Source organism: Ascaphus truei, chromosome 4 (genome assembly GCF_040206685.1).
Source record: "Ascaphus truei isolate aAscTru1 chromosome 4, aAscTru1.hap1, whole genome shotgun sequence".
Classification (NCBI taxonomy): domain Eukaryota; kingdom Metazoa; phylum Chordata; class Amphibia; order Anura; family Ascaphidae; genus Ascaphus; species Ascaphus truei.
This window is the reverse complement of record NC_134486.1, coordinates 95,308,381-95,380,469: the sequence shown is the minus strand read 5'-3', so window position 1 is coordinate 95,380,469 and position 72,089 is coordinate 95,308,381. Positions and strand designations below refer to the sequence as shown.

At 41.7% G+C, this 72,089-nt stretch overlaps 2 protein-coding genes across 8 annotated transcripts; one reads left to right on the top strand and one right to left on the bottom strand.

Moving 5' to 3' along the window:
* The first annotated feature begins 19,216 nt into the window (after positions 1-19,216).
* Positions 19,217-58,925, top strand: CFAP36 (cilia and flagella associated protein 36). Of its 2 annotated transcripts, none has more exons than XM_075596229.1 (11): positions 19,217-19,481; positions 21,545-21,609; positions 21,921-22,022; positions 23,403-23,517; positions 24,476-24,563; positions 25,934-25,982; positions 26,262-26,340; positions 28,650-28,813; positions 30,333-30,482; positions 30,897-30,976; positions 58,898-58,925. In XM_075596229.1, exons 1-11 carry the CDS (start codon positions 19,379-19,381, stop codon positions 58,908-58,910), a joined length of 1,008 nt encoding a protein of 335 aa, XP_075452344.1. In that variant the 5' UTR covers positions 19,217-19,378; the 3' UTR covers positions 58,911-58,925. The 2 variants fall into 2 exon arrangements, with proteins under 2 accessions (XP_075452344.1, XP_075452343.1); XM_075596228.1 differs by lacking the exon at positions 58,898-58,925 and adding an exon at positions 33,819-34,134.
* Positions 33,603-68,421, bottom strand: PPP4R3B (protein phosphatase 4 regulatory subunit 3B). Of its 6 annotated transcripts, none has more exons than XM_075596221.1 (16): positions 67,779-68,421; positions 65,065-65,120; positions 60,298-60,396; positions 55,334-55,957; positions 44,442-44,519; positions 44,057-44,173; positions 43,188-43,304; positions 42,613-42,762; positions 42,183-42,285; positions 40,223-40,264; positions 39,245-39,403; positions 38,457-38,626; positions 37,864-38,003; positions 36,708-36,892; positions 35,832-36,034; positions 33,603-35,254 (listed from the first exon to the last, which is right to left on the bottom strand). In XM_075596221.1, the coding sequence occupies exons 1-16, from the start codon at positions 67,972-67,974 to the stop codon at positions 35,156-35,158; spliced, it is 2,538 nt and encodes an 845-aa protein (XP_075452336.1). In that variant the 5' UTR covers positions 67,975-68,421; the 3' UTR covers positions 33,603-35,155. The 6 variants fall into 6 exon arrangements, with proteins under 6 accessions (XP_075452336.1, XP_075452337.1, XP_075452339.1 ...); XM_075596222.1 differs by having other exon boundaries at positions 33,603-35,251; XM_075596224.1 differs by having other exon boundaries at positions 67,833-68,421.
* Positions 68,422-72,089: the final 3,668 nt, after the last annotated feature.

The window sequence follows — 72,089 nt, the reverse complement described above, 5'->3', positions numbered from 1 at the left end:
TTGCAGAAATTAGTCTGGAATGGAGTTATAGCTTCTTCAATATGTTTCAAGATATAGTCAAACATTTTTATTGACATTCTCATATATTCGTAGAATTTTTGCTCGTGCAAACGTAGAATTGGGTATAATGTTGCAAATTCACCAAGTGTCTCACGCTGACGATTAATTTCATGTTCGCTTGTTGTTCTGCCACCCAAAAAAGCAGTTTTCACATAGACACTCTCCATTAGGAAAAAAAAACACATCTCCTTTGACATAGACATGCTTAATGTCAAGTTTTTTTTTTTTTTGGCTTATATTATGCTTTCAGCTGCTATTTTCTTTAGTTGTTATGCTTTGCTTTTCTGTTTAATTCTCCTCTCTTTACCACAGCAAGTGTGCCTCAGGCCTCGCACCCTGACTTTACCAAATACAAGGGGGAGGGGGCAGGTAAATCAACCTCCTTTACACAGACTGGGCACAGGGTCAGGAAAACACCCAACAAGCAGAGACTGGGAGCACATAGGACACTGATATTGCCCACACTGTTTTCCCGCCTCGCGCCGTGACGTTGATACTGGCGCCGTGACGTTGACGCTTCGATACGAGCTGACCCCGATGCTCCGCAGCCCGGCGCCATGACGTTCACGTCGGCGCTTCGACCCCTGATGACCCCGTTGCTCCGCCTCCGTTCGCGCACGCTGGCTCGCCTGCAAGTCCATGAAATCGCACAGGCTTCAGCAGGCGAGCCTCAGCGTCAGCGCGCCTCAGCACTGCTACCCCCTCTACGGACGTGGCCTTAGGCTTGGTCCCTTCTGGCTGCTGCAGCACCCGCGGGGACAAGAGTCGCCCCTCAATGGAGCCGGGCCCGCTGCAAGGGGTGGCCGCCGCGCTGGGCAGTCCGTTTTTCCTGCAGACAGAAAAATTGTGAACTAGCGACGGAGTGCTAGGCCACGCCCCTTGGTGGTTCGGACAATGAGGGCGAACCTGCCGGGTGACATCATGGCCATGCCCCCCGCCACTCCCCCCTCTGTCTTTTCTCCTGCAGCCCGGGGAACTCAGCTACATGCGCCACCAGCCTGGAAGGCGCGCGTGCAGCGCAGACAGTGGGGCCGTAGCCTTATGTTGGGAGGCTTACAGACACAATAGGAGTAAAAAGTGCATTACAAGTGTAGCCAGGTACCCCCTGGGCTACTAATTCTCTGCCTAACACGTAAGATCTGGTACCAGTGCAGGTAGTGTTAGGCTTAAATCGGGTGGGGGAACACCGGTTACATTTGGAGGTGCTGCTGAGATGTAAGATCAGAAAGCAGGCAGGCTTTTGCAGCGAGAGAAAAAGAGTTCCCTCAAATTATGCCAAAACTGAGAGGTGCCTGAAAAACACTATATCAGGGCGATTGCAAGAGGAATTAAGGGTGGTGTACCTGGGGGCTCTCGGGATCCAAGGGACCAGAAACCCCTGTAAGCGGAAACCATCACATGAATATCCAACTTTAAGCCAGGCTGAGAGGTGCATGATAAACACTGTATCGGGGCGATTGCAAGAATGATTATGTGTGTAGGGTACCTGGGATTTGCTGGGGCTTAAGAGGATCAAAATTGTCTGAAGGGAACTACAACATATCTATCCATCTATAGTGTTCACAGTATGTGCGGGTAGCATCCAATGGGGGCTCTCGAAATTCGGGAAGCTAGAACCTTCAATTTAAAGGAGCTACAGCAATACAACGCAGTATAATAGCGGTTCCCACCAAAACGGGAGAGCCGTGTGGTAAGCTTTGCAAGTTGCAAGCTTTTTCAGTTGTAAACCATCTTGGTTCGGCGCAAAAGCGAAGCTCGCCCACAGCTAGGGCTAGTTTCGGCATGAAAACAGAAGTCACGCCCACCTGTTAATGCCTAGACTCCTGGATCCACCAGGGGGAGGAGGCACAGAGCTAATTGAACAATGGCATGTCACCACCATGGGCGTAGCCGGACCTGAGCTGCCTCACCCTCTGTTGCACGTGGTGAATCAAACAAGTAAGGTCTATCAGAGACTGCTCCCACTTAAAACCACTACTATGGCTGAGAGTATCCTAGCCCAGTATGTGCTACCAGGAGGCCTCCTGCTAGTACAGATCAACGGGGAAGACTTCCTCCAGTGCATCTGTTCTATCTGCAATTTCCCTGGTGGAGAAGTAACCCATAAATCCCGCTGCAGAAGGTGCAAAACACCCCACCTTCAGCCCAAGGTGCTGCCACCACCCATGCCGAGCCAGAAGGCAGTGCAGGCATTCGACATCACAATATGTGAGTTACAGAGACTAATGGAGAACGCTACCCCCAGGGAAGAGCAGAGTTGTTTGATGGCCATCTGCAACTTGTGCCATTCAGAGCGGAGAGAAGTGGGTGGCAGCTATTTGATAGATTATGCGAACTGGGCAGAAAAATCGGGAGCGGATGTTGCAAGGAACCAGTGTGTCGCTGCCCAGAACTATAAAAGAGACATACCTGGCTCATTCCCGCTTTTTAGTGCAGGAGCGGGACTGCTGCCTGAAAACTGCCGCCAGCAACACCGAGGTGTACTAGTCATCTTCCCCCGTGAATGTTTCTTATGCTGCATCCAGGATCCGTAACGTCATCGGAGGCGACCCCACCCGAGCGGAGAACTTCCAAGGGCCCGGTGGATCTTCGTGAGGCACCAGAGGTGCCTGATCCCAGATGGGAGAACCAAGCGGATGCAGCTGCACAGCGGAGCAATGAGGATGCGCTTGATTTCCAGTCTCCTGAGATGATTTCAGCCCCGCGGATCGGCGAGAGTGCTGCGGCCCAGCAGGGACCAGCGGAGGGATCCATCGTTGAGATACCGGCCGGTACTTCTTTAGTTGCTGCAGATGTCACCACCCTTCTGGTGCAACCGGAAGCCGTCATTGCGGAAGTCATGACTCCCGCTCCAGTTGGTAAGGATGAAAGCGACACTTTCTTTTCAGCAGAGCTGTGCGCGTGGCAAGGCCGAGGAGCGCAAGAACAGTAATGACTCTGACACTCATCAAGTGCTGGTGGTTGTGGGCAGAGGCAGGCGTGAGGTTACTGATTCCTAAGGACTCAATGCAATACCTAAGCCCTCCCCAGTCTGTTTACAGGACACTGGCCGTGTAATCAGTACTTCCCAGGACTGTAGGGCATGGGATGGGTTTGACAACGATCCTGTTGAGGGAGGGATGCATGAGTATGTATTGTTCTCCAGGTAAGGGTCAGTTAGGTCAGAGAAATCCAGACCTTCCTGTTGCAGGTTCAATGAGTGACCTAGCAGTTCATAATGTGGGGAAGTTATTGCCTTGGTGGGACCCTATGTTTAAGTTTTATGTACCTCATATGAACCGCACCCGGTTCTTGTTCATTTCAGGGGATACCGTGGACCATTGGTGTGAGGAAGGGGTGTTCACCGCAGAAGAAACAGCGCAGACTCTCAGGGAACGAGATAAAGACATCAGGCTAGGGATACTATCACCTTCAGGCTTGATGGTGGTGTATCAAGATAAAATCCCAGCTTATTTGTGACAGTCCCTGATGGTGAGGGTAGGTTAGTTAGATTGTGTGTATGCTCAAATGTTATAATGCCTGTTCTATGTTTCTCCAATTAAGCGTTGGTCCAGAAATTGGATGTCTCAGCGGGGGCATGAGAGTTCCACCAGGGGGAGCATGTAAGAAAGTACAACCTGGGCTACTAATTCCCTGCCTAACACGTAAGTCCTGGTACAAGCGCAGGCAGTGTTAGGCTTAAATCTACGCCCTGCTGCAGTAAGCAGCTCCTTGAGTGACAGGGGGGTGGCCTATGGCCTAGGTACCACCCACACGGGGCTGAGACCTTTGGCCCCTCCCCTGGTAACAAAAAGGAGCTGCAGCCAAATTGAGTTCTGTCTTCCCTCACCCTCCTAAGGGAGTGGGACTGTTGTTGTTCTACCATCTCCCCTCCTGGGAGTGGGTTGTGAGCTCTATCCCCTCCTTCAGAGGAGTGAGAGCAGTTACCCCATGCTCCACCAGGGAGTGTGTGTGATTAGTATAGACCTTTTGGGCCTCAAGCCCTGGGGGTCGAGTCCAGCGACAAGAAGAGATCTTGTGTTGTTAGAAATGCTGTAATTGATTGTGTTTCTGCAACAAAGATCAAGTTGCAGTTTTTTTACTCTTGCCTGAGGCTGCAATCTGTCATGGGGAGGGCGGGATGTTTTCTACAGGGGACTGCACCTATATACGATAGGCCCTGTGGGAATGGAGGCGCAGTACCATAGAAGAGAGCTGCAGACCACCAAAAGCCTGGCCTGTTGATTCCCCAACTAACATCAGCGGAAGCTCAGGGCCTTCTGTATACCTGCAGGTGAGTACCACAACACTGTAAAACAGTGAGATCTCCACTCGGGTGGGGGAACACTGGTTACATAAGAAATGCAGCCAGTGAAGGTCAAGTGCAACTGGCGTTCATAGCAGGTTCTGCATTTCTGTAGTTTACTGGTACCAGTGCATGTCCTTCAACCCCCCTCCCTTTCTTTTGAATGATATAAATGTAGCCCCTTTTCCCTATACCTAAGGGAACTATGCGGGCAACTACGCATGCTAGACGGAAAAAAGGTAGCGTTAATCTAAAAAGGGAGAGGCCCGCAGCCTGTGATATAACTCTGACCCCCCAGGTCAGATATAGAACTAGAAGACACGTTATATCTATGGCGCTGGGTCAAGTACATATACGCAAAAGTATTACAATGGTATCAATTGGCGCAATGGCGCTAAACAATTTTTAAAGATAAATGATTAAATATATAATTAAATATACAACCGGATGGTGATAAGATAATTCATTGATGATCTCAGCAGACGGTGATCAAACATGGAAAGAGAAAAAGACAAACATAGTGTAATACTGTTAAACACTAAACCAACAAACAAACAAAAACTAACAATGTTGCTGAAACACACAGTGGACTAAAAATGGTAAAAGGATATATTTAATATGCTATAAAAACTTCATAAAACATATGACACAATAATGACAAGGTGAAGGTCCCAAACGATATCTGGCCGGATTGCCCGCTTACCGGAGCCAAGAAGGTAAAAGGCAGTGGATATTTTAGAGAGTATCCCCTCTCACAGTAGCTGGCACAGCTCCCACACCTTCCTCTGGCGTCTGCCACGTGTTAGACGTTCATCCACGCTGTCGCAGAGGCAGGGAACGCTGGCTGAATGTACTGCTTCTGTCCTTAGCAGTTCGAGCATGCGCAGAAGCGCCCGGCACAGGGCAGATGGAGCCGCAGATTCTCCTGCTCCTTGCGGTCGCGTACAGGCAAATGGCGGCAAATTCAAAAGATGCTTTCAGGGGAGCAGCCACACGGCAGAGTAAGCAGTGGATAACGGCAGCAGATGGCAACGCAGGGATATCAGGGACCACCCTACGCGTTTCGGAAGACTGCGCTTCCTTCCTCAGGGGTGAAAAATATATAGTTCCTTGACCTTGCAATGTCCACATATATATAGTCCCGAATTAAAGGTGTACACACCCAATGTATTGCTGGACATGCGCAAAGGTGTTTATAATTCCCAGTCTCAGCAACACACTAGTGACAACATAAAACTGACATAAAACTAACAATACATTACGTGTAAAGGCTGACAGAATATATACTCCACACAACAAATATACACTCATCTATGATCACCTACATATAACAGGAAACAAAAAACAAAAAAAAACAAATGTTAGTACTAAAAACATATATGGATATATCTATTCCCTTATCGGGATAAGCAGCTCCAGGGAATGTATTATACCTCTAAACGTATATTATTCATCAGAATTGTATATAATAACACATCTCTACTGTCCTGGTAAATGGATTAACATGCAATGGACAGTATGCAAACGGGACTGGTAGAAAAATGCATATGAATTACAAATACATCAGGACCAAACGAATCTCCAGCCTCTCCAAGCAGGACAAAAATGCTCAGTCAGACAATTAATGTCTGGGATGACTGTCAAAAAAATATAAAAATGTATAAAAAAGTGGAATGAAAAAAGTGTGAGTGATATGTGTTATATATAATAACAATAATGCGCCGTGCCTAGTAAATATAAAGAACACTTTAATGGGTAACAACATTATAGTGTATAAGATGTGAATATTCTTAATGAGTGCAATACATGCCTATTAGTTGCAAGACAGAAAATCTGTGTATGAACAGTCACTGATCACGGAATCTACTTTATTTATTAACTAAAAAAGCCTTGAGGTCGAACTCGATGTTGAGCCCCATTGGCGTCAGAGTCTTCAGCTCGTATATCCAAAAGGACTCTTTTCTCCCTAGGAGACTATTGATGTTGCCACCTCGCCAGTTAGGAGTGAGTGCCTCTATGGCCACACATTTCAGTCCAGTGGGGTCCTTATTATGCACTTGGAGAAAGTGATTCGATACATTATGTGTAATCAGACCTTTAGTAATATTGTACACATGCTCGTACAAGCGGCGTTTGATGGGCCTTGTGGTCATTCCCACATATTGCAGACCGCAGGGACACTCCAACAGATAAATGACATTTGAAGTGTTGCAATTAATGTGTTGTTTGATATTGTAAGTTTTGAATGTGACTTTGGAAGTAAAAGCTGTGCTTTTAAAACTGTACTTACAAGCAGTACATGTGTTACAAATAAAATAACCCTTGAGGCCGAAATTGCTAGAGGACTTCTTCTGCACTAGAGGACAGCTGGGTGCTATGCTGCATCCTATATTCGGAGCTTTAGTGAACACTATGCTTGGCCTTTTGGGTAATATTGCCGCCAAGTCCTTATCTTTCATAAGTATGGGCCAATATTTAAATAGGATCTTTTTGATATTAGGGGCCATTGAATTATATTGCGTGATGAATGATATCTTTGGGTTTGTGTCGTTTTTCTTTTTGTATTGAAGAAGTGCATCCCTATCTAGCAATTCGACCTCTGATATAGTCTGTTCTAGTTTGTTTAGGGGATATTTACGATTTACAAATTTATCTTTTAATTCTAGGGCTTGTGTCTGAAATGTGCTGTTTTTAGAACTGTTTATTTTCAGCCGTATAAACTGACCTTTTGGTATGTTATCGATCCACGCAGGGTTGTGATGGCTACTGGCGTGCAAATAGTTGTTTGCTTGGACCGGTTTAAAAAAAGTTTTGGTGTCTAAAATATTATTATCTATATATATACATAAATCAAGAAATTCAATAGACGTATTACTAGATGTGAACGTGAATTTAAGGTTAAATAAATTGTTATTCATATAATCTTGGAATATAATTAACTCTGAAGGGGTGCCAGACCAAATGAAGAATATATCGTCAATGTAGCGCCGCCATAGGACCAAGCTCGCTCCGTGGGGACAGCCGGACCAAATAAATTGATCTTCCCAGCTGCCCATAAATAGATTGGCGTAACTGGGAGCGAACTTTGTACCCATGGCGGTGCCACATGTCTGTAAATAATATGATCCATTGAAATTAAAGAAATTATGTGATAAAATAAATTTAATACCCGTGACTAAAAAAGATTTAAGTGTGGTAGAAATAAGGGGATCACCATCAAGTACCCGGCCAATAGCCTCACAACCCTGAACGTGGTCGATAACAGTATACAGTGAAGAAACGTCTGCTGTAACTAAATAAAACTGTTGTTGCCATTGGATGTCCCTGAGGGTCTGCAGTATGTGGGTCGTATCTCTTAAATAAGATGGTAGCTTTGTGACATACGGCTGCAAATGAAAATCTATGAATTCGGATAAGTGTGAGGTTAATGATTGGATTCCGGATACGATCGGACGTCCAGGGGGGTTTAGTAAATCTTTGTGTATTTTGGGAATGATGTAAAATAAAGGTATAATAGGATATTGATTATACAAAAAATCGAACTCTTGTTTAGACAAAACTTGTTGCTCCAAGCCTGTTTTTAGAAATTCCAATAATTGGTGTTGATATTTAACGGAGGGATTAGAGGGAAGGGACCCAAATGTCAATTTACCTATCAACACAACACCTGTCGTATATTCAAAATCTAAATTTAAAAATCCATCCACTTTTCAAAATTTATGAGTGGCCCATTTAAAAACACTTTTTCACAAATGGTCACAGATGAGTTTGAAACACAAAGTAAAAACTTTAAAATAAAAAAACATAATTTAAGCCTTGAGGAAAAGAGTATTCTCAAATCACTTTTGGAAAATGATTCGATTGTAATCATGCCGGCGGACAAGGGGGAGGGCTGGTAATAATGGACAAAAGTTACTACATCCAGGAAACAATGCGTATCCTTACAGATGTGTCCACTTACCAGTCCCTTCCCTCTAATCCCTCCGTTAAATATCAACACCAATTATTGGAATTTCTAAAAACAGGCTTGGAGCAACAAGTTTTGTCTAAACAAGAGTTCGATTTTTTGTATAATCAATATCCTATTATACCTTTATTTTACATCATTCCCAAAATACACAAAGATTTACTAAACCCCCCTGGACGTCCGATCGTATCCGGAATCCAATCATTAACCTCACACTTATCCGAATTCATAGATTTTCATTTGCAGCCGTATGTCACAAAGCTACCATCTTATTTAAGAGATACGACCCACATACTGCAGACCCTCAGGGACATCCAATGGCAACAACAGTTTTATTTAGTTACAGCAGACGTTTCTTCACTGTATACTGTTATCGACCACGTTCAAGGTTGTGAGGCTATTGGCCGGGTACTTGATGGTGATCCCCTTATTTCTACCACACTTAAATCTTTTTTAGTCACGGGTATTAAATTTATTTTATCACATAATTTCTTTAATTTCAATGGATCATATTATCTACAGACATGTGGCACCGCCATGGGTACAAAGTTCGCTCCCAGTTACGCCAATCTATTTATGGGCAGCTGGGAAGATCAATTTATTTGGTCCGGCTGTCCCCACGGAGCGAGCTTGGTCCTATGGCGGCGCTACATTGACGATATATTCTTCATTTGGTCTGGCACCCCTTCAGAGTTAATTATATTCCAAGATTATATGAATAACAATTTATTTAACCTTAAATTCACGTTCACATCTAGTAATACGTCTATTGAATTTCTTGATTTATGTATATATATAGATAATAATATTTTACACACCAAAACTTTTTTTAAACCGGTCCAAGCAAACAACTATTTGCACGCCAGTAGCCATCACAACCCTGCGTGGATCGATAACATACCAAAAGGTCAGTTTATATGGCTGAAAATAAACAGTTCTAAAAACAGCACATTTCAGACACAAGCCCTAGAATTAAAAGATAAATTTGTAAATCGTAAATATCCCCTAAACAAACTAGAACAGACTATATCAGAGGTCGAATTGCTAGATAGGGATGCACTTCTTCAATACAAAAAGAAAAACGACACAAACCCAAAGATATCATTCATCACGCAATATAATTCAATGGCCCCTAATATAAAAAAGATCCTATTTAAATATTGGCCCATACTTATGAAAGATAAGAACTTGGCGGCAATATTACCCAAAAGGCCAAGCATAGTGTTCACTAAAGCTCCGAATATAGGACGCAGCATAGCACCCAGCTGTCCTCTAGTGCAGAAGAAGTCCTCTAGCAATTTCGGCCTCAAGGGTTATTTTATTTGTAACACATGTACTGCTTGTAAGTACAGTTTTAAAAGCACAGCTTTTACTTCCAAAGTCACATTCAAAACTTACAATATCAAACACATTAATTGCAACACTTAAAATGTCATTTATCTGTTGGAGTGTCCCTGCGGTCTGCAATATGTGGGAATGACCACAAGGCCCATCAAACGCCGCTTGTACGAGCATGTGTAGAATATTACTAAAGGTCTGATTACACATAATGTATCTAATCACTTTCTCCAAGTGCATAATAAGGACCCCACTGGACTGAAATGTGTGGCCATAGAGGCACTCACTCCTAACTGGCGAGGTGGCAACATCAATAGTCTCCTAGGGAGAAAAGAGTCCTTTTGGATATACGAGCTGAAGACTCTGACGCCAATGGGGCTCAACATCGAGTTCGACCTCAAGGCTTTTTTAGTTAATAAATAAAGTAGATTCCGTGATCAGTGACTGTTCATACACAGATTTTCTGTCTTGCAACTAATAGGCGTGTATTGCACTCATTAAGAATATTCACATCTTATACACTATAATGTTGTTACCCATTAAAGTGTTCTTTATATTTACTAGGCACGGCGCATTATTGTTATTATATATAACACATATCACTCACACTTTTTTCATTCCACTTTTTTATACATTTTTATATTTTTTTGACAGTCATCCCAGACATTAATTGTCTGACTGAGCATTTTTGTCCTGCTTGGAGAGGCTGGAGATTCGTTTGGTCCTGATGTATTTGTAATTCATATGCATTTTTCTACCAGTCCCGTTTGCATACTGTCCATTGCATGTTAATCCATTTACCAGGACAGTAGAGATGTGTTATTATATACAATTCTGATGAATAATATACGTTTAGAGGTATAATACATTCCCTGGAGCTGCTTATCCCGATAAGGGAATAGATATATCCATATATGTTTTTAGTACTAACATTTGTTTTTTTTTTTTTTTTTTTTTGTTTCCTGTTATATGTAGGTGATCATAGATGAGTGTATATTTGTTGTGTGGAGTATATATTCTGTCAGCCTTTACACGTAATGTATTGTTAGTTTTATGTCAGTTTTATGTTGTCACTAGTGTGTTGCTGAGACTGGGAATTATAAACACCTTTGCGCATGTCCATCAATACATTGGGTGTGTACACCTTTAATTCGGGACTATATATAAGCGGGCAACTACGCATGCTGCTGTACCTGTCTGCTCACAGGAGGCCTAAGCCTCTGCTTCTGGGAGCCTGGGGTGAGCTCTATCTCCTTGTGGACAGCGCCTCCACCTATGAGGGATCCCAGCATCAGCAGGATAACTCCTCACAGAAACCAATAATACAGCAATAAGCAATAAGACAACACACAATATATATAATTGCTCTTTACTATTACAATGCTGCACATATAACACAGTACCACGTGACACAGTGTAGTGCAGTGACCCCAACACGTAGTGGTTTCCCAAAGTACTGAGGGTGCTGTGGCACCAATAACCCCTGGTGTCTGTCCCAGCAATCCCACCCAAATGTGAGGTAGTGCTACCCCCTGTAGATGTTGGTGCACGTTGGGTACCCAGGTGCTGCTTGGCGTGTTGGGGCGGGTCGCATGCACCGGGGCCTCTGACACAATTCCCCTCTCTCCTATGGGTCCTGATCCTCCTCGCAGTGTGAGCTCCAGCCGGAGGGTCTCACACAATGTCTCTGGGTCCTGTGGCCTGGTCCCAGGCCACAAAGCGCCGTGTGGCCGTCCGGTCACCGGCGCAGTGATAATAATGGGAAGGGTCCCTATCTGGGGCCTTCCTTACAACACTCCTCTACAGGTGTCTCACGGCCTAACTGGACCTAGGGGCAAAGTCTAAGCCTAGAACAAGAAGTACTGCTCCTGGACACTATCTTCTCTTTTCACTCCTCCATCAGGACTGAAGCGTGTTCTCCCTGCACGCGGACGATATCCTGTTCCTCCAACTGCTCTAATCCAATTCGCTGGGACAGTCCCATGTGTGCAGTCCCTCCCTCTAAGGATTATGGGACTTGTAGTTCCGCTGTACTCTATGCGGAGCCAAAACCAAAATGGCCACCGCACTCTTGACTGCGCATGCGCGCCTCGCCGCTATGCGCATGCGTGACTAACAAGATGGCAACCCCCCCACTCCAGAGCGCACGGAGCTCCGGGCGATAGCGGGCAGATCCCCGCACCGGAGGCAGGGTAGGGGACTCGGCAACATCAACACACAACATTTCTTTGGGAAAAAAGGTCACAGCTACAACCAAATGACCTTGCCATGCCACCATCACATACCCTCCAAAATTGGGTACATAAAAATAGGTGTACTTTACTTCCTCTGTAAATATGGGATATGTGGCACCTTGCAAGTGAGTACCTTCTAAAAAGGCACTCAATGTACACGTACAATTTATTACATGGAAAGATTATTTTACCGATACATCACTTTAATTTATATACTTGTATACTGTATACATAAAATAGAAGTGGTGATGACTTCACTATAAAACGCTGATTATGTATAAAATTGATAATTGACATTAACTCTTTGGGTGCTTGTAACAGAGATTTATCACTGTTTGAGAGAAACTGCCTCTAAATCCAGCAGCATGCTGGTTAATTGCACACAGGCAATCAACCAGACTCCACCTGGCTAATTAGGACTTTTGAGAAAAGCCTGATGTGAGAAACAGGAGAGATTCCCGAGTTCACAATTGGGTTGACACAGGAAAGCAGAGAAGCCTGCAAACAGACACTGTCCAGTCTTGCAGATGGGGTCTGGGGAAGTAAGTTAGCCCTTACAAAGGGATAGGGTGTTTGTTATTTTGTTGATTTTGTATGTTTTGCCTGGAAAAAGGAACAAGCCAATATATAATTTCAACCTATAACAGTCTCCATTTGCATACCTCTGCACATCTCTTACAGACCTACTTAAACAGGGTTCTGCACAGAGGAAGATATGTATACACCCTTTGAGTGCCAAAAGGGTCGCAGCCATTACGATTTGTTATATTGTTGTAGCAGTTTCTATATTCTGGAATTATTGTATGTACTGTAGCAAGCCCCTAGCTACTTAAAGCACAAAACATGAAAAATCCTAAATAGTTTTATTTTTAAGTAAGTCAGTTCTGTAGTATCAGATAATACTCTCTGCATCTTTTTTTTTTTTTTTTTTTAAACTCCTAATGCCATTTTTAGACTTTTTTTTAATGACTGATCATTCTTCGGTGCACTGCACTTTGGCAACAAAGTATCACAAACAGATCTGTTGCTGTGTTCCAAACAGCAGACTATTGCTCTGAAAACTGTAACAATAATGTAATAGAATTTTACATATCAACTGCAGCATTTTACTGACTGAAGCACAAAGTTAGGCCTTGTTCAGGGTGCCAGAGGCAGGAGTTGGAGGGCGGGCGTTCGCGAGGGCGGGCGGCAGTCTGCTGGGCGATGTGTGTTCATCCTCCCCAGCAGACTTTTTCAGGAGTTGAGGAGGCGGGGAGGGGGCAGGGCTACAGACGTGAGGTTAGGGATCCAAGTTGCAGTCCTGAAATCATTCTCAAGAATGATTTCATTGGCTGCCGAGGTCCCAGTGACGCTGCTGCAGCTTCAAAAAACAACCTGGCTTGTTTATTGAAACTCCCTACTTCGGAGACAGGGCAGGACAACCACAGTTCACTTTAAATACATTGTGTCCCACGGCCGCACGCACGTCAGCACGCCCTCCCTCCGAAGCCAGCACCCTGAACGAGGCCTTAGATGGTGGCCATTTCGTTAAGCACACACATGGCCGCCGACAGATTTCCTGAAGCCCAGGACAGAGTTTCTACCTGGGCCACCCCACATTCCACATCTTCTCTATTCCCCCCCCCACCCCCACCTCCTTCCACACCATCTCTATCACTTAATTACCCCCTTTCCCTCAATCCCCCTCCCCCCACACACACACATCCCCACCATACCCATACAATTCCCACCCACAATAATTACCCCACCACACACAAAATGCAACACACACACACTTACCTTGCTGGTACCCTAAGGCCTCTGGTGCCCTGGCTCTCCACTGCTGACCTTTCTCCCGCCGGAATATGGGCCAAGCCAGAAATCGGGTCCAGCTCCCGTTGCGCACCAGCGAAAGAAAGGGGAGAGGGAGGCCTGGCGTGGTAGAGAGGCCCGCAGAAGCTGTAGAGGGCCAGAGCACGGCAGCCAGGTAAGCATGTAGAAATGTACATTGGCACGTTTACATATACAAATTAAGGGGGGAGTGTGTTTGTGTGTGTGTGTGTGTGCCAAGCACGCGCATTTTAAGTGAAACTTCTTTGTCCTTTGTCACTGTTTGTCACAGAAATTGAATTTGTGATAGTGCTGTTTTTAATTAAAAATCAAAACACAATTTCAGTGCCAAAACGCAAAGATGTTCGACTTAGAACGCGTGGTTTAGCTATTTGCACTTCTATATTTATAGAAACTGTGAATTCCTTGTGTGTGTGTCAGTCAGTGTCTGTGTGTGTCAGTACGTGGGTGGGTGTGTGTATCAGTCAGTGTGTGTGTGTATCAGTCAGTGTGTGTGTGTGTGTCGGTCAGTGTCTTTCCTTTCCCTCCTCCGTCGTCGCTGGTGGCCTCCTCTACCAGGAGTGATGTTACTTCCGTCATGGAATTTTTTTACAACACAAGGGATTTTTCCTATCAAAACTCTGTAGGTGCCAGCAAAGAAGTTTCACTTAAAAAAAAAAAAAAGGCTGTGTGTGCTGAGCACGCGCATAGTAAGTGAAACTTCTTTGACTTTTGTCACAGAAATTGTATTTGTATTGGTGATGTTTTAATTAAAAATCAAAATATAATTTCATTGACAAAACGCAAATAAATTTGACTTAGAACGTGCGTACACATCCCTTGTATTTGCACTAAGCGTAAATTCCTCGTGTGTCGTGTGACTGTGCATGTGCGCGTGACTGTGCGTGCGCGTGACTGTGCATGTGCGCGTGACTGTGCATGTGCGCGTGACTGTGCGTGTGCGCGTGACTGTGCGTGCGTGACTGTGTGTGTGTGCGTGCGTGACTGTGTGTGTGTGCGTGTGACTGTGTGTGTGTGCGTGTGTGTGACTGTGTGTGACTGTGTGCTGCGTGTCACGTGTGCGTGCGTGTGACCGTGTGCGTGCGTGTGACCGTGCGCATGCGAGCGCGACATATGCGCAGCCCCCCTGCACCTCACATATCCCCCTAACCTATTCACCCCCAATACAGCTCCATGAATCCCAACCCCAATACCCCCTGCTCTCCTCCTAATGATACACCCGAATAACCCCTGTCCCCCACTCCAAATGATATATCCACACCAATACCCCCCGCCCACCCCCTAATGATACACCCCATCTCCCCAGTCCGGGCACGCACTCACCGGGCTGCAGGAAGAGGATGCCCCGGACCCTTCCCTCCCGCACCGGGCTCAGTGTCACCTCCTCCCGCATGAAGCTCCTATCCTGGGCGGCCGTGGCCAGCAGGCGGCCGGACGGCTCGTGGGACTGGTACAGAGCGAGTTCCAGGCGGAGGGGGGTCTGCACATCCCTCCGGAGCAGCCTCCTGAAGGAAGTCCACGGGTGCAGGAACCACAGGTGCCCCTCTGGCTCTACCCCACAGAAGCTGCCACCCTGCAGGGCCGGGGAGCGGCTCAGCTCCAGCTCCCCGCCCGGTACCGGCCCAGGGAGGTGAAGGTCTCCCCGCCTTCACCAGTCCCAGTCACCTCCTGCCCGGAGCTCAGGCCTGAGACTGACCCGCAGCGGCTCATCCCACAGGCAGCGTACGGGGGAGGCCTGCAGGGACACGGACATGCACCGGGAGGAGAGGCCGCGGGAGATCAGGGCCTGCATAGGGCCCCGGGGAACAGTGTGGGCTGCAGTGTCCCTATGAGAGCCGTGGCGTCTTGAGCGTTGCCATAACTACCGTGCTGCATCATTACTGCGCATGCGCGTCGCGGGCGTGTGGGGGGAACGGTGCCGCTGCCAGCCGCTTCTGCGCATGCGCAGCCCCCGCCACCTCACCATTAGTAATGCTCGGCAGGGCAGCGGGCCGGGAACAGCGGCCGTGAGCTTGCCGGCGCAGCGGGGGAGCACCAGGTCAGTGTGCTGCTGGGCCTGCACCCGCCGGGGGCAGATAGCGGCTGCGCGCCACCCCCTCCCCACTCCCGTGGTGATTGGAGTCACTGGCGCCATCGCGCATGCGCAGCACGGCAGTAGGCAGCGGGCGGGGAACGGCGGCCGTTATGAGCGGCGCCGGCGGCTATCGCCGCCGCATCTGATTTGTGGAGCGGGTGTGATGTCAGTGTTGGGGTCGGGCTGAGCCAGAACACAGCCCGGCCTCAACTGCCAGCACTGACGTCACATCCGTTTCATTTCTGTCTCCACAATCCATTTTTGCCCCAGTTCGAATGAGGTGCCACTAAAGAAGTTTCACTTCAGAAAAGGAGGGGGGGGGGGAGGAATGTTGTATTTCTACTGTAATAGTTACTTTCCAGTTTACCACTTGAACTTATAACTGCACGCATGTCATTTAGTACTGATTTTCAAAGCAATCAGCTGTGTGACCAATAAGGTCATCAGCGGTTTTTGAATGTCTGGACTCTGACTAGCACAAGTGATAACCTCCTGAGAAAGCTGTAAGATAACAGTGAAACGCGTACACATAGGGCAAAAGTGGCCAGAGGGACTGCATAATGTACATGTAGCACTGTTTCCCCCCCCCCCCCCCCCAGTGGGAGATGCACAGCTTCTGCTACCTGTTGTGTGGTGCGGATACCTGTTAGGGTCAGGAGAGCTGAGTTGGATCTGCGTTGGTATGGAGATCAGGACAGGCTTAGGTTCTTTCTCTGTAGTTCTTCTCTTGGTGTTTAGCACCTCCAGCCCTAGTGGGCTCCAGGGTGTCCAGAGATCAGCCCCCACTATTGCACACATCTCCCTCCTGCCCAGGGACTGACACTCAGACAGGAGTAAACAGGCATACCCCGCATTAACGTACGCAATGGGACCGGAGCATGTATGTAAAGCGAAAATGTACTTAAAGTGAAGCACTCCCTTTTTTCCACTTATCGATGCATGTACTGTACTGCAATCTTCATATACGTGTATAACTGATGTAAATAAGGCATTCGTAACAAGCTCTATAGTCTCCCCGCTTGCGCACAGCTTTGGTACAGGTAGGGAGGCGGTATTGCTGCCCAGGACGTGCTAACAGGCGCATGCGCGAGCTGCCATTTGCCTATTGGGCGATATGTCCTTACTTGTGAGTGTCCTTAAACCGGGGTATGCCTGTAATGAACAAGGGTCTTTATTGGCTGGTATTCACTGCAGTTCTTCCTCACAGCGGTGCAGTCTCAGAGTTCCCAGGCCTCTGGATGGTGATTGCCCCTGATCTTACAGGGCATTGGTGGGTTGAATCAGATGTTCTCCCAGGGTGAGCACACTCATTCCACCATGGGAGAGACTCACAGCTCTACTGCTCTCTTACTCCTCCAGAGCAGGACTGACTAAATTTGCCGCTCCCTCCTAGGAGGAACCAGAAGGGGAGGGATGATGGTCTATACCTATACCAGATAGGCTTACACGGGCCATGAGTCACCACCACACTTCTGTCACTCATAAGAGGGGCATGAGTGGGAGGGGGGGGTCAAAAGCCCACAGATTAACCTGTCATAGCCTAAACTGCTAGGAGTTACATGACAGGGAGGAGAGATACAGACCATGTTACATACAGTACAGAGGATCCCTGATGAACAGCATAATGAGACCTTCTGCGTCCTGCTCTCCATCAGAACCAAGTAAAAACTAGACTTTGAGTATGATATAGTCACTTCGTCATTGATCCCCGGGAGTGTCAGGCACCAGGCCATAGTCACAACATCACTCAGTGATAAAACAGCAGTCCCGCCTAGTCTATTTATTACAGTACTTGCATCTTTTTCTTATATCCGAAGGAGTGGGTCTCCAGGGCTGAACCCAGTTAATATCAGATCTGCATGCTTCCCAAGATACTTACTGAGCGGGCACAACTTCCGGCACCAACCGGTAAAGGCCCTGGGGAGAGCTGGGGCCCGAGACAGTTGTCTCAGCTCTCCTCCATGTTGGCAGCCTTGCATAAGGGCACTCTAACAGTTAAAGCACCAATACCCACTACCTGACCCATTTTTTTTTTTGGCAAGGTGTGAACCTGGGGGGCAGAGCTGAACTTGCCTTATTTTCTGCTTTGTTACCCCCTAGTTCCTGAGACATTTACCTACAATGGTCCCAACGTTTAAAAACAACATTCCCTCTTCAAATTTCTCACCCTGGTCTACAAATCTCTCCATGGTCTTGCTCCTCCTTACCTTTCAGCACTCATCTCTCGCTACGCCCCTTCCCATCCTCTTTGCTCCCTGACTGCTACAACCCTCACTCCCCCCACCCCCCCTCCACCCCCCTTGCCTCTTCTCAATTTCGATCATTTGTCTTACTCGCCCCCCCCCCCCCACTGGAACAAGTTCACTCACCACATTTAATATGCCCCTCTCGAACTATCTTCAGAAGCCAACTCAAAACTCATCTCTTCTCCATCACATTCCAACAACCTCCTATCCCATCCCCTCCCTCCCCAACGCCCATGATCTCACCTACCCCCTTCCTAAAGTCTATCCACAACCCTCCAAAGTCACCCACCTCATCGATCCAATTGACAGCACTGTCCCCAATGTAAGACCCATCACCATGCCACCAACAAGACTAAATCCATAGTCCTGACCCCAGAGCAGACAGAGGTGAATGGGGGGAGTGGAGAGAGGTGACGTCACCAACTCTCCAAGCATGAGCGACGGGTGTCCGCGCTGTTTCGCAAGCGCGCGCGCGGCAGGGCGTTGCAGTTAAGCTGAGCACGGTTCAAAGTCAGATTTTTTCGTTTACGCAAGCACCAAGCGTGGCTGAGCATCCTTGCGCGAGCCGCGTGAGCGGGGACATTAAAATTGAAATAACCAGAAGCAACCGCCTGCTCAGCAGCACAGGGGACTCAGCCTTGGGCTGAGGCCCCGCTGCATCCGACCGCGCCCGCACTGCATACAGGCGGCGCGTGGAGAGGCACTTCACCGCTATCTGCAGTCCGTAGGGAGCATTTTTTAAGGCGCTGGGGGGCGTGGCCAAAACAGGTCGGGGGCTGGCGTGGCCATTGAGCCCGGGGAGAGGGGGAGGGGGGTGAGTTGTGGGTCCGGGAGGAGAGGGTTGATACAAGGGGGCAGATAGATCAGGTGCTGTAAAGTCCCCCCCTCAGCGGCACAGGGGACTCAGCCTCATCCTATCCTGCAATAACAAAATGGCAGGATTTGGGGTGATTGCTACTTTAATACATATTTCCCACAGAGCTATGCTATTAAAACCTCCTAGCCCTCACTGAGTTTGAAAATACACCAGCTAACACCAGCTAACTGCCATGGTCTAACGCGCGGCAAAGAACCACTGCTCTGCCCGCGGCACCGAACGCCTATTTATCGCGATGACGTCAGTCACCATAGAAACGCATTCAAACGTCTGTCCCTTCATCCGGGTACCTGGCTCGCGGTGCTCTCGCGCCGGCGCCGTTATTTTGTGCTGCGTCCGCTGAAGAGGAGGAGGCAGGCGGGCGGCCGGCCATACAGCGGCCGAGGACTTGACTGTGTCAGAGGGGGAAATAGTGCGGCTCCTCCCTCCGCCCTCACCGTGTCCTGCCGGCCGGAGAAGGAGGCTCCATGGCTGAGGATGCTGAGTGGGTGCTGGAGACCGTCCTGGGCTTTCTGGGCGGCCCTATCTGGTCCATACCCGTGTTGGATTTCATGGAGCAGAGGTGCTCAGGTATACGGAGGGGGCAGGGGCTGTAATCATGAGGGAGAGAGGGACATCAGAGAATGGAAATGGAGGCGATAGTATTATTTCCATGTTATTTGTATCTGTTTAGAAAGTGGGCTAATGTAAAACTTGTATAGCATTTTCTCCTATAGAAACACCCATATGTGCCAGATGTAAATACACCGATTGCTTTCCTGTAATTGATCTATGAGGTGCATCTCAGACTTGAAGAAATGTGGTAGTTAAAACAAATACAAAGTGGATCTGAAGTGATTGGTTCATCTCTCACCCCCTCTCGCTGGGATACATCAGCATGGCCCTGTTTTAGGGATGATTCACTAATCGCACATACACATATAACTATATATATATATATATATATACGCAATGGGAATTAACGTATTGCTAAAAACTGAGGTGTCCATTAATGTATTAAACACTGTGTCAAGTAAAAATTGTTACGGTGGTTTACTGAATTGGCATCACGGAGTCTAAATACAGTGGCATGGACTATGAAGTAGGGTAGCCTGGCTCAAATCCCAATGTCTGCTTCTTGTGATGAAGGGTGAGTGACTTTATCGCCCTGTGCTTAAGGCCGCGCGCACACGATCGGAGCAATGACATGGTTTTCAATGAACCATGTCAGGTTGCAATTTATTGTGGCGGCAAAGTACAGCGTTGTTGCTGCTACATTTTGCCGCTACATCTGAAATTGATTTTTTGGGGTGACAGTCGCGTCACGTGAGCTGGTTCAGCGAACCAGCTCCGTGACATGTTGGTCACGCCCCCGCCAAGCCCCCAAACACCCCGACCCAACTCCTGCAGCCTGCACACAGATCGCTGGGCTGCAGGAGCGTGCGGTGGAGGCGCGCACGGGAGCACGCAGCTGCAGCATGCACCCTGAACACGGCCTTAGGCTGCGCTTATAGTGACGGCGACGCGACGTTGCCCAAAAACAAATGTGTTGCCGTCGTCGCATGCGCTTATAGTAAGCGCGACGGCAGCGACGTGAAATGTGGGTGCCGGTCCAATTTTATTTTTCAGAGGCTGTCGCCACATGTGACAGCAGCCTCTGAATCAATCAATGACCTGGTCGCCCGCGACGTCGCCGCAAAATGAATTACAACTTTCGCCCGTTGCTGTCGTCGTAGCCGCGCGCACTATAAGCGTGGCCTTAGGCACCATGTTACATTGTAAGCTCTTTAGGGCAGGAATGCATTGTCTGCAAAATGTCTACGTAGAGCGCTGTATACAATGGTTAGTGCTATATAGTGCGCGCGACAAGTGACGTCACCGCTAGCGAAAGTTGTAATTCGCTTTGCGGCGACGTCGCGGGCGTCCAGGTCATTGATTGGTTCAGAGGCTGTCACATGTGGTGACAGCCTCTGAAAAATCAAATTTGACCGGCTTCAAAATTTCTCGTTGTTCCGTCGCGTCGCGCTTACTATAAGTGCACGTGACGGCGGCAATACATTTGTTTTTGGAGGACGTCGACAGCACTATAAGCTCAGCCTAAGGGGGAACATGTAATGTATTGTTTATATGTAGGGTCACCATATTTGTCCTGGCAAAAAACAGGTCAACTGTTGCGTGTGCGCAGTTGTGCTCGTGACTGCGCATGTGTGGATGGCGAGCACCGACTGCTCATACGTGATGAGCGCTTGCCGATCGCTTATGCACATGAGTGATCGGCACTCACCAACAGCTTGTGCGTATATGCGATCAGAGCTTGGTGGACACGCATGCGCAGCTGGCAACCGCCGATTGCGCATGTGCTCGAGTGGCCGGCAAGTGCCGATCACACGTGTGGCCGGTGCCGATAGAAAACCGGGACAGTGGCCCAAAATGTGGGACACAGGCCTAAAAACCGTGATGTCTGCCCACCCTATTTATATCGCGTTGCTATAAAGCAATGCATTAATGCCTCCCCAGCTCTCAAATGGTTAATTTTTAAAAAGGCCATAGGATTTAGGATTGAGTACAACAATGCATTTTATTTATTTTTTAATTGGGTATTTGTAACTTACATATTTTGACCTGTGACTTAAACACTGGAATTCTCTCTCCAGTTTTTGATGATGATGACGAGAACAAGTTATCCTACACAGAGATTCACGACGAGTACAAGGAACTGGTAAATATTGTTTTTCTCCTTTTTCAATTTATTTAGTTACCATCATAGCATTGCCAGTGGGCAGCCGTATAGAGCAGCTTGTTGATAGCTTTTCTGTTGCTATAAAAGCCGTGTGATTAACAGCATTGATTGCGCAGGGTACGTGCATATGACATTTATGCAATTACCAAGAAGGCTGCAGTAATGTTTGCAAGAATCATGACTGCAATGTTTTGTTGCTAACCGCAAAGATAACAGGATTTGATAATCAAGAATCACTGTGTGTATATATGTATATTTATATCTCTTTTTATTTTGTTGTTCTTATGCAGGTGGAGAAGCTGCTAGAGGGACACCTGAGAGAAGTTGGAATTAGTGAAGAGCAGTTGCAAGAAGCATGTACAGCGCCCCTCGCCCGTTCCCCTGCACTCAAGGTAGTGACCGCTTTGTTGTAATTGGCTTACTTGTATAAAGACATGCAAAGTGTGCAAATAACATAGTGACGGCCTGCTTTGTTCTGCTATGGCATTTTATCCTATCGCCTTCTTTTAGTTACTTTGCAATAACCCGTTTCAGTTGCAAAATATAAACACTTATACTATTTATGGGTTTCCCCTCCCCCCAAAAAATGGTGGTTTCTCACGTCTCTATGCATCAATTTTTTTACATTTTTTGCAGTGGATAGCCTGAAACCCCTGCAACTGATTACACCATAAATGACATTAAAATCAGTACGCTAAGATGTTTTGGAAGTGTCTAATTACATACTGTAACTACACAAGATTTAGAAAGAAAGGTTTGTGACAATGGCAAACTGAACAGTACTCGAATCTCCAATCAGTATTGATAGTTTTAATTTGTGATCAATCTAATTTTATAGCAAGAACAATGTCCAAAAGGATACAGTACTCAGACACAGAAAGCTCTGTCAACTGTATAAATAAGTAGCATAACGTGCAAAACCTCATTTTCCAGAGAATAAAGTATATAATAACTATTTTATGGGATGCATAGTGCCTAATGGTGTCTAGATGAGATTGGCACAATAAACATCTCCCATATTAAGGTATTTAGAATTTATCACACACAACCCAGGATGTATCAGTGGGGTAACTCGCACACATTCCAGAGTGCCCATTGTCCGTCCTTGTAATCCTTCTGGAGGTCCTTTGGTGTGCACAATCCGCTGTGATAGAAATCGGTGATACTGAGTGGTAAAACTGCGGAGAACCAACAGTATTCAGCAAGGTATAAAAAAAAAGTGTGTGTGCTGAGCACGCGCATTTTAAGTGAGAATTCTTTGTCTTTTGTCACAGAAATTGTATTTGTGATGGTGATGTTTTTATTTAAAATCCAAACACAATTTCAATGAGAACGCATAGAAGTTGGACTTAACGCGCGTGCCCGCCACCCGTTTTAGCTATTTGCATGTCTATATATTTATACTGAGTCACTGCACGACAGTCACACATTTTATATGCTCCTATAATATACATATGCCTTTTAGGTTTCTGCTCAACCTATACATTTTGCCAGAACATTTGAGTTTTCATTTGAGGCAGATCAGATGCAAAATTGCAATGCACGTGACTTCTACCTTATGGCCAAAAATTTCAGGGGTTTCATATCTTTTAATTTCTGGTGTCACCCCAAGAATGCCTGAATTTTTTTTTTGTATTTATTTATTTTTACTGGGAACGGGTAGCTCTTCTACTGGAGGAGTCTGCGACCATTGCCTTGCAGACCAACACCTTTAATATGTAAGATGCATGGTTGTTGATTTATAAGTGTACATACTTCTGTTTTTTTTGTAGAACATTTTGCAACCAGTGCTAGCCGTAGACGATTTTAAGATGTTTAAAGCTATGATGGTGCAGAAAAACATTGAACTACAATTACAAGCAATTAAGATAATCCAAGAAAGAAATGGTAATGTATATTGAATGCCACATTATAATGGGAGACTTTCTTCTCGTTCTTACACCTGATGTATGATGCTCAGATTTGGACTCTCCATGACGACATTTTTCTTTTTTCTTCAAAAAATAAGGTTTCATTTTTATGATGGAATCAGTAATTCTGAACTCTTTATCTATATCTATCTACTGGATTATTTCCAGTTTGTCAAACAACCTATTGAGAATAGTCCAGTATGTTCGGAATGGCGACCCAGAAATAGTGACGTTGCCTGCAACCATCTTGTTGTATCCGAGGACGCTGACGAGATCAGAGGCCATTATGGCCAGATAAACACTAGTGTTTCTAGAGATCCTGAGATGCTGTGTTGACTGTCAAAACCTATTTGAAAAATCTGTTATTGGTATTTCCCCTTTAATTCCTTTACTCTGTTAGAAGGATGTAGTGGAGTACTGCTGCAGGCATGTTTATTTTGAGGGACCCTCCGATTGTACCTTATTACCTTTGGTGATTGGAGCATCGCCAGAGCTAGGCGCTAGTAAGAACTGGCATTGCTATTGTTTTATCTGACACACAGCTGCTTTGGAAATGTTGGTGTTTTCGAAGTCCGACTAGTTGGGGAAATTATATTGATCTGTAAATATTGTGTGTGTGTGTGTGTGTGTGTGTGTGTGTGTGTGTGTGTGTGTGTGTGTGTGAGAACATTTAGAATCAATAGTTTTTTGAAGATTTATGTTGCTCTTATTTGGAATTGTGTGCAGATCACAAGTTGCCCTCCTACATTTTCAGGATGATCACAAGCTAACATTGTTATGTGCATTAAAAGTCCAACTTTGCTGTGACCTTTTTTTTTTTTTTTTTTTTTTTTTATAAGAAAATCTAACAACATAAACATTTATTTTACCAAAGCAAATATATGTGTTACAAAAATTGCTTTGCTTTTCACAAAGCCTTTCTATTTTATATCTAGGTGTGCTTCCAGATTGTTTGACAAATGGCACAGATACAGTTTCTGATCTTGAACAACAGGAAATTAAACTGATATCAGAAGCTATGAGGTAAACATTAAGTGTATTCTATTTTAATTATGGGGCTATGTCAAAGTAAATGTACAACATTTGTTATTTTTGTGTATTCTCTGGCGATTATAAAAACAAATTTGAGATGGTATAAGTGGGACCATTCTCATTCATGCTTATTTTTAGGTTGCTTATTTTATTATTTTTTTCAAATGTTTTTATTAGGCATTGATACATCAATAAACGTACAAGTCACATTTGCCTAATTCAGAGTCATTTTAACATTTTTTGGGGAAAAAGTGTGACAACCGAAACCGTCAAGTAGGAGGGATGCATTCAGAGAAGGAAGGCAGTAGGGAGGGTAGGGAGGAGGGGGGGGTGGAGAGGGTCTCCACCTTGGCTGTCGGGACCTCGCCTCAAATGGTGGTTAGAGTGCTAGCTCCTTCTGTCCCGTTCCTTCCAGGAGTAGGTGGGATTCTATCTGACTGGACCAGGTTGCCTTTCTCTCGTAAGGAGAGGTTGCTTATTTTTGATTTGTCTCACTATCATTATGTGCTTTTATGATTGCATGACAAGTTTCCGAGCAATACAGTAAAATGGTGCGTATTGAGGCGTTAAACATTCACTTTTTTGTTACATTTGTCACGTCCTGTTGGTTCCACAAGCATTTCTTTAAGGAGGCAAACGCTGCAGTGGCGCTACTGATGCGGCTTTTGATGTCGTAGCTGCTATGCTTTGGCTATCAATAATAGACTCTAGTTATTTCAATGAGTCCACTCGCTCGATTGGTTTGCCGTCCAGTTGAAGTTGAATCTGTTGGGTACAGATATGTCATCAGTGTATACAAGGTCCGTGAGAAACTCGCTTCCCACTTGTACGCCAGGCCTGTCTTTTAAATGTTTTTCTGAGAATCCATTCCATGGTAATATTGAATAACAAAGGCGATATTATGCAACCTTGTTTGACTCCCGTGGATATGGACAATGGCGCGGATATGTTGCCCATGTGTTTGACTTTGCTTGTACCTCCTTCATAAAAAGCTTAGCACATTGAGAGAGGCATGTGGTACCGTATCAGCCTTGAGGGTGCACCATAGCGATGGGTGATCCACACTGTCAAAAGGGCACGAAAAGTCAACAAATACCATAAAGGTATCTTTTTTGCAGCGGAGTTGTATTTCTGCTTGTTGTTCTTCCCTGCAGTACAATTCTCTGCGTTTTTAAGTAGTCTGGTCCGGATAATAGAAGTCAAAAGCTTTGCAGATGTTGATGGCAAGCCTATTCCCCTATAATTTTTGCAATTAGCTGGGTCGCTAAGTGTGTGTGTGTGTGTGTATATATATATATCGCTTTATCTATCTATCCACATACATACAATATATATAATATTTTAAAACTACATTTTTATAGGCTATCGAAAGAAGAATATGAACAGGAACAGTTGCGTAAAGTTACAACGGTGAGAATTATTTTGCTCTAAGGCAGCATCAGTACCAAATAATAATAAACTAATGAGCATTTTGACAGGTCATTTTTAGTGTGCCAATTTAACAGAAGTATTTCAGACTCCTTTATTTTCACGATTAAAATTTTCAGCTTATTTGAATGCGTTAAAATATTTTTAATATGAAATGCTGCTGGTTTTAGTCTTGTAGCACAGTAATTTTATTTTTATGTGCATCAGTGTTTGCATTTAATTTGAATTAAGAAAAAAAACAAATGCATCCAAATTTTTCAGACAAGCTCTCCGGACAGTTCAGGTGAACCTTCACTAAAGGAAGTGTCCACTGGTAATGACAGAACAGTAACCTTTGCAGGTAATGTTTTCAAAGAACATTTCTAGCATATTAAATGGAACAGTCTAGTGTGTTTCCTATCAATCTCTTTATAAAAAATATTTTGCCATTTAATTTCTGCTTAAAGCAACAGCACTGAAATAATTTGTTGGTGGGGTATTGTGCAGTGAACAATAAATCCCCCTTCCTTTCAAGTGAACTTTAGTCAATGATCTGCGCATTGCAGGTTCGTACCATATTGACAGGCTCTTCAACTTGCAGCCCGTTGTCCAAATCTGAGGGGCCCTTGAACCATATAATCCTGCTTATTTCATGACCGTACATCCAGTATCTTTTTCACATTAACTTTTCTGCCGATTTTAATAATAGGATTTAAACATGAAGTTTTTTGAAACATGTTCAAACTATTGATCTGTCATTGAAGGATCATTGTTTTAGGTCTAATGATCTATCTAACCTTGCCCTTCTCTAACGGCATTCTTACCCATACATTTATTGTTTATTGTTCACATGGCCCCTTTTGAAAATTAGTTTGACGAGCCCTGCCATATTAAATAGGGGACAGGGGGGTGTAAGACTACTTGCCTCCAACAGGGTGCTGGTCTCATTATTTCACTCGGACATCTTTGAATAGAAATAATGCATGCCCCCTGTTGTGTAAATGGAGATGATTTACAGTGTTTGGAAATATTTTCATATGTTTGTTTGAGGACAATATGGAAGATAAACCTATTAACACTTTTTTTTTTTAAACTGCATTTATCTCCCCAAAACCACGAATCGCAACAGTTCTCTTCTAGTACAATGTATATTAAATACATCGGCATGCAAAAAATCTTACGTAATTTGCTGCTTTATCAATCCTGTAGTGAAATAATAGAGCAATCTAGAAGTGCCGTTTAGCTTAATAACCAAAATTTACTTCGCATTAAATTGAATTAAAAAGAAGTAGCCGTGTTAGTCCTGTTGTGATAGTGCAAAGTAAATGAGTAGCTACATATTAGGTGATACCTTTATTTTTATTTGGACTGACAATTGATATTATAAGACCAGCTTTTGCAAGTTCTTCTTTCTTCCTCAGGTCGGCAAATACTGATTTACAGAGATTCCATGAGGTTAGCACGGATGTAAAATCCAAGATGACAATCAAATGCAGATGAGGTAGAGAAGGACTGATAGGTTTACTATTCCCTCTCTACCTCATCTGCCATAGATTATCTTGGATTTAAGATCTGTTAAACTCGTGGAATATTTTCTAACTCTATATTGCTGACCTGAGGAAGAGAACTCTCAAAAGCTTGTCTTCTAATGTGGCCCGAGCACACGCATTTTCAGTGAAACTTCTGTGTTTTGATTTTTATCATTTTGATTGAATGAAAGACTTGAGTAATTTATTTTTTTCCCCAGCAGAAATGTCCATAGTATCCGTTGGAATAGATGATACAATTGACTTGTGATAACTAAACTAAGATACATATATTTTTTATTTTACAGTATGTAAATGGCATTACTTTCAAGTGTGTGTCTCTGCTGCTTGCAAATCCCAGTACCTCCCCAGGTTTGCGCTCTTCCGCTTTTTTCCCCCTCTCCCACCCGGCTCCTCGTTTTTTCTGTGCATGCACATGCATGACCTCATGTCTTGATGGCTAAGTCTGCGTGCTGGCGGCCGCTTCTGCGCATGGGCGCATACGTGGCCAACACAGGTGACGTCACTTCCATTACACACTTCCGTCTCCATGAAGGAGATTTGTGCCATGAAATTTTAATGTGCCAGCAAAGATGTTTCACTTCAAACGGTAGCACCTAATACTGAGGTACTCATTTACTTTTGCAATCGAGTGAACATATTCAGCCATATAACATCTCTATCATATTAATAGCTTATTTTCTTTGATATTTAGTCTCTGTAGGTTGTAATAACTTTTTTTTTTTTTTTTTTATGGACCATCATCCAAGGTTTTCCTGAGCCCAAGTTTGAGACTGAAAGCTCTTGCACGATTTGTTCTGTTAGTCCATAAAAAGATATCACAATTTACAAATAAACTTTACTCTTTCTGAGACCAATACAGCTACTAACAACTTTAATGTACATCTAGGCTTAACTGCATCTAGCACAATTGCGCTACAGTGTACAGGATACTACTGTATATAGTACCACATATGAGGAAAGAATGCAGCAGCGTTCTTAAGGATTAAGGCTGATAACGATGTTTAGGAAACTATATAAAGTTTGTATCTCTCTAGATCATTAAGGATTTAAAGCATAGTATGTTTATTACTGTAGTGACATTTGTGTGATTACTTTCAATTATTCAAATTATCTCCACCAGAGGAAGCTGTTGATCCTCATGAAGCCATCAAACAGACATTAAAAATAGAGGCCATTCTAATCAAAGCACCTTCTATTAAATTAAAAGAAATGAGTAACACAGAAGCAGCAGAGGCTTGGTTGGAGCAAGCAAGAAAAGAAGCTGGGATATTAGGTTCCGTCACAGTAAGTACAAGGACCTTGTTTTTCATTGTGTTGCTTGCTAAAATGGTTAGATATTTATGCAATATGAATTAAAGAAATAAACTCGGGCTTTTCAATTCCCACTATATTCCAGTGGGAAGAAATTTAAATCCATACACATTTTGAAGGAAGGAATATATCCTAAACGTTCAATTCTTTAACCAAATTGAATGTGCAAAGAACCTATTCATGTCAAATACAGTATTCTCCCCTCCCAATATCCAAATTTTATTACTTATTTGTTACTGCTTTCATAACATGTTTAAATATCCTCATAGAAGGGGTGCTCTGAATTCTCAAGGCAAGTGTGTTAATGTCTCAGAAAAATAGGTATGGAGGATGTAGAGGCTTCTGTGATGTTTTTTTTTTTTTTTTGTTCTGCATTCTAAAAAATAAAATCGGTAAATCTGATCTGGAAAATAAAAATGCCAACATCCATTGCCCCATATTGGGTACAAGAGAGACAATATTCATTAGTTGTGTTTTTACCGTGTATTTTGGTTTTGCATATGACTCAATTTCTCATTTCTGTGCTGAGATCAAGACTTGTAGTTCCGCAAGTTACCACAGGACATGTAATGCCCTGGTACTAGGAGGACTTGAAGTGTTGGCGTTCTGTACAGTAAAGTGCACATACTCGTGTTGCTTTTATGAATGGGAATCAGATTTTTTTATTTTTTTTGGCCAATGGTAATATTATTTATCCATATATAGATAGTATCTGACTTCACTCATGGTCCACTTCTCCAACCCAACTTTTTCTCTGACTTGTCTAAGATTAAACTGCAATAATTTGCTAATGAAGACAGACTATCTGTGAAATACCAAAAACCTAAAGTTACAGCTCAAAATCCCTATTAATCAATGGATATGCGTCGGAAACCTGCCCTTCTCCTTGTCTCTGCACCAATTAAAGACGAGAATAAACAGACATTAAATCATTACGTTATTACAGGGTGCTACCCAAACAGGCGCAAAAATTTGCTATTTTAGAATACCCTCTACTAGAACTACCATGGAAACATTCATACGTAAATGCCACTCTTTACATGTAGGAGAAGGGGAAGAATTCAGAACCTACATTATTTTAGTGTAACAGCGATTTTATTTCTATTTTTTTTTTCCAGTCGTTCATAATTATTCTATGTGAGACTAGCCATGATTTGGAGGGAAAAAAATTGACCCCAAAACAAATGTAACTTTTAGGGCTAAGCACCAAGAATGTTACATGTTAAAGCGGCAATCCCTCCAGAAGTCTGAGTTAAACTCATGTTAGTATCTCACCCCCTGAGCATGTCCTGTGCTTTTTGTTTTTGGAAAGCTCCATTTTACCTCTGGAAACCTAATATTGCAAATACTTTATCTGCTGAACAGGGGGCCATATACAAAAATTGGCATTCAAAATAGGCGTTCAAGAAAAGATCTGGTTTATAAAAAAAAAAAAAAAAAAAAGAGCAGAGTTGCATGCTCCAGCTTTGACATTTAATGAATGTGTCTGCAGAGTCTATCACAGACGGAAAAGGAACAGCTAAGACAACGAGCTGACTATCTTAAGCAGAAGCGAGGGGAGTTGTTGGCAAAGAAGATGGAGTCAAGTAAAACCAGACCAAACACAGACGATTATGAAGAAAAGGCATCGTCTTCCAGACAGGTAAAATACCTGTTCATGGTAAACTTAATCCAGTTTGTTAATTCACCTGGAGAATACTATAAATGGAATCTTTGAAACATATTTTGAATCAAAATAACAGTAATAGGTTTTTTTTTTTTTTTTTTTTTTTAACAACTTTACTATGAAATTTGGCCATCCTACTGCTTTAAAAATTCTGGAGCTAAATATCACTCAAACGCCTATTAGCCATCTTTACAGATATTAAATCTACTTGCAGGAGATTACACTGTCACCTATATACAATACATGTAATTTCAACAAATACCTATCGCTGCATAGCACTGAGGCACCTGTCAAACCATGGTGGTTGAGCAACCACACAATATGAACACACATACTAATCTATGTATGCATGATTTATTTCCCCCTTATTGACAGTGAATTCTGTTACAGGAAATGACAGAAGAAGAAAAGAAAAACTTCCAGAAAAGGAAACACTTGGCTGAAAAGCTTATAGAAGAAGTCATTAATAAGTGAGGAATCTGACAGTCTTAAATATAACTATTTGCCAAAGCGGTTTTGAATATTATTTTTGTATGCTTTAAATAAATATTTAGTCACTATTTGTAAAAAGTTAATTTCAGCAAGGGATGTTCACACAGTTCAACAAATTTAGGCTGCAACTACACTTCCCAGGCATTACCCTATCTGGATGCATTAGTATCATTATTTCACTGTTCCAGTATGAGGAGTAGTAAGTGATCTACAAGGCAACAGGAACTTTAAATGTTAAATAGCATAGGTCATGATTGTTATCAAATGAATATTGTATGACACTGTAGCAAAACACTGAATCAGCACTTGTGCTTTCTGCTTGTTGGTAGCAAGAGGAAGGTGACCAAGGCTGCGCTTATAGTGCCTGCGCCGCTGCCGTCGCGTGCACTTATTGGTCGCGATCACTGGAAAGCATCTCAATTTGATTTTTCCAGCAACCGCTGCCTAACGTCAGTTGCGTCGCAGGCACTATAAGCGTAGCCTAATACTCCCTGCAGCTACTGTGTGTAGAAGTCATCCAGCATCTCCAAATTCCCCCGAAGTTCTGAGAACAGAGAGCGCACCAGAGGTAAGTATGAGTATGTATTAAACGAATATTAAAAGTGAAAACTTACAATTGAGGTAAAATAAGGTCAGTGGGTTGCAGTTCAGTGTGCATCTAGCCGGTTGAGATGCTTGGAAAGTGTGGTACTTGGTGACACAACCTGTCCCAGCGGGGAGGACATGAAGTATCATCAGTTATCCAACACTTCCTGGTTGCATCTGCAGCAAAGATTCGATTGTAAGGGAAACAGGCATGTGTCCAAGAATGTCAGGCACTAAACAAAATCAGCGGGGCTATGACCGCTACACGTTTTGCACAGTTCCATGTTTCATCAGTGGCCCTTGATTATATTTAATACATACTCACCTCTGGTGCACTCTTTTGTATATTGTATATGAATCACATGACTAATAACTGCAGCTTCAGTCACCTGCCAATGGTTTAAATTGGCCATGCCACCACAATTTTACCAGTGATTAAACAGGACTGTTAAAATATAACTTTCTGAAAGGGAGTATTTGTTTTCAAAAAGACAGTAGAATGGTAGTATAAAAGGATTTGATGGAAATGTAGATTAGCACACACACTATGTATGGACATTGCAGCAATAAATGACATTTTGAAATGAAGCAGCAATAATCCTCCTTCCCAATGGTAGATCAGATACTGAAATACTTCTGTTTTCTGAGATTCTTTAGGGGATTTTGGTTGTCTCAATGAAAAATTATCATTACGCATATACATAGAATGAAATAAATGATAACGTGACAGATTCCTATTAATGATTGTGAACCACAGGAGGGAAAACCTAAGTCCAAATCTACTTTCTAAACTATATACAAAGTGTCACATGTTTAATACTAAAAGGGGAAAAAAAAGTTGTCTGTGTACTCAACACATTGAAAAGGCACAATAAAGCATATGCAGATGGAAATCTGATCTCAAATTATGCATTAACTATAAGAAATGGTAGAGGGGAATTTAGTCATGTGTAATGTTTCCAGACGATTTAAAGCTGCAATCCTGCTTCTATTACACATTTTTTTAGCTCCAGGAAAGTTCTGAGTCTGACTGGTTTAGTAGCTGGTGTGGCCATCTTTAAATATCCAGGAAGAACAAATCCATTAGAAAGCCACCTCATCCCTCTGACATGGCAACTTCCTATTGACCAGTTAGATTAAGCAAATTAAAATGGCTGCCCAAAGTGATAGAAAACAGCTAAACTGTTAAGTGTCTCAGGACTTGGTGGTCCCCAGCACTAGCCCCCCCAAAAAGTTTAGTCTTCAAAAGGATCCACTCCAACTAAATAAAATAAGCAAAATTGTCACTTTAAGTAACAAGCTACAGAACCAGTGCTAGCTTCTTCAGGATTCTGGTAGACTTGATTGTGGACCAACCGTATTAAACTGTGAAGGCAGCTACAATGTAACAGTACAAGGCCAAAAGGAATGTCTTTGTAGTCTTCAGATATTGCAGAAGAGTGTGTAGAAAAGAAGTGCAGAAATTAAATATTGTGCACTCATTACAGGAATATTAAAATGAGCCACGTGGTGTATGTTACCCATAAATCAAATCCTCCAGAAATACTCTGTACTCCACCTTACTTATAGCTTTATGAATATTTAACTTTCAATTAGTCTTTTCACATCAGGTGCAAGACCATAACTTTGCTATATTAGTGTTATTTTAAGTCCAAGCACTGGCCTGTCGGCCAGATTAAAATAAATAATTAAAAAATAAGAATTCACTAATGATACACCATTCAGTTTTACCAATGCCACAACTTTAAAATAAACTAATCATTACTAGGACTAGTGGTGCATTGCCCAACAGGTGTATTTGTATCTATTGTGCCACAGTGAAATACAGCACACTGCCCATACAGGCATTACTTTTTACCACGGTAAACTAGCATTAAACAGTCTAATTACATGGTCTAAACAAGTATTGCATTTTTTTTTTAAACCAATACTTTATTTGGCTTAATTTAAAAGCTAAAGTGGCCACATTAAAATTATTAACTTTGCTTTACAACAAACCAAACAAAACAAAACCAAAAGTTATGGAATTACAGGGTCACATTTTAATTCCTGAATTTTACAGTTCAGCATTAATATCACCACATGTATACAAATGGTGTAAAACAGGTACAGTGGTATGTAATACAAAATAAACTTCTGTTTTATGGAGAGAAAAAAAAACTATACTTCATATCTACACAGACAGCCCATCTTTCCAAACAATAGCTAAAATTAACTACAAAATCTCCAAAACAGGGAAACTGCTTAAAACTATTTCCAGGAGAAATGGACCTATAACATTACAAGGGCAACTGGTGCTGAGGATCGCAGCTGGCTTTGTATTTCTAGGACATTAAATCAGATGAGGGCGTTTCTTCAGCATGATCTCAGATCATATATGGGTGAGCATTAAAATATTTACAGTTCAGTTGCTGCTTTTTGAAAATAAAAACAATGGTGTTCCACAACTACATTTACTTGTATATCCTGTGTTTTACAATTCATTTATATCCATGGAATGTGCTGTAAATTAATAACTAAAAATTATTCAATAAAAGCAGCTTTCACATTACACCCTTGCTGAAGACATTCGTTTATAAACTGTTCTGCCTTTACTCAGTTTAATGTACTAGCAATAAAATAGTTTCACCTTATTCTAAAGTATTTCAGATGTTATCCGATCAATGTAATTCTTTCTGCATTGTGTTAACCCTTTGGTATAGTTTCATTAGCCATTGTAATTAGTTTTAAATCTGAAAAAGTGAAAATACACTCCGTACTATCAAGGAGTATGTATGGTATTGTCTGAATGCAACGACAAACATTTGTCCATGTAATGAACACAAAACTAACACTGCAAGAGATTGAGGCACTGGTTAAGAGGTTTCCAGACAAATTTCGGAAGCTACTGATACTTGGCATCAGTATTTCTGGAAGTTCAGTATAGAGGACAGGCTGCTTATCACACCTGTCCATTCTGACTTCAGGTTATAATAAAAAATACAAACTGAAAAAGCTTTTGTTTTAAAACTTATCATGCACTACAATGCAGTGTTCCTCCCCCGCTCCCCCCCAACCAACTGATTTAGACGGTAATTAAATTTACAAAGAATGGTCCCGAGGTTTTATTTTCAGGTTTTTCTTTAATAACAGATTTAGTTTCCCTTCAATTGATTTTATAAAATAGGCAATTGAAAAAACACTATGGCCAGCACCAATACAAAGATTATCGGGTGTGCAATTGAAAGCTTCTGGCTTTTATTTGTGTAGTTGACATACATCTTGGGGTAACCCTGCAACATTAAAAATGTTTCTTCCTAAATGTTCCATTCGGTCCCCATCCCAAATGCAAGATGCATATTGCATTGAAGCAATCATCTAGGTTTTTATAGCTAACCCATCATTTTGAAGGCCATCAGGCTACTTAAACACTAGAAGGGCTTCCTTGAAAGCTTGGCGTTTACACCCTTCTAATGGAGTTTGGCTACTTCCATATGTATTCAAGGGAGAAAGCTTTCTGATTCACACTAAGCTTGTAGACATCAGTTGCATCATTTAAGAAGAACCCACAACTAATGTTTGTCAATTTTGTTTTATGAACCAAGACGTGGTCTTTTTCTTGGGGAGGTGTCTTCTTCCTCATCTTCGTCTTCATCATCAGGGTAATCCACCAAGCCAATCAGACTTCCCTGCTAACAAAACAGCAACATTTGAAGAAATGCAATATTGTTGACTAAAATCGGTCATTCAGCAAATCAATTGTTAAGGTTACAATAAAATCTATTTTCACTAGACAAAACTCAAATAGATCAGAAACGACACTTGTGTTAAGGAGCATGTGGATCAAACAGTGTAATCCCCAAATTACAATTGAATGATAGGTGTTGTGTAAAAGGATCTGTGGCACAAAACTGTTAGCGATTCTAAATATTGTGCTAGAAACCGGTTCTTGGGCAAATACTCTAACAAAATATAGAATTTACACAAGTTTAGATTTTTGTTGAAGTAAGGATTGTGCATAGGCCTACTTGTAAATTAAAATAATCAATATGAATAGTGAATATCTGCTTAAATGAGGACTTCTTCCTTAACCAGGAATATAGTTAGGCTGAAGTTTATACCAATCTGATGTATATCCAAAGTATGTAGCTCATTTCTATTGGCAATATACAAATGCAGATCAGGCTCAAGTGCCAAAACTTCAGCAAGCTGCAATCAGCTGACAATTTTTAATCTTAGCAAAAAAAAAAAAGGGACAAAAGCACTCACCTTCGTAGATGTTACTGTGGTGGTCAAGTTTGTGTTTTTGGAGGAAGATCCATTAGAACCTGCTGGTGGTGTTTGAGCTGCCACTGATTTGCTATTTGTACTATTTGCTCCATTAGCTGCACTGGCAGAGTGAGAAAAAGTGAATTTGAATCCTCCCACAGAAGTCCTCTTTGGAAGGTTCTCTTTATCTTCACTTTCTTTAGCTAAAATATTAAATTTCGAAATAACATTAAAGGATTAATGTTGCTGGTATTTGGCACATTACATAAGATTTCTAAACCATGTTTACTGTTCAAGATGAATAACCTTTGTATCAAATGGATAAGCCAGCAATACCAGCACACACCTGTGTTGCTCTCAGAACCCTCCCAAGGTACAACAGATAAAATACCCATATGTGTGAAGTTCTTTGCAACTATGAATACCTACACAATGCAGAATCTTTGACCAAAACGGACAAAACAGCTGTCAGTGGGTTTAGTTTCTGAACTTCCTTATGTGGGAGACATACGGAAGACATGGGGATTCCATCTTTCCTGAACTATACAACCAGTTTATTCCAACTACTCAGAAATTGGCAATAAATAGCACAATAAAAGTCACTGATTAGGAAAGGAATTCCAAGATATCTGCTACAATAAACATGTTTTGGTGCATTTGCACAAATTCTATATCTGACCATATGTAATAAATGTAGGTGTAAAGGTGATTTCAGTGGGGCACGTATATATCCAATGTTAAAGATTGAATAGAAACTTTCAATTGTCTCAAGAATTCCGTTTAATCCAATACATGCAATTTATTCTACAGGCTGTAGAAGAATGACTTTTTACCCCCACATGTTTTCTGTTAAAGCAATGAAAGTAATGAAGATACCTTTTTTTGTTTCCATGAACTTTTCATAACTGTCAGGAAAGTCATCCTCTGTTTTAGATTTCTCAACAGGAGGTACAACAGCTTCGCCTTCCTCCTCTTCGTCTTCATTAAACCACAACTCTTCATCTTCTTCCAATGCTCTTGCATCTCTACGAAATCTGTTGCTGCGCAATATAGATGGTACACTACAAGAAATCGTGAGAATTAAAGTTACTTCTGCATTTCTTCTATATGGGGAAAGTGCGGTTGTGTAATTTAAACCAGGAAACAGTTAACTGTGGTTGTCATCCTGCAATTAAGACGATCCTACACATTGGAGTAAAGTGTAAATTGTGGGATATTGATGGGATTTCACACACTAAAATGTAGTGCAAGTGCAAACTAAGGTTGAGAACTAGCCAAAAGACCTGCTTCTCAATGGTGCTTTATATCAATCACATCACAGGAGAGCAACCTGGATCTCAACGAGGCCCAACTGGGAAACCAAAAATAAAATAAAAATAACCAGTCTATACCAATGAATGGTAGCACACAAAAGCTTAAAGTAATGACTGCTCTTTTGCCCAGTCTGTACTGTTGACAACACTGCTTCTTCTGCAAGGCAAGCTTTGACTAAACAGAGACATTGTATCACAACATGTTGTATGGTCTGTCATACATGTTGCTTAAATATGTTCTGATTCCTTCTTTAATAGCAAGCTGTGTTTTGTGCACACCTTTGGCTTTATTCAAAGACTAGAGCAACTTGATGTATAGAATTTTTTTTGTAGATCAGCCACTAGAAAACCAATTAGAACACAATGGAATACTTACACAAAATATTTTGATCCAGTGCACGTTCACTGTTTGACTAATGGTTATCTGCAGTGTGGTTTAGTGGTCTCTATATTGGATTGTACTCCATGATAGCCGTTTGTTTATCTTCCTATTTAGAGGATTTCAGCCATGTAGTAAGTCGGCATGAATGATTTGATTTTGAAAAAAAAAAAAAAATTTCAACTCACTCAAGTTTGCGACAGTAGAGGATTAACAGAAGGACAACCTCAGTGAATTATAAAAAGATCTAATGAGTCTATACTATGGTAAAGACCACACTAAGTGGTCAGAACACAAAAATATCAAAAACTAAAACCCATGAATCATTGAAATAGATTACCTGCTCAGTTTCTGACTTTGTCGGTCTTTCTCTTGTTCATATTTAGTCTTCAATCCCTTAAACGTTTGAACATATTCAATGGATTCAAGTGCCTTATAAAAGTTTTCTACTATGTGTGTTGTAAGAGACTTTATATCTTCCTGTGAAAGAGACAGAAGATGAAACCACTGATGTACATCTGAATTGCTTGCACACTACAACTATGCAATCCTACTTCAATATAACAATATATAATCTGGGAACGCCCAACTACCAAGATGTGATACATTTAAGTAGAGAAAAGATGAGGGGAGGGGGTGGGATTGCTATATTTGTTTCAGGGCAACATATAGGAAAACTAAGGGAGACAAAAAGATAGTGATTATATATACTCCTAATAAATCAAAATACAAAAAGAAAGGACTTAAACATGTGGGTCTCTACAGTGCAACCAAGTTTTATTATCCCCACAACACGTTATTGCTGGTCAAAAACTATTTTTTCCCAATCGCCAATTACAAATTTAAAGACTAGTTGGTTTGTTCATCTGAATCTTCACTGGTTTGGGTGCAGAGGGCTCAACTGAATATTTAAACAGTTCCATTTATACTTACCACTCTAATAAATTCAAAAAGCTCAATTATAGCAGAGTTTAGAAGATTGTATCTGGTGCCATTATCCAAAAGCGCATTTATAACTGGTTCAAAAAGGTTTCCCTTTATAATGTAACGGTTATAAAATTCATCTTTCAAGCCTATGATTCGCCTCATGAAGCGTAAAGCACCTAGTCAAGGAAAGAGGGAGAGAAAAAAAAAAACTTAGATTTGACCTATTCCACCTCAATGTAAATTTTAACAATGTTCTGTGTTAATATTAGAGAGACCAGAAGTATTGAAATGAAACAGGATTCAATTTAAGGACATCTCATGCCATTTTAATTGTAACCTTTCATAGCAAACCACACTGATGGTTGTATAGGGTCAGTGCAGGATGCATCTCATACATTTATACCTACGTACAATGTCAACAAAATGCACCAATTATGGTATGTCTGAAGGGCACCGTTTGTGGTCTTCAATACTACTAAGTTCAGCTACTAATCATTAGCAGTACTCCTTGATTATCTGTGTTAAACTGCAGTAAAAGTTAATGTGAAAATCTTAGATATCCAGTACACTAATAAAATAAATAAGTATCATGTTCTGTCAATCAATACAATAAACTTTCCCAAAGTGTATTTTTAATGTAGTTTTCACAATTACCAACCAATGTGAATTCATGTAGCAATACATTTGCTCATGAAATGAACTATCCGCTATTTCAAAGTCAACATTTTTATACAAGAGAAACTTCAGTACTTTTGTTTTACATTTCAAAATAAATTAAACCAGAATCCACTTACAAAGGGCCAAAAAGGTATGCTTGGAATTCATCAGGATCAACACTCTCCTTAGCAAATCCTTGTTCATAATGTAGTTTTTGATGTGATAGGTGTGGTGTTCCACACAAAATGTGAGCAACTCCAAGATTAAGGCAAGCAACTGTGCTGTCTGGTAGTTATCTGAAAAACAAAAGCAAAACAAATCTCCCCTCAAATTCATCAATCACTTTAAATGTATGCTCCTTAAAGCAAATAAAACCAGACTCTCGCCTCCCGAATATGAACCCAGTACAGTACACATGCTGCACCCTTCCTTATATCCAATAGTAAAATCAGCACAGCTCTCCTATGGTTATTTGCCTAGGTTACAAGCAGTGAGTCAGGGAAAGTTCAAAGCTTGTTATTACTTTGTTTCTTAAAGCTACAGTAACAATCAACATAGTGGAGTATATACTGACAAATCTCGGTATGTAACACTTTCAAGGATTTAAATAGAAATGCATAAACTTAAAAGCAGCTACATGCTACATTGAGATTTTTTAATTACATGTAGGTACAGTAGGGGGTCTCTGAAGATGAACTGCGTTAATTTCAGCTCTGGGGACACCCTGCTTCTAGAGATGCTTACCTCTATAGTGTGTGTCTATATCTATGCAGCCAGGAAACTGCATTCAAATGGCGGCTTTAAATGTTCCGCGGGCCAATAGGAAACCGTGACATCATCCATTGCTGCTTCCTATTGGCCAGCGAAACCGATACATTTAAACTTCACAGGGATACCAGCACCCCCTACAGGAGGTATTTTCTGGAAGCGGGATCGCTCAGACCTGTAATAAAAACCGCAATGCAGCACGTAGTGCCACTTTAAAATAAGTATAATGTATTCAGAGACTTATTGTGTACAACATGTCCGTGTAAAGGACAAAAATGAAACATTAAAAGCTAAAAACAGTTGTAAAAATCGATGCAAAGCCACTTAATAAAACATACAGAACTTACCAGGACAAATTGTGCTACTCTTCGGGGATCCAACAACTGCATCTAAAACAATGACATGAACGGAAAGTTTTTAATCATGACCCACCTCAGAATGTATACTCCGTTTTGTAAATACACAAATTTTAATCAACTGCTCTACTGGATTGATCCTAGCACACTGGAATTTAATCACCAACGTAATATACAAGATTGCCTTCACAGACCTTAAGCCTTAGGCCGAGTCCATGGTAACTGCAGCCGTGCGTAGGCGCGCTGAGGCCGAGGGAAAGCGGGTGCTTTCCCTGGCCTTAGTTCGCGCGCCGTCTAGGTACGGGCCAGTGACGTCACGGAGCTGGTTCGCCCTCATTGGGTGAACCGCTCACGTGACCGGCCCTGCGCTCCCGTGAGCGCCGAAAACACAACAAATGTTAAGATCTCCGCACGTGAGCCCCTGCTAAAGCCGCTGTCATTGCGGCTGCAGAGGCTCACTGACAAGCGTCAGCGCGCCTCAGCACGGGTCAGCGGCTAAGCGCTGACCATGGACTCAGCCTTAAGCTTTAGTCTGAACAACACACTTTCTTCCTAGAGTTGAGGAATCAAGGAAATTCCTACGATCTTTCCTCAAACTTCTGGCTCTAGGATTTTAGCTGTTTGATACTTTACATTTAAAGAATGCTGGTAAGTAAAAAAAATTCAAGCAAGCCAAATCTATGGTGACCGCCGCTAGCAGGAGTCACAGGTGAAATCAGTTTCTTTTCCAATTTGACAAAATATATGGCACAATATAAATAATTTTTCCATGTATATGGGTGAGTACAGCACTCATCTAGGAGTATAGCTAATGTAATTTTACAAAAGAGACCCCCTGGTTGGAGATATTTGATATTATGGTCTCTTATCCAGGGAACAATAGCGAAGGGAAAATTGAGCACCAGCAACTTCTTTGTAACAGGTGCAAAAAAGCAAATATTGAAAAAGCAAATGTATTCCAGCAACATTGCCATCGCTAATTGGCTGGACAGTAGCCATCTTGTATTCATGGGTTTTTTTTTACATTTTTTTTTTTAAAGTTATCTTTATTATGCTTCCAGTGTTAAGATTTACCAACCTGTTTGACGGTAACTTAAAACTAAAAGTTCTGCATGATTTTTGCTTTAAAGCAGTTGAGACTTGGTTAGATTGTTGCATACTTGCAGCACTACAGAAACAGGTTACATTCTCAATAGCTGCATTTTAACTGTGGTCAAATAGAACTATAACAGCATCAGAATAAAATATGTTAAATACAATCATGTATAGGCATCTTATTCCCCCCCCCCCCCCATTAAGATAGATTGAAGATCAAGTGAATGCCTGTTAACAATAAATAACGGTCAGCACACTCCTGAATTCAGTTGTGGATATGACCGTAAAAACAAAGACTTCATGAAAAGATACTGCAGAAGACCTACTGAAATAAACTTTACTTAAGCTCGTTTGAATGGGTGGAAAGTCATGCGAAAGCTCAACAACTAAATTTGGGTCTATATTCTCGTGAGCATTAAAAAAAAAATTAAAAAAAAGTTACCAGGTTTCCTATTGTGATAAATATCAAACAAGCAGTTGGGTACTCACTAACATTTAGGCAATCAGTAAGGTTTATCTTTGGTGCATGTAACAGATCACTTGTGTGCACATTAACCAACTGGTGCCCCATGTCCAGTAATTGTCCGATTACAATTTTATTCTTACAAGTTTAAGGAGCCTACGGGAAACACAGGAGTGGCCAACTCCAGTCCAAGGACCACCAACAGGTAAAGAATGTCCCTGCTTCAGCACAGGTGGCTCAATCAGTGACAGTCTCCTGTACTGACGCAGGGATGTCCTTAAAACCTGACCTGTTGGTGACTTGAGGACTGGAGTTGGCCACACCTGCACTAGGTTTTCGCAGACACTATAATTTGAGAGTAGCAAGCTGCAGAACAGGTAGAGTGACTCGTACCTTTTTCCAGTTTATCCTCCGATGTGTTCGCCAAGAGTGGAGCAGTGAGCACATGCATACAATGGTTATAGAAGAAGTTCAAGAACTCACTCTTTTCAGTTTTCTGTAATAGACATTACATTAAATCATTATAAACGTTTTTATGAACAGTTCAGTTTTTCAAACACCGAAAAGCGTTTGTTGTTTGGACTAACCCATTTAAAGGGGGGGAAGTAAGCCAATGCCTTAAAAAAAAAAGCATAAAAACTACATTAATGTAAAACCCCTTAAGTATAAACATGCATAAGATATCAAATAAAACCTTTTATTCATTTTCAGCAATATTTTTTTTCAAAAGAAATCCATTGAGTAAATATCGGTGTTGTCTGCTATGTTATACCAAATTCATTTTCCAAATGGATTGGGCAGCAAATAGTAAAGATGCTTTTACCCATTTGCATTTTCTTACATTAGCTGTTGCTAACATGTTCTCAGGGTCGATCAAAGTCCGCAGAAGTCCCATTAACTGAACTGCTCCTCCAAGCTCAGGGTCAGTATCACAGATCATTTGCTCGATTACAACATTTATTAGAAGAATCTCCTGAGGGGGGGAAAAAAAAGAAAAAACATGAGCAGCACAATACACGGATGAGTTGGTCAATGCATAGATATGCGATAACTGACCCGTCAGAACTTTCAATCATAAATACAAACTGGAGTTGAAGTCATGCGAGTGATCCTCATTACATAACTCTTGAAAGGGATTCTTATGATATTATACATGCGGGTTAATGTATAGTTGTATTATTGATATACCAAGCCTGGTTAATATACGTTTGTTCTGGCATGAATGGATTATATATGCGGCACAACCGAAGTCACTTTCTCACACCATTGCCTTGCATGCTGAACATTCCACAGAATGCTTATGGAGGATTGCCCCAAAACACTGTGCAACTACCCAAGTTTGATAGAGTACCAAATAAAGTAAAGGATTTAACAATATAACCTGATCTCTTTACTTACATCATCACTCTGCTGGGCTTCTTGCATTACAAACTCTCGGACCATGGATGGACTAAATTCTACTAGATAAGAAAATATATCTGTAGCAGCCGACCGGACTTGCAAATCGTCCATGCCCTGTAAATAACATGAAGTTGTCAGACGATAAAAGTTACAATCAAATTAGAATAAATAAGGTAAATACCAGCTACTGTTTATGCCAAAAAAGCACAAGTGTTTTTGACCATGTCTAAACTGAACTTTTAAAATACTGTAAGTTATCAAATGCCTTTCAATCTAAAAAGATTGCACATTTTTTTTCAGTAGTACCAACCAAAATTCTAGCAATCTAAAGTAGTTGCAGGCCAAAGATCCCATTACCTTTTTAGCTTCAACTCGGCCCCAGTCCTATTTCTCGAACAGGACAACTTGAATTTTGTCGCCCCTTACTTTATAAGCCTATAACTACTACTTCTTCCAATATACCCTAGACAAATAGGGACGTCACTTTTCTCCTCAAATAATTTCCTTGAGCTTACTTCTCACTGTCATGTAGCTTTTACATTTAATACAGCAAATTAGCCACTACACTGTAAATGCTTTGTAATACAGGTAATCTTGGTAAAAGGTGTCAGGAGTGCCAAAATTAATCAATTCAATACACATGTTTCAATAATTTCTCGAAGACCTTGTAAACCAAAAACTCATTTGTCAGGGTTCGACTTTTAGGATAGTCCATTACGTTATTGATTATGTATGGAGCAGCACCTGCTCTTTACCTTTCAATAGGCAAAGTTCCCTCGCCCCAACCAAATCCTAAAATCTGCTACCCTGGCAAAGCTACATTTAATATTTCAAGACCCAACAGCATAATGCAAGACAATACATACCATTACAATTTCCAGGGCAGGAAGAATGCCGAGGTTAGCCAAAGTTTTGAAAAACGCATCTCTGTTTTGAGGCTGTAATGTCTGAGAAAATGCACAGAACTCCTTAAAAAAATTCACCTACAAAAAACAAAACAAAAAAAAAGTTATTCCGTTACCAAAAAAACAATGGGTGTTTAAGCAGCAAATTTGGATAAACACTGAATCATTGGAAATACGGTTCCAACTTGTACATAACAATATTGGACATTGGGTATGTGTGCTTTTGAGTGATTTTCTGGATAATTTTTCTTGACATGCTGAAACCTTTATAAAAAGACCAAATGTTATATTTATCTCAATTAACATGAGGGGGCTGAGGGGGGGGGGGAAGAAAAAAAATCCTCACCAATTCACGTCTTTTGTCATCATCTGTAGCTTCATCAGTTAACTGTGCAAAAACTTCAGACAAAAACTTCTCATCTTCCTGTATCAAACAAATTAAGCAATTAACAAAGTGAAACTACTGTTGCAAGAAGAGGTTTTGATCTTTTCCTCATTTTATTTCTCAAAATAATCTATGGAATGAATATTGGATAATTAAATTACAAACCGGTAATCACATTGAGGACCACATGATAAAAACCACATGAGCAAAAGCGCAGGATTAGAACACTTGCATACAGTACTATTGCAATAAATCCAGTAATGAACCATTGAGAATGCATGTTACAATTCTAATTTTACAGGCTAAAATGCAAGTTAGACCTAAGTAACTTGTAAATTGTTTGGAATTAAAAACGGCAGTATTGTGCATATTCTAAACATTTTGCACCACATAAATATTCAGAATCGTTTACTTGGGGTTTCTTGTGTAGTCTTGCAGTCTTTAGGTAAACACACACACAAAAAAAAAAAACCTAAGCCAGACATACACAGGAAGCAGACAGTGAGAAAATAAGTTGTAGTGCCCCGACTTGTAGTTTTTGCTTTATTTTTCAGACCACTAACCACAGTGTTTCATAATATCACAATTACATTTCTTGCCTATTCTCATCGCTAGGATCTGTGGGTTTAGAAGTTAGGCTGAAAACTGGAATGGTATTTGTACTACAATGACAAAAAGGAGCAAAACAGTCAAGTCTGTAGGAAAGACTTGCATAACCAGGATAAAAATAAATAGATTAATGGTATTTACATTGTCCAAGAAACCAAACTGACTTTAACCCTAAAGATGACACTATTTCCAGAACAATGCCCTTCAAGAAGCCATTAAAAAAAAGGTGACAAATAGCAAGTCGTTCACTGAGCCAAAAAGCAGAAACCATTTTTTTTAAATATATATTTAGCCTTCTACTTTATTCCAAATGTTAATAAGCCAAGAAAAAATGTAGACCGTAATACTAAACACCATCAAGACAACGACCACAAATTACCCTAATCAATGTTTTACTGTATGGCAAAACAATTCTATCGATTTGTAATTGGAAGAACCTACAGGTTATGTAGGTATTAAAGTCAGACTCAAGATACTAAAGACCTTTTTCATAGAAAACGTGTGTTTCAGTTTTAAACTCCTCAAATACAAAAACAGCTGGAATTATATATGAAAAAAATAAAAAAATCATTGCCAAGGTTGTGTTGTAAACTTTATTGGCAAATCTTTTGTAAATGGACATGTGTCTGTTTTTGGGTGTAACCTAAAAATCACCAGATATTAGAATGAGACCAAGTAAAGCTTTGAGATTTCCCCTCCCCCAGTGGTGGATAGCTCGTTGCGACGTCGCACTAGTATCTGAATTGTGAGAAAGCCACGTCACACAGACTGTCATTCTGTTGACTTTTCGGCACACTTTTAGTAGCATTAATAGCACCAGTAACCGTATAGGGACTGGCTACAGGTTGAGTTAGTGATTGACTTGGTGTACAGAGCAATTAGTCCTGTTCATATGCATTGTACAGTCAGGGGTACCCAAAAAGATAAAATAGTTAGGAGCTAGCATTGTTAGGTAGGGGTGAGCGTTCTGCCTACCCCGCTCATCGCTGTCTGTGTCACTGTATGTATGGTCAGTGTACATCTGTGACACTAAGCTGACTAGCCCTGTCCCTCTGTCTCCTGCTCCGATTCCTCGCTCTCCTCACTGACATGCTTACTCCCTCACATTTCCCTTCTGACTATCCACGCCTCCAGCCCTCACATTGCTGTGCTGTAACACACATCTCTGCTCTGACTAACCACACCTCTCAGATTAGCCCAGCCACCACCACTCACACGCCTCTGATTTCTGTTCGGAGACTCCCCCGCTCTTCTCACCTAGCTGCATGGCAGTGACCTGACAATCAGGTGTCACTGCGCAAAGCACAGGTGCCATGGGGGGGGGAGGAGGTCGAAGGCGACATTTTAGGCACACAGCATTTTTCTATCCCAGCATCAACAGGCCTGTGAGACGTTGGACATTCTACATATACCAACATCTATGAACAATTACATTTTGGGCGATTCAAATGTTTGACAACCTACTACGAATCAATTACTTTAGAATAATACAACTTAAACCCATTTTAGCTAATGCTTTCGAAGTATAGGGAAAAAAAGGTTAATGGGTCCCAAATGGACATTGATTGTTACATCAAAGCAATTTTGTTCTGAAAAGTTACAGGAATTGTTGGATAAAATAATTTTGACTAAAAAGAATGATTATACAGATTGTCCAAATATTCTACTACAGGTATCTCGTGTGGAACTAATGTCTCGGAAGACTTGTCAGATTAAAAAACACGTTTAGAATTCTGCAATTTTGCATTTGCAACATAATTGACAAAGCTCCCCTTTGAAAACAAATTTAACATTTTATGACAATGTTAATATTTGTCTTTTAAATGTTTATAACATTAGGTTAAATCTTTCCAAAAGTCAGAATCAATGCAATTATGTAAGAGGCCAAATAAACTGTTCATAACCTGCACTAAATGTAACCATTAAAGCAGTCTAAGCTGTGTTTTTTTTTTTTTTAATATCCCCCCACTGCCACCCTTTAATATGTGTATCGATACAATCCACACAATGATCATAATTATCCAAGTTGCCAAATCGATTGGGCGAAGATTTTGCTCGAGGGTTCACTAAATGACTGCAGAGGAGTATTGACTGCAGTATCTGTGACTTTGTAAATCGTTTCTATAGAAACAAAGGCTTGTTACAATATAATACATGAAAAATGTCATTCAGAGTTTAAAAAAATGCTACAAGCATTCTCTCATTGTATAGAACAGATTTAATTACAAAAATAAAAAAAACAACATTTAGGAGTGATGTACAGATCGGCAACTGTATTGCATCCACTAGCATGCTTCCATGGGTTAAATGATGCGTTACCCTTTACACATGCACAACTGATTTAACAACACACCCACGTGAGAAGTAGTTATTGACGCTCCGCAGCAACGCACCAATGGGAGTAATGTTGGTTACATCGGTAAGGCCGCATGGGAGATCCATGTATGTCTGAATAAAGTAAAGTGGATGTGGTAACAGCTATATAACTCCTATTTTGTCCAAAAAGGTGGGGGGAGAAAAGTGTGATCTGGTCTTTAAAGCGTGGAAAAGAAATTATCTGGGAATGGAAGAGTGGAATCCCATTCTAAGGCCAGGCTTATAGTTCCGGCGACGCGACCGATGACGCCACCATCACTATTCCGATAGTTGGATTTCAATTTTAAGCGACGTCGCTGGCTACAAGGCCAGCGACGTCAGAAAAAGGGGAGGGCAGAGGCACGGAGAAGCTCCCGATTGGCCACAAGGGGAGACAGTCGCCGAAAAAAATCAAATATCACTGACTACCAGATTTTTGGTAGCACTGTCGCGTGCACTATAAACACCGACGACAGCGACAATGCATTTGTTTTGACGTGACGGTCGCCGGCACTATAAGCGCAGCCTACAGTTCAATTAAATATCCCATACGTATCTGTGGCAGAGGACTCCAGATTGGTAATGGTGAAAAGTGCAAATGTCACTGGCCAGATTTGTTTACGTGTATTTGAGCAGCATGTAGGCAAATATTTTGGGACAAAGTTGTTCAATTTGAAGGTTTCTTTTGGTATAAGACTCTTTCTGAACAGGCACACAGAAAAATACCTGGCTTGCGAGCACTGAGCTGTGCGAGTGAATTGCAGTGTGGTCAAATGCAGTGGGATAAAGTATGGCGTTATAACTAGGAGTTAAACAAGGTATATAGAAGTATAGTTAATTGCGAGCACTTGGTACTCTATCGTTCAGCAATGAGCAGGATTGAGCATTCCACTCAATGAACATCTTGCCACATGTATGTGCACTTGGAGCAGCTGTTCCAGGGAGAATACAGTTGTGCGAAGTGTGAGCGCTTTGGAGCCTGATTTTAAAGTAGAAAGGGGAGGATAATGGACTAGACAATAGATAGGAATGGAGAAATAGCTATGGGTCATCGGGTGGAGTTTATTAAATACAGATATAGACTCCTAAAGACTAAATCTAATTGAAGTAGAAATGCAGGAGCAGATAAAATAGCACAGATTGGTAAAAATCTTAAATGCATTCTTGCTAATGCAACAATGGCAAAATGGGGACGCTAGAATTATTAGTTAGAATGGAGCAGTATGGCATCATATGCATCACCAAAACATGGTGGGGTGAACCGCACGACTGGCTAGCTCATTCAGAGGGTTATTCCCTTTTCGGAGGGACCAAGCAAATAGAAAAGGTGTTATATGTTAAACCAGGTTTAAATCTCATAAGTGAGGATGTTTAAGTAGGGATTGCTGAAAAATTAGAGATGTGGATACAAAGTGGAGGTAATAGTCCAAAATAAAAAACAAAGTTTTTAGGTACACAATGCTATAAAACAGAGGTGCACAATCTTTTCCCCTTGCGCCCCACTGCCTACTCTTCTCCCTTACTCGAGCACCTCCCTGCTTGGTTCCGGCATTAAATGACACTGCGGGGTCATGTGACATGCTGCCATGGCAACGCGATGTCACCCCACGGCGTCATTTCATGCCGGTTTACCTTGAAGACGCGTCGCTGAAAGCCAAGGTAAGTTAATTAGAGGCCTCGTGCGGTTGGGAGAGCATGAGACCTCTAACTGACAAACACACACCCCCCACCAAAAAAAAAAAAACAACTCACGTCCCTCAGTTTGCTCACCACTGCTATAAACCAAAAGGCTGCGATTGCGGAAACCAAAATACTTTTGCAAACGGAGAAGGCAGCAAAACTAGGTCATGTTTTTATAATGAGTGATTTTAATTATCTGGACAGACTGGAGCAATGAGATTAGCATTTCAACTAAAAGAAACAGGTTTTTGGGGGTGGTAAAAGAATTACATGAACCAAATTGAGGAACTAATCAAAAGGGGCATTACTGGCTTTGATATCAAACAAAGTAGAAGAAATAAAAAATTAAAAAAATCACATTGTTGAACAATCATAACATCGTTTCATTTCAAATGATCACAAACCATATTATACGGGTTGAACAAAGACTAACTTTTAGAAAGGCTGATTTTAATTGAGGCATAATCTACAAAAAATACATTGGGATGGCATTTTTGCAGGAAAAAAAAATGGTCAGTGTAAAACATTGTTAGGCAAGTACACTTAGTGTATGCCTCTTGGGTAATAAATATAAAACAAACAAGTCTAAACCAATGTGGCTAAATAAACAGGTAGGCGAGGTAAAAAAGGAAGATGCCGGCATTTAGATTCTTAAAATCATTAGGGACAGAGGCATATCAGAATTATAAGGAATGTAGCAAAGGTTGCAAAAGGGAAATCAGATTAGCAACAATTTAGAATGAAAAAGATGCAACAGAAAGAAGCACCAAAAATATTAGAAAATGACCCTTTCAATGCGAGATGGGGAGGCAAATTATTGGAGATAAGAAAAAAGACAGAGGTATTAAATGATTTGCCTATTTAGCAGGGAGGAGTCAATTGCAAAAATAGTGCCACAGGAGAAAGCCACAACCTCTATATTAACGAACAATTGGTTCACTGAGGAAGAAGTGCATAGGCATGTGGATAAAATTAAAGTAAATAAAGCACCTGGCCCCGATGGCATACATCCAAGAGTTAAGGAGCCAAGTTCAGCAATAGCCAAATGGAAGCTTTTTAGACTGGGCTGAAATTGTAAATGTAGTACCTGAAGGATAGTTAGGCTTGGTCCCCACTGGCTACTGAAGCACTCGCTATGGCGGGCGACCAGAGCCACCTCTCAATGGGTCCGGACCCGCTGCGAGGCAAGTTTTTCTTCTAGACCCGAAAATTGAGATGACACGGGCAACGGAGCGCTAGGCCACGCCCCCCGGTGGTTCAGCCAATGAGGGTGAACCTGCCGGGTGATGTCATGGCCGTGCCCCTATCATGCCCCCCCCCGTCTTTCCCCCTGCAGACCAGGGAATTCAGCTGCACGTGGCCGTAGCCTTACTGGGATCCCTACTTTTTAACTTGTTTATTAATGACCTTGAGGTTGTCATGGAAAGCAAAGTCTCCATCTTTGCTGATTACATAATTTACGGTCATGTAGTAAAAATCAGCAGGATGCAATTTCTCTACAGAAGTTCTTGTTTAGACTGGAAACTTGGGCAGGTAAATCACAGATGAGGTGCAATACATTTATTTGTAAGGAAATGCATTTGTGAAACAAGAATAAACAGGCGATTTAAACATTAAAATGGGGCACAATTATATCAATCCTTGTTGGATAGAATTTAGGAGTGCTTGTAGATAGCAGGCTTAGAAAGTGTGCCCAATATGAAGCAGTAGCTGCAAAGGCAAATAAGATCTAATCTTGCATTAAAACAGGGGATGGAAGGGAAGTAAACAATTTTGCCACTGTATATCGCATTAGTAAGACCACCCCTGAATATGGAGTACAGTTTTGGGCACCACTCCATAAAAGACATTATGGAACTAGAAAAAGGTGCAAAGAGCCACCAGATGAATAATCTGATTTATGAGGAGGCACTAGCTAAATTAGACTTGTTTACATTAGAAAAGGAGGCGTCTAAGCGGGATATGATAACTAATGAAGACAAAAAGTGTAAAATACTTAGGAGCCAGCGAATGGGGAGGTGTGTTGCAGCCACCCCTCTCCACCTCAGTCACTATCTGCGACACACACTAACCACCTCTCTCCTCACAGTGGCAATTTTTAGCTTGGGAGGGGAAAGGGGGTGAAACAGACCTACTGGCCCCATGAAAATAAATGTAATGAAATTTACACAGTGGTATAGACACCGTAGTATACATATACAGAGAATATCAAATACATACACAATGCAACACAGATCTGAGGAAGTCTCCCGGAGACTTGGAATGGAACCTTAATTGTACAGCACCAGGGGTTCTCTGAGCTATACAGTATATATCTTTACTACCCATCCCCAATTTCCTATGTCCATTTCCACTAATTCAGTGTTCCACTATCCCTTGCCTTCTATTTCATCCATCCCATTGTCCCCCATGTCTCTCCCCCCCATTGCCCCCTACAGTATTTCACTCCTGTCACACACTCCCTTGTACCATAAGTATTTGCTAGTACCCGAGTGCCTCTCCATGCACTCCCCATGTGTCCTTTATCTTACACGTCAGTGTCTCCCTTGTGTACATATATATCCGTTCTACACGTCACTGACTCTTCTTCCCCATGTGCCATGTCTCACCACTTTCTTAAATCCCTTCACTGTTCCTTATAGTAATCCAGACCGTGAAAGCCCTACAATACCCGCACAGGCTGTATTTCTCAATTTCTACTCCTCGTGCCATGGCAGCAGAGCTGCTGCTGCTCCTCCTCTCTGCAGCAGTGAGGGGAGAGCAGACAGTTACAATTCCGCTGCTCTCCGGTGAGAGCCGTAGTCTCTAGTAGTGGAGGATTTATTTAGCATAAGCACAGGTCCCAAAAATTGCCACCAAGGTCAGCCTTTGCTTCCTGCTCGGTCTCCCTCATTACTGAGCGGCGGTGACTAAAGTAATCAGTCTGCACAGCACAGGCTCCAGGGGGTGAGTTTTAAGCGCCTGGGATTTTTCCATCCCCGCCGATAAATATATTCAGAGTCAATACAAAGAGCTTTCAAAAGAATTATTCGTCCCAAGGGCAGAACAAACGACACAGGGTCATACCTTAAGGTTGGAGTAAAGGAGATTTCACCAGCAAGAATGAAAAGGGTTCTTTACAGTAAGGGCAAAAAAATTCAATACCCATGGAGACTGATAAGATACAATAGATATTTTCCACAAAAAAAAAAGTATAAAGTATAAAAAAAAAAAAGTATAAAAAGGTAGCCGGGAAGGATTTTAATTTTCCCCTTATGAGACGGCATTTGATAATGTTTCACTGGGGTTTTTTGTTTGCCTTCCCACTGGATCAAACTACTATAAAAATAGATATATCAGTAATATAGCAAAGAAAATAACAAAGCTCATTGCTGATGAAGGTGCGGTTCCGGACCTAAATTGTTTAACATTGCTTAAATGTTACTTTTTGGAGTGCACAGCTTGTAACGCTCAGTGCTCTCGGTACAACACTACCAAAATCGTACAAAAGCCATTTTACTTGGAGACTTTGCAGAATGGGAAAAAAAGGATAAGGACTCTTCCCAAAGAAATTATAATTACAGTGGCAAAAAGCAAACATATTTTAAGAAACTGGAGCAAACATTTACCACCTACCATTAAAGAGATACAATTTGAAATATTACCTATACTATATTATATGACGAGATTTTCACAGATCTAGAAAAAGGATCAAAATATTCATGACAAGGGGATTCTAAAGTCAGTTCCTTAAAGAAGCAATTCACACCAACTGTGTGTGAAAAGTTCGGAACCGGAGCGACCTCTAGAACGGAACCGCACTATTTTCAGCTCCAGGGCACCACCGTTCCTGAGATACTTACTGGTGAAGTTACCGGTATTACTTCCTGGATATTCAAGTCAAACAGGAAGCCACAACGGATGATGTTGCAGTTTCCCATTGGCCTGAGACATGGCAGCCATTTTACTTCCCGAGGAAGATTTAAACCTAATAATTTCCCTGGTAAGCATCTCGTGAACCAGGGGGTGTGGCAGGCTGGGACCAGTGCTCAAAACAGTGGCGTTTGGCTCCGGGGGACTCCTACTTCACAGTGATGTACTGGGTACCCGGAAATTACCTGTAACAGGCAATATTTAAATACCAAGAACTGGCCCAGGCCGCTGGGACCCGGTGCCAGGTATTTTCGTTCTGCTCTGCTCCCTCGTTCCTTCTCTTGGAGGACGGCAGGAGCAGAGCAGCAGGAGACTTACCTGCAGCCGGCGGCGGAGGGTGATGAGGACGACAGACATCCTGGTGGCGGTGGGAGCAGAGAAAGACATCGTCCAGCCGGTCGGCGACAGTAGGAGCAGAGAACATGTGACCAGAGCGGGAGCGTTACTAGAAGACAGGCGGGGAGTATCTGCGCTGCAGCAGCGGCAGACATCGACTTCCGGTTCGGACTGCTGGCGCGTGCTCCTACCCGGCTGTCCTCTAGTAACACTCCAGCTCTGGTCACATGTTCTCTGCTCCCACTGCCACCAGCTGAACGAGGTCTTCCTCTGCTCCCACCAGCTGAACGAGGTCTTCTTCTGCTCCCACCGGCTGACCGAGGTCTTCCTCTACTCCCACCAGGAAGTCGGCGCGGTCCTCCTCGCACTCAGCCACCGGATTGCAGGATGTCATCCTCACCCTCCGCCACCAGCTGCATGTACGTCAAAACTACCAGGCCGGGTAACCGACTACACAGCTATGTTAAAAAAAAAAAAAAAAAAAAAATCCCCCCCAGGTACCCGGTAATTTTTGGGAGGGTACATCCCTCCCTACTTTGGAACGACTTTTTTTTTAATTAATAAAATCTATGTTACTGTCAGTATTTAGAGACCTACAATATAAATAGCTATACATCTATAGATGAAAGAAAATTAAGACTACTGGATAAAGTACAGGTCTGGTACGTATATAAATTATTTGGGGGAAATATATTCAGAGAAGGATTCTTGACCAAGTCTTGAACACAGGTTGATATAAACAAATGATTAGCAGTGTGTATCAACAGAATGGGTACCATTATGTACATTAAAGCAGCATTACCTTTACAATCCTGAGGTTTTTTTTTTTAAATTAAAAATCCGTGTATTAGATCATATTTACTGCATTCCCCCCCCCCCCCCCACTTTGTGCACTTCGTGTTTTAAGCTTCCTTGGATTACTATAGCAACCATTGACAAAGCAACAGTACTTCCTCTTGAAATAGGCAGCCATATTGGGTGCTCTGGGATGGAGGATCTTTGCCGATCGATCGGCAGCTTAGATCATGACATGGCCTTAAAAAGGCAAGGAACTGCGGCTTTTAGTAAAACAAATGGCTAGAGGCAATGTCACTTTAAGCATTTTATGATTCAGATCTTTTGGTTATGCATTTGTTACTCATTTATTTTTTATAGTCAGACTGTGGCAGTCTCAACTTCTGAAAATTCAATAAAGATTTTTTCAAAATGCACACTAAGGGAGAATGAGAACCAAGACGGCTTCAGAGAAAACACATCTTGATCAGAAAGTAAAGAAAAAAAAACAAAAAAAAAACACACAATTGTCAGAACTCTAGTTTGGCCATGTATCATGGCTAGGTGGCCCCTTAGTGCCGGTCAGTCATCACTATATAAAGTATCAGTGTGCAGGCAAAATTGGAAGCCTGTATTATTACTCTTTCAAGCCATACATGCTACTTACCATTAACAAAAGAAACATTTAACAGAAGTTATATAAACAGTTCATGCAACCAGAATATACACTTCACATTACACACACACACAAATACATGTGCGCATCTGGAAACCATAAAACGCTGCATTTTCAAAACATTTCTTGATTCTCCTCAACACAAACTTAAATGTGGTTGAAAAGAAATAAAAAAAACATAACTTGAATAAACCCTAAAAAACATGCTGCTATTGTAGAACTGAAGGGCTGCGCACAGTGCCACAGCCCCCCCCCCCCCCACCCCGGCAAGCAGTGATCACACGATTGTGAGGTCACTGAGGTGATGCGCACGGAAGAGGAGCGACTTCCCCTCCTGGCACAGGAGCCGTGAAAGCGATCTCTCCTAGAAAATCAGACAAAGTGATGGCGTTCACTAGACATCACAAGGGTCACCACCAACATGCCAGCTCTCGTGACATCCACTGAACATATTCAGAATTAACGGGATGAATGAAGACCAATTATGGTGTTGATTTTAAAAACCACTTACCTGCAACATGCTGACAATCTCCACTTTGTTGAAGAAAATAAAAGATGTGAGTGTAGAAAGAAAATTCTCTTCGAAAACCGATGGGGTGGGCAAGATGACATCCTGAATGTACTGTACCCTGTACGTTTGGTGGATCTTTTGTCTAAGTTCAGAGTCTGTTATGGGGATAACTTCCTTAAACTTTGCCGTTTTGGTCAAGAATTCCCGATGCCTTTTTGGCTGAGCCAAGGCTGGGTCGTACTCTAGGCACCCCACAACATCCATAATACACTCGTCCGAAAACATCACCTCAAATAGAGTTGCTTTATTGAGAAACAAAATTCCTCTTATAATCTCGTACAAATGGTGCAAGCCTTCTGCATTATCCAAGTTCTCACAGGTTTGGAAGAGTTGCAACAGTTTTTTGATGTAGCCCTCATTTTCCAAGGCCAACGCTAACTTTTCTCTACGGATGGGTGAAGAAAGGACCGAGTTGACTAGGTCAGCAATTTCTTCAAGTTTGTCGAGTTCACAAGTAGGAAGATCGATCAAATTACTAGCTTCAGGCATTTCCTCAAAGCGTTCCTCTTCTGACTCATCAATGGGATCTTGTGTGACTTCTACTGACGGGTCTTTACCTTGAACCTACAGAAGGAAAACAAAAACATTGTTTCGTTTATATGCAAGAAGAAAAATGCACACTTGTTTCTCCATTACTGCTTGGAGTATGCAATGAGTTGATTAATTAACCAGCAGTCTTACTAGTTACAAGCCGTTTCTCTGCACGGTACGTTTTCAAATTGTAACGACTCACAAATTTAAACGGACAGCCCCTGCAAAAATTAAAGTGAGCCAAGGATAGTTATACCCAACATGTCACTGCCAGAACAGGCTTCAGTGTTGTGGCCCCAAGTGAGGGGAACGAGCTAGAAAAGCATAACGTTCCATGAACGTGAGAAGGGCCCCCGGCATATAATGAAGGAAAACTGGCACATTTGGTAAAACGTTAATTGCCACAATCTAGTTTTATACATCATATACTTGTTATATCTTGCACATTTGCGCAGGCAATGCTAGAATGGAGATAAACTGATGTGATAAAAATTTAGGGGGGGAAAAAAAAAAAAAAGTGGCATTTTTCCTGGAACATGCTCCTGAAAAGCTTCCCAAAATACCCAGGGAGCAAAAAAGTTTTTCAGTAAGAATGACAAACAAATTTATATATGTAGATAATTTTCACCATATACACTTCTTGGATTTATTTCTTTTTATAGATATGTCCATAAATATTAACACAGATGTTTTTCGAAAAATTAATTCACGCAACACTTTTTTGCGGGCTGACAGCTGCCATCCCAAACCCCTTTTGAAAGGCATTCCCAAGGGGCAACTGATCCGTTTTAAACGGATCTGTTCCAATAACGATGATTTCATTATTCAAGTCAAAGAATTGCTCTCCAGATTTGAGGCAAGGGGATATTCTCCCACAGATCAACAAATCTCTAGCAGAGGTAAACGACAGACAGAGCTTCACTTTTTTATATATTTAAAAAAAAAAAAAAAACCTAGGAGGAATTCTTTTCTACACACCCCAATATTTACTACACAATATAATGCATAAAGTCAACAAATTAAAAACATCTTTAAAAAGCATTGGGGTGTACTGTCAGCTGACCCAGCCCTAAGTAAGGTATTTTTGGAGGGTCCACGTTTTGTCGTCAAAAAAGCCAAAACAATTGGCAATTATTTATCTAGGAGTTTATTCCAGTCTAAGGCCACGCTTATAGTGCCGGCGACGTCGCCCGAAAACAAATGCATTGTCGCCGCCACGTGCGCTTTTAGTAAGCTTGACGGCGACAAAGCGACGTGATTTTTGGTAGTCGTAATTATTTGATTTTTCAGGGGCTGTCTCCTCATGTGAAAGCGCCCTGAGCGGCGGGAAACACATCAGGGGATATTTTGTGCTGTTTTATCTTTATGGCTTATATGCCCCAATAAAATACAACATTTATTTTATCTAGACCAGACTCATTCTCTACCATCTGCAGTGCCCAATTTTTTCTCCATATCTATCTCTACAACATGCATTGGAGCACGCATTGGGACGGCATGATTTAGAGCCCTCATTCAGGGGGCGGTTATTCATCCGTGACGCGGTGGGGAGAAGGTGTCCGCTACTCCAGCGGGGAACATGGAACCCCATCGGGACGCCCGTCGGCAGAGTCGCAGAAGGATGACATCACAGCCGAGTTGACGTCTTCCACGAGTCAGCCGGGAGAAGAGGCTGTTGCAGTATTGACGCCGCCCACGAGATCAGACTTACAACCCATGGAGTTCAAGCAACATCTCCACATCGGATTCAAGGCAAGTGTACCCTGTACTCTTGGGCTAGGTGAGCATGCCTCAGTTATATACCATGTAATTCAGGACTGTACACATCTTCCATGCACCAGTGCTGGGTCCAGACACGGAGAGGTAGTTACTCACGCCCTATAGGGACACTGTTACATCATTCACATGTATATTCATCTGCATATTCATCCAGATTGCCAAAATTGATAGCGGTTTCACACCCACCCCCACCGTAACTATTCAAATCTTGCTGCCGTCCTTTACCTTGTCCTATTAGTTACATACCACTACCACTAGACTTGATTAGAGCACATCCACGGGAGCTCCTCTCCCTATTTCCCTATATTGTTTATAAGACAATACAACAGTCTTTAATAGTAAATTGTATTTCAATTATGAGTAATTTCTGTTTTCTTTTCATTGCTCCTCTCCAGTCACACATTTGTTAAAATGGTTCATTGCATTTTATTTTTCTGTTTTCTTTAATATGAATTAGAAAGAATTTTGTTATATAATAGTGTGCATTTGAGTTGATTTATGCATTTTTGTTATATTCTCTTTTTCATATCCACGATTTAATGTATATATTGATTAATGATTGTTTTTAACAAGTAGAGGTATACTAACTTAAGAATTGTCTTGGTTTAGATTGTTTGTTAATAAAGTTGTTGTAATTGTGAGACGTCACACTCCCCTAGCCATCCGGACACTCCTATTAGGAGGTGGGACTTGGAGTTGGTTTTGCTATAGCAAATACTGCCCAAATAAGTTACTGTGTTTTTAAACACAGTTTGATAACGTTTTCAATGTTGCGATGACGCGTTGACGTCTTGCGCCATGCTGGCCAACCCGGAAGTGGGACCTTGAGATGTGTTTGCCAAATGCTAGCATTGTCCAAAATATAGTCAGTGTTTATGCACGTAGTGTGATAAAGTTTCCATTATTGTAATGACGCGCTGACGTCACGCACCCCGCGCCATTTTGGCAAACTCAGAATTGAAGGGGATTAGTAATGATGACGCTCACAACAGGTATAAATACATTCAGGTAAGTATACCTCTTATAAACCTTAATAAAGAGCCAACGCTTGAAACGTGTAGGTGTGGGCCTCCTGCCTGTGTATGCTGTTTTTTTCCATGATATCATTAAATTAGTCCTTTTTCCACTTTGGGAACGCTCTCTTTAATCTTTTTTTCCTATTGGGAAATAGTTCTGTGTCTTTTTTTGTTCCAGTTCTTGTATCTGAAGAAAGACTGAAGCACACCTGTACCGGACGACGTGGATCACCACCCAAGGATGCTGCACTATATGGGAGTCCTTGAGAAATCTCATTTATTATTCATTACACTATATTTGTGTCTGGACACTTTATTGTGTGTACTCCTTACTGCAGTGCTAAGTGGGATACTACCAGTTGAATTGATTTCATGTGAGATTTGCCTCATCACCTGATACCTTTAAGGGTACTCCAGCTAAGGAACTTTATTACTTCTATGCTTATTAAGCTACTTGCCTATGTGTTGAGCATTCCACAATCTTTTTGTGAATTAGATCATTTTCGACCTACCGCTGGATAAGGGCCACCCCAAGCCTCCACTAATTTCAGCTCCGGGGACCCCTGCTTCCGGGGTAGACCTCCAAAAAGGGAGTGACTAACTCTGCAAAGTTAAAAGCACATGCGTCACGCGGCCAATAGGAATCTAAACCTGATGACTTTACGGCTTCCTATTGGCCTGCAGGGAGCGGGAACGTTGAAACTCCACCATTACATGAATCATGCTGGCAGAGTGGCTACCGGTAACCCCTAAAAAGGTCAAAATATGTTTGGAAGCAGGGGGTCCTCAGAGCTGAAATTAATGGGGCACAGCTCCGGAGACCCCCTGCCTCAATGCTGCAGTGTAAAAAATAAATAAAACGGCTGCTTAGATTACCGCTTTAATATCCCCAGAGTAAGCACCTTTTGAGATCTTTACATAATCTCTTCTGATCATTTGTAAATGTTTCTATGTGCAAGCAAATTGTTGATCAAGATGTATTCCCCCTTGTTTAGCCAATAATGACTATCGTAGCATAATTATACGTGGTGGGGGAGCAATTACCACCAGATTACATTCAATTAATTAGAAGCCATGTATTTTTTTTTTTTTTAACACAAAAGCAGCAAGTTTAAGTTTACTTGAGAAAGAATTGAATTTAAATTGAGTCTATTATTACATTGTTCAAAATAGAACTTAAATAAATTGAATGGGTCAAATCAAAGGTGATCAATAAACATGTCTTGTGCACTGTGAAAAGTACTGACACTAGTTGAAAATAAGCCAATAAAATACCAACAGTATAAAGTTATGCGTTTGATACTTACTAAAATACATGCATATCGAAGTCTGTAGAGGTACAACTTTTAAAAAAACAAACTAGAATTTCAGATGTCATTTTTTCACACCAATGACCATTTGAAGGTTTCATATTAAAATGCCACAAACATAAAACCGTGACGAATTCAACTTTGTGTGTATATGTAGAAAAATAAGCATTTGTAAAATACATATATATGCATTATTTTAATAGACATTAGGAACAATGAGATTACACTTCAGAAAAATAAATAAAAATGAATAATATACAAATCATACCTGGCAAATTTTTTCCCAGATCTCATCACAGCCAGCCTTTTCTTGGAAACTGAGAGCCAAATCATAGTTTTCTGCTTCAGACCAAACAATCAGGGTGTCCTGGATTTAAACAAATACATCAGATTAAACTATAGGTCACAGCTCAAACATTATATGCAGCCACATTCTTTGTATTTCCAAGGAAACATTCCACACAAGAATGCTTCAGTCGCTACAAAAGTGATTTATACCAGTGATGTATATGAAAGTTAAGTTAATCAGTTAAAGGCAACCCAAGCAGTTTTTTTCCCCCTTCATTTTTTTATACAGGATTGAAAGCAGAGGGTCACTGAACCCCATTAACTGAACTCACTGTCTCCGGAGGTACTTACCTGTACCTCTGTAAGGGTTGCCGGTAGACACTCCAGTATTCAATATGTCTGCTTTTCAAAGCTGCCGGGCCCTGCAGGCCAATAGGAAGCCATGGCATCATCAGGTTCGGCTTCCAATTGGCCCATGTGACGAGGAAGCGAAAAACTGCAGGAGATACTGGCACCCCCTCTTCCCCCACTCATCTCTGGAAGCACGGGGTCCCCAGAGCTGAAACTAATGGGGCTCATTTCTGGAGACCCCCTGATGCAAACTTGTATTAAAAGAAAAAATGAAGGAAAAAAACAGCTTTGATTGCGTCGTTAACAGTAAAAAAAAATACAATTAGGTTTATGCAGGAAATGTGATATTTAAGAAAGAGGTTTAATGTAACCGATGTGGACACGCTCGAGGAGACAAAAATAAAAGCAGTCAATAACTCCGCTAATTGCTATATTAACCCTTGGGGTGCCCCAAGACAGCCATGTTATGCGGTCTAGTACTCCAGGGCCCCATGACGTAGTGGCTACGTCATGCCCTTGGAGCGCTTGTTATCTAGGGTAGATGGTGTTCAGAACACCGATCTGTAATGCAGTGAAATGGAGAACTCTTCCGTTTCTGGGCCAAGGGACACCTAAACCTCGTCATCGTGGTTTACGAGAGGGGCCGTGGCACTGCCCAACAGGGTTATTCAGCAAGCTCAATTGAGGGTTAACACAAAATAACTCCCATTCAAGTTAACCAGTAACAGACCTTAGTGAATCTGCCCCACAGACACAGTTGACTTGAGAAAGAAATGGGCCCCATTAATTATGCACGTCTAGTGATGGGTCTTTTTAAAAGAATCCTAAGTACATATAATTGTTCCATAACTTTATATTTCAAACCAACTTTTGACGTATAAGCAATTTGTGTTCGGTAAAACCATCTTTTTTTTTTTTTTTTTAACAAGAAAAAACTTGTTTTTAACCACTGCCTTTATGAAGGACTTATCAGAATTTTGGTTTCAAACAGCAGATTCTAAAAATGAATGTACATCAGGAGGTAACTCCAATTTGCAGTTGATCCAATGTGGATAAAACGTTGCTCAGTTAATATAGATTAAATTACCAGATTGCATATGAATATCAAACAGTTTTAAGAACACTATTAGCTGAAACTATGTGCCATCCTGTTATTAAGTCATCAAGAATAATAAAATAATAATAAATAATAAAACCGGAAGTCTCAACAAACAAAAAGGTCCACAGGGGTTACTTTTATTTGTGGAGGAACACTACCAAGTATTTAAAGCCGCAGTTGCACTGGGCAACATTTAATGGAGCTCCAAACAAGTGAAAGCACTCCACCGTCTACTGTAAACGTCTCAATTATTGGTAGTGGGTTTCAAAATTGGTTTTATTTTGCAACTACAACTCAACCCCATTATAACGCGATGCAAGCGTGGCTCCCAATTTTCGTATTTATGAATACTTTACCACACGATTATTGGTATCTTAAATACTGTACAATGCATACAATTGTACATTATTTCTAACGCGATCCGATTCTTTGGACCCCAAGCACAGCGTTAAGGGGGTTTGGGCTGTAGTAAGTGTTAAAAGCCCGCTATAGCAGATTCCTTTCAATGTTACTTATGTTTTCTTTGGTATGTAGTTTGCAATAATAGATTCTTTTCACTTAAAAAAAAAATTATTTTGCTTTTTACATTATTGAAGCCTCTAAACTTTGCAATTACTACTTTGAAGCCGCGGCATTACATTTTCCCTTAGTTCTGAAGCCCCAAGCAAAGAAGCATGTTACCTTTTTCTGGTACCTATTATAACTAGTAACTAAATAGGATCATGTTTATAAAGTTCTAAGAAATACGTTATTTCTTTGCAACTCCAATGTGTTTATACGTGCACCAATCAATGACATTAAACATTTGTTTATGGTAACCCCAAACCTAGTTTGTCATTACATGGGCAGAGTGACTAGCTTCAAAGCAAATCACTTAGAAATAATTCAAGGGGTGTGATGGTCCTGAAAACATATACTGTGCAAAAGAGTGGTTAGACCTACCATGCTTTAGTGTAAGGTTCCTAACCGCAGTCCCTGGACCACAGGTGGTCTTTTAAGCCTTTATTGGTGCTCCAGTAACACATTTAACTCTGTGGCACCCCATAAGAGCCACCAGGTCAAGGGGTCTGGCACTTCTGGGGACACATGATGTAGTGGCTACATCACAGGCTCATTTTCTAGGGGATCTAAAACAGGCAGAAGATGACACTTCCTCCTTTCCAGTCAGGGACACCCTGATCGCGATGTATAGTACCTCTGGCACGTCAAGGAGTAAAGTAGTTTTTTGTTTTTTTTACACAGGATGGGAGCCAGAGGGTCCCCCTAGAGCTGAACCAGAGTATTTTAAGATCCTGGGGCTCCCACGATACCAAGCAGTGACATTACAGGCTGTACATCTTCCTTCAGGGAAACAAAGTAGCTGCCGAACCTCCAGCAAATCATTGGTTGCGACTTCCTATTGAACAGCCATTTAAATTTCCATTAAAAAACAGTAAATAATACAAGTAAAAACTCACTGGTATGTATCGCGGGAACCAGGACACCCAAAGAGTTGAAAATAACGTGATTCAGTTCTGGAAGATCCCTTGTCTCACATACATGATTTTTTTTTTAAATGTTTTTAAAGCTAGTAAGATGGGACTGCTGCTTTAAAATTCCATTTGGCTCTCTCCTGTAGTCAATTTGGAAAGCAACGCTAAAAGCTGATTTTTGGCTCCAGGTCAGTTATGAAAAAGATACATAAATATGCTGGTGAACACTGCTAACCAAAGCATGATGGCCCTCCACATTTGAAAGTGTGATTGTTCACACCCAGGGAAAATTTGAGAACCCCTGCTTTAATGAATAGTACAATATGTTTATTGCGTTGGAGCAGTAGCTTTCCCATACTTGTGGGTCCAGAGACACTTATGCACACAAGGTAAAAGCAGTACCTTTCCAAGACTAATCTAACTGGACATAATCTGCACGTGTGTCCTGTTCCTTTCGTATTTAAAATCTGCTTTGTAGGTTTAGCTTAGACAAAATATTATTCTTTAAAATCAACTTAAAATTATAAATAAATATTTTTTTTATATTGTATCAATTGAAACTCATGACAAACATACCCAATGTGGAACTTGAATGTTTTCAAACCCTCTGAAAAAACAGCACCCGTCTATGAAGTCTACGGTTTTCACTCTCTCTCAATAGCCAAAATAGCGCTCAAAATGAACAGCTACTGAAATGTAGTGTTCCAACCAAAGAATTCAGTAGTTTATTTATGTTTATTCAATTAAATGTGATAATTTGCTCAAGATAATTATATGCAGATTACAAATCATAGTAAATATTAGCTGACTGCTTCACAGATATAATTATGCTTCCATCAAAATATTTTGTTCACGTAATTTTGTAAAACCAAGTTTACTTGTATTTTAGCTGTTTGGAGACATGTGCAAACTTTTTTTTATAACTATAGTTAGGACGTAAATATATTGCTTTCAATTAGTGATTGTAATTTGGTGGACCAACACATGTACTCTCCATGATGTACATGAGTTTTCGTCTCAGATTAAATATGCTCATTTGAATCATTTCTAAAATATTAACATTTGCAAAGTAATCTACAGTAGCTGGTATGTCTGGAGGATATTACTTTCCAAAAGATGGGTGTATTGATATATCCTATTGCTCTCCTCTTTGGATAATATACAAATTATCAGAACCTAAACAGATGTTGGGCTAATTTCTGTGGTGCCCCTCACTACTGACTCCCAACTAAAAATACAAACCAAGAACATAGTTATTGGCCGGTTTCTTCTAGTTTCGCTGTCTCGAGCATTGCAGGAAAAAATGGACAGTGGTGTCAGTCAATAAGTGTTAGCAGCTTTATAAAGTTGGACAGTTCCAGTTGTACTTTCCCATAATTAATACTTTCTGTAAAGAGGAGCAGCTTTGGTAGTTCAGAGGCCTTTACCAATACTTTCGATATGCCAAAATGAGTCAATAACCATGGTCCGTGGAATATAAAAATAAAAACTGGTCTCTTCAGATGCAAGGCTTGGCCCAGTTACTAATTAACCCCAATATTGCTAATCTACCCAAAGAAAGAAAAAAACAACCCAGCCCAACCCAACGAATTCCCAAAAATGAACATATGAACAGTGAAGATAAAACTAATCCATATAAAAGTGTTCATCTAACTTTATATAATGTCTACGACAGTGACTCAATGAAGAATACGTTGATATTTTGCATTGATAAGTCCAATCTAGACAAGAAACTTTAAATTGTACCTCACAAGATAAGGTAAGGTATGATTTGTGTACATCTCACAAGATTTACCTTGCTACATCACACCGTGACAATACATACCTGCTGCTTCTGATACGCAGTATTTGGGTTTATCTTCGATTCTAAAAGTAGGGAACCTGAGATGACAAAACAGTAAAAGCTTTATACAACTAAAAAAATAAGGCTTCAAAACAGTAACAAAATATTAAATATGGCACAGGCAGACCGGCTTAACCTCATGTTAGGGACAAAGTTTGATTTCATTGCAATCTCCAGGTAACCCTTTAATATAATAAGATAGTTAAGACATTTCATAATGTGATACAAATTATACTAAATGCACGCTTAAGTAAAAATAGTAAATTGTTTTGCCGATGCATACAGACGAGAGCAAACTAAAAAAGGAGGTTCTAAAGTCTGTTTTTTTGCTATACACTAGATGTGTTTTTAAAAGCACATTTGAATAATGTTAACTTCTGTTCAAAAACAGATGCCAAGGCCCTAAAAGAAGGTATCCACACGTTATCTATGAAGGAATGCATGAAAAATTATTCTAGATGTTGTTGGTAAATGGTTCTCCTTTAGATTTGCATTTTCGTTTGACAAACTACGTGTTTCAGGAGTAAATTTAAGACCTTAACACAAAGGGTGTGTATAATTATGCTGTATATCAATTCCACTTACAATCCAGACTTCTTTCTTAGGCCAGGGCCATGGTCCAAAAGACAGCACTGACCCGCGCCACTTACCCCCATCATCCCAACGGAGTGCGGCTCTAGATGGCGTTTCCGCATGCGTGTGGAATTGAAGCCGACAGTACAATTCAATTTTTCCCGCTGAGGGAAGCGCAGGGCCGGTCACGTGACCGCCAAAAGTCAATGGCAGTCCGTGACGTCGGCGCCGTGGCGCGCTAGCCCCGCCCCCCACCCGGCACATAAGCGCGCTCGCTGACGCGCATGCAAGGACACAAAAAAGCTCCAGCTTGAGCAGGAGAGCATGAGCTGCTCAGCGCTGTTGCGTGCACCATGTCCGAGGCCTTAGGCAATATATAAAACCTAAACTAGAGCATCACATTGATTGTAGGTGTTGCTTGCCACTCACCAATAAGCGTTCCCTCTCCCTGGTACCAAAGGTCAAGATAAAAGGGCAGTGAGGTTAAATGGATACATTTTTTTTCTTCTTTTTTTTTTAAAGGTCTTTGAGCTTTAACACACTGCAGCATGTTTGTTTTCCACAAGGTAATCTTGAATACAGGTTGTTGTGATATATTTTGATCCAAAATAATGTTCTTCATAGCTAATTTTGACCGAGCTTCAACATCTCAAAGATTTTCCATTATACATCTATTGTAAAATATAGGCAAAACTACGGGGGAAAAAAACACTCCCCCAGGAACAATATGTTACGTAAAACAGTGAAGAACACCATTTTAAGAGAGTAGTAGGGAATCCCTGAACCAGTGTTTTTCAACCAAGGTTCCTAGGAACACTTGGGGTCCCCAAGCATCCCTAAAGGGCTCCCTGCAATTTTCTGGTCATTTGAACATTGTATCAAATACAGAAGAATTTGCAATGCATCTGATCACAGAGTTGCTATTAGCGATGATGTGTGGTTCCTCATAATTTCACTTGGGGTTTCGTAACCAATAATAAGTTGGAAGCCACTGCTTAAACCCATACCCCAAAATATTGGGCCTGGGATTAAGAATGTTTTAAAATTATTTAGTTACTGAATGGAAGGCATAAAATGCATACTTCTGATAAAGTGATTGATCAAATTAAAGGGGAAAAAAAGGAGGTTTATCACTGCTAGTAGCGACACGAAATATATTGTTAAGAAAAATGCACAGTGCTGCAGCAGTCATCCTCAGGAGAACACTGTTTTATCAGGGATAAAAAAATATATAATTATTAATGATAGTTAACGATCACCTAAAAGCAGCCTTATTGTGGATATCGCCAACAGTATAGCCGACATGTCAAATCCACAATTCCAACAAATCAAATTTCTGAAGGCAAAAAAACTTGAGTGAAAAAATAAAGCTTTCGCTGCGTGACCAATATCGCATATATACTTAGATTTTCATAAGAGCGCACGTCATTAAACCAGCAAATTAAAAATTACTAATCCTACTAAACAGTGCCCATGTACACAAAATTACCTTCGTACATATGGCTACAGAGTAAAAATAAATGTAATTATCCATTGTCAGTGGGAGCGAATGAGTCACAAGTGTAGTACAGTATAGCAGATGTTAAATAGTTTACAAGCCACTTTTGAATTAAATTACATATATTTATTTACACACAGCTCATTTCCAACTTACTCTTGTTAAAAAAAAAAAAGGTTGTTTTTCAACAAGACCAATTAAATAAGCATGTACATTATAATGGTGTGTGTGTGTATATATATATTTGTACACACAGACAAAAAAAAACGGGAAATACAAGCATCTTAGTATGGACAAATGAGAACTTGTGCACAAATAAATATATTTAATGTATTTGAGTAGAGTGGGGGGATATAAACGATGTCATTTTCAAATAGAAAAAAAAAAAGCTTTATTCAACCATACCAAATGGGTCCAGGGTGCCAACATTTAAGTCCACAGGAGGAGCTTCCTCCGTGGTCCCTGATGCACACATTATATATACACACACAAGTTCCACGTGTGTACACATTGTACTGCTGTCTTTTTCTTGTACCCATATATGTATAACATACACATGTACATACACACAGATAGATACACATAGGTACATACAGATACAGGAACATACAAATACTGTACATACACACACAACCCTTTCCGTCCTCCTCCTCCTCCTCCAGCGGCCCGCTTTCCTCACCGTCAGACTCGGCCCGAACCAGCAGGGACATCCCTTTCAGCCGCTCCACGTAGGTGGAGGAGACATGGCCGGTGCCTCTGTCGTCCCACTGGCGGTCCTCGTTGAGCGTGTAAACCTTCACACGCCGCCTGGTGTCGGACATGATGCCGTCGCCCGCTCCCGTCTCCGCTAGCAGCTGCTTCTCCCCTTCCTCCTCCTCCTCCTCTTCCTCCCTTGGCTGCTCCGTCTCTCAATCGCGCTCTCCCCGCTGGCCCCGGCCCCTAGCACAGGACGCCCCCGCCGCAGTTCATCCTCTGCCGGTTGGAAGGATCAGCGGGGCTGGAGGGAGAGGAGGTCACTCACACACACACACCGGAGGATACTTCGGACGGGCTCCCCTCTCCACCCCGCTCTCTTCCCGGCTTGCTTGTTTCTCCTTCTACGCTTGATCACACGCCCGCCATCTTGTAACCCGATTCTCTCCTTTCTCTTCCTCCAACGATATAATGAGACGGGTTTGCCCAGGCAGGCCTCGCAGGGGCTACGGCAGCCCGCCGGGGACCCCCCAAAAAAATGTACGCGACAGAGAGCCTTCCGCGAAGTAGTAACTGCGGGCGGAAGGGCAGGGCTGTTAGGCAAGGAGAAGGCTGCCGGGTGCTACATATGATAGGCGGAGCCTAGCGCGCACGGTAGCCATCTTTGATAAGGGCAGAGAAGCCGGGTCGATTCGACATCAATGCTGATACAGTGTACATTTGGAGTCGCGTTTTGCTATCGTAACACTGTGCCAAGCGTTTGCGGAAGTAAACAGTTTCAAAGTCATATAAATATAAAATACCGTGTATTTATAAACATCATCTGAGCATATCATATAAAAAAAATGGTCATTTGGAAAAATAGGTGATAATTGTTTTTTTTTTTTGGATGCTCTTCACGTTACTGTATTCATTTTATTTCGGTCACATTCAGGCACCTTCCCCCATGAAGAGCAACTTTGCCAAAAACAAAAATGGCCGCCATGCCATGGTCTCCCCCCCCAGTCACGTGGTCACCGTTCCTAGTATTTCGTTGTGATGCCCCTAGCTTTGAATCAGCACACACCAGGTTGGGTGTATGCAGTGTTTATCTGCTCTATGACCGCCAGGGAAACGGCATCAAAACAAACAACATTAGCAACCAATCACATGGACTTAATCAAAGGTCCCACCTCCAGCTCATCCTATCACGCTCACCTCCTCGTACACCTATTATGTTCCCAGAGACTTGGGTAGTATTATTCTGCATCTTTCTCACACAGACATCGGTGTTCCCAGTGACTTCCGTAGTCAGTGCTGTTTAAATAAACAAAACCTAATCTCTTGCAATCAGTAACTTCTACAGGCTACAAAATAGACCATGAACACAATCGTTTTGCGGAGTTACGTCAATCCTATTCCCTGAGATTCATGAGTTTATAATAATGCAAGCTCAATTACTTGGGTATATTTCTTTGTCGTACGGTGGTCACATTTATAAAAAAAAAATATGCCACACTTAATAACAAAGCATAGATCACCCCGGTGCAAGTGAAAACATTAATTTAAGACCATTAACCCATGGAGCAGGTCCATACACGGCGATAGAGAGATCACCCAGGGGGTGATTGCGGTAGCTGGGCCCGACTTACGATGAGGCCTGACTTCTCTGTTAGGACCATGTGGCGTAACTACAGCGTAAGGAGTCCCTGGGCATTTCACTTACCTGACGGCCCTTGTCCTGCGACATCATGATGTCGCTGTGTCACGTGAGGGCACGTTGTCATGGAAATGCGTTGCCAATGAGCCGGAGGGCTGTTCTCTTAAAAAGGCCCTCGTTCTCAGCCGGCAATCAGTTTCATTGCTGCTAAGGCTAACACCTCATGTCACAGGCTTCCACCGCCGAAAGACAATGTAATTCCTGTCTTAATTACTGCACTGGAGAATTTCTGAATCTCTATGCTCGTCAATCAGCGCAATCCATCCTAAATGCCCACAGCCATTTAATAGATTTGTTGATTGTTGTTTAAACCTTTTACTGCTAGAATACACTTCAATGCATCGCTCAACTTGTTGAAGCACTTAAGTTAAATTTCATGTTAGGATGACCCATTTAATCAAATGAGGGCTGTGACGGGAGGGGGTAACCAAGCTATCTAATAAAGGGTAAGCCCTTTGGTTACCCCTGAAACCGTGGGGTCACTGGTAGCTATATAAGCACTATAAGCCAGGGACCAGGGATAATACACGTTGAAAATAATGTGACCCCTGCTTTTTTCTGTTTTCATATTCCCTTGACCCTAGAACTGTGAGATTTCTTGAGTGTCTGTTTTAGGGGGAATATTTGGGTAGAAATACAATTATTTTGTTTGCAGGCGTTTGGGGGCCGAAGCTACCTGTAGTCCTTTCATTCTCTCCGGCGAGCAGACATGGTTTGTGAATGTGAATTACACCGGGGCGACCCAGTGTCCCCCAGACTTCTGGATTTCGAGCCCAAATATCCCAAATCCATTTCCTGTATAAGGTTCCCCAATGTGTATACTTTATTAAAGTGTACTTTATAATGTTTTATACATTTGTTATAAGACACTATGCAGTCAGCCAGGGCATCAGCATAGAAGCTGGAATGTCTGTATAGAGTCCGTAGATCAAAGTGGAGAGGATGTCCAGAGGTGAGAAGACCGTCTGGTGGGCGAGGAAGGGCAAATTTCCAAGTCCGGAGAACAAAGGGCACCCTGTGGGGACACCTTTTATATCTGCCAGACTTGGTGGAGCCTGCCCAGCGGGTGGCAATGAGTTAGCTGGGGGAGATACAGCTCGTAGGCGCTTCTCCCATTGGCTAAATCATATTTCCCGCTCACCCGGCTGTTCGAGTCGGCTTGGCACGCCTCCTCGTCTGACGTCAGCCCAGAGACGAGCCCCTATTTCTATTGGCTGGTGGGGAGGACGTCCCACGCTGTGATTGATCGCTCCTCCTTCCTCCATGCTGAACATAGCTCAGCGGAGGGTATGTAAAGAGAAGCCCCAGTCCGAGAACCAGACCATTTTGTGGCTTGAGTCAATGAAGCTAGGGCGGGCTTTTCAAAGTTGCTCTGTTCCAAATAGCAGAGACACCGGCTTCATTTGGAAGCTAGGAAAGTCTGCCCTGAAGAGACTATGTCAGACGCGAGGACCAAGTTCTCATTTTAGAGCGTAGCGGTCGCGGTCAGGATTTCTTGCCGAAAACAGTTCCAGGACTACCGGGACTAGGTCAGGATTTTCTGATGAATCTCGGTCCAGGACGTCATAAACAAGGTTCCAATTAGGGTAAGCTCTTGCAAGCGGGAGCCCTGCACCTAGGAAAGGCTAGTTTGCAAACCCCAGACCCCAGTAAGTGTGTATATTTCTGTATTTTGTATTTTGTTGTATTTCCAAGGTTTTATCCAAATAAACCCCATTTTATTTCACTGCCTTGTTTTGCCTGTTGAATGATCCCAAAAATATAAATGTGTTAAAAGACCTGGTCTACCGTGAGAAGGGCAAACCATGTGTCAGAGGGTGCTCGAATTGAAATCAATGGCAGAGAGACATTTCAGGGGGCAAGCATGATAAAACTGACACTCCAATACGTAAGTAGAGTTGAGCGCTACTAAAATCGAAACCACTAGTGTCTAATGTAAACAACATTTTTGGACATGAATTCGTTTATTTATTTAGTGCCAGAATTGTATGCAGCACTTTGCAAAATGACAATACAGGAGAAATAAAGATTCTGCACCACAGATCTTACAATCCAAGTATTAAATTGGAAGACTCAGTAGGAGTAAAAGTGCATTTATTGAAAGTGCAGTCAGGGAGATTAAATGTATCTGCAGCCGGTTGTATAGGCGTAGATTATTTATTAATGCATTTTTTTTTTATTTTTTTTTTCAGTTGGGCTTTGGAAACGGGACGGGGAGGTACTTGATAAATAGAGAGTTCCAGGGATAGATTAATGAAAAAGGTTTACGACATAACAGGGCTGTAAAAAAAAATAAAAAAGTATAAACATGAGACATCCTTGGGACGAGTATCAGAGGAGAGTATGGCTGTAACAAGATATATGGTGGTGGTGCAAAGGAGTGTACAACCTTAATGTAAAGGAACAGTTTGAAGTTTATTTGAAGATTAATAGGAAGCCAGCAGAGAGCTGCCAGGAGCAGAGTCACGTCTGTGTAGGAGATGCTTCGGCAGCATTTTGAAGGGATTGTAAAAGGAGAGTGGTGTGTGAGGCAGGAAGGCCAGA

Excerpts from the sequence above, each read along its gene's own strand:
- CFAP36 (XM_075596229.1), top strand. The coding sequence starts at position 19,379 with ATGGCTGAGGATGCTGAGTGGGTGCTGGAGACCGTCCTGGGCTTTCTG. Across the intron at positions 26,341-28,649 it reads CAGAACAGTAACCTTTGCAG|AGGAAGCTGTTGATCCTCAT; the intron begins GTAATGTTTTCA and ends TATCTCCACCAG. Across the intron at positions 28,814-30,332 it reads GGATATTAGGTTCCGTCACA|AGTCTATCACAGACGGAAAA; the intron begins GTAAGTACAAGG and ends ATGTGTCTGCAG.
- PPP4R3B (XM_075596221.1), bottom strand. The coding sequence starts at position 67,974 with ATGTCCGACACCAGGCGGCGTGTGAAGGTTTACACGCTCAACGAGGAC. Across the intron at positions 55,958-60,297 it reads TCTGGGAAAAAATTTGCCAG|GTTCAAGGTAAAGACCCGTC; the intron begins GTATGATTTGTA and ends TTCCTTCTGTAG. Across the intron at positions 43,305-44,056 it reads CTGCCCTGGAAATTGTAATG|GGCATGGACGATTTGCAAGT; the intron begins GTATGTATTGTC and ends TGTTATTTACAG.